At 39.2% G+C, this 70,557-nt stretch overlaps 6 protein-coding genes and 1 long non-coding RNA gene across 13 annotated transcripts; 5 read left to right on the top strand and 2 right to left on the bottom strand.

The window, feature by feature from the left end:
* Positions 1–48,730: 48,730 nt before the first annotated feature.
* LOC122016665 (transcription factor bHLH35-like) lies at positions 48,731–50,418 on the top strand. Of its 2 annotated transcripts, none has more exons than XM_042574051.1 (5): positions 48,731–48,887; positions 49,024–49,195; positions 49,287–49,505; positions 49,597–49,767; positions 50,127–50,418. In XM_042574051.1, exons 1-5 carry the CDS (start codon positions 48,817–48,819, stop codon positions 50,223–50,225), a joined length of 732 nt encoding a protein of 243 aa, XP_042429985.1. In that variant the 5' UTR covers positions 48,731–48,816; the 3' UTR covers positions 50,226–50,418. The 2 variants fall into 2 exon arrangements, with proteins under 2 accessions (XP_042429985.1, XP_042429984.1); XM_042574050.1 differs by having other exon boundaries at positions 48,769–48,887; positions 48,994–49,195.
* Positions 50,419–50,477: 59 nt separating this feature from the next.
* LOC122016666 lies at positions 50,478–52,714 on the top strand. Of its 2 annotated transcripts, none has more exons than XR_006121152.1 (3): positions 50,478–51,085; positions 52,152–52,289; positions 52,385–52,598. XR_006121152.1 is itself a non-coding variant. In XM_042574052.1 (3 exons), the coding sequence occupies exons 1-2, from the start codon at positions 50,704–50,706 to the stop codon at positions 52,232–52,234; spliced, it is 465 nt and encodes a 154-aa protein (XP_042429986.1). In that variant the 5' UTR covers positions 50,547–50,703; the 3' UTR covers positions 52,235–52,265; positions 52,385–52,714. The 2 variants fall into 2 exon arrangements, 1 of the variants encoding a protein (XP_042429986.1); XM_042574052.1 differs by having other exon boundaries at positions 50,547–51,085; positions 52,152–52,265; positions 52,385–52,714.
* A 2,831-nt stretch (positions 52,715–55,545) lies between these two features.
* Positions 55,546–58,530, bottom strand: LOC122016843. Of its 4 annotated transcripts, none has more exons than XR_006121203.1 (7): positions 58,389–58,530; positions 58,143–58,274; positions 57,379–57,524; positions 57,126–57,257; positions 56,065–56,245; positions 55,841–55,988; positions 55,546–55,765 (listed from the first exon to the last, which is right to left on the bottom strand). It is a non-coding gene; the product is annotated as an uncharacterized LOC122016843 (long non-coding RNA). The 4 variants fall into 4 exon arrangements; XR_006121205.1 differs by having other exon boundaries at positions 58,153–58,274; XR_006121202.1 differs by having other exon boundaries at positions 58,153–58,478.
* LOC122016842 (protein ROLLING AND ERECT LEAF 2-like) lies at positions 55,942–59,260 on the top strand. The gene is made up of 4 exons (XM_042574266.1): positions 55,942–57,061; positions 57,143–57,351; positions 57,443–57,666; positions 58,472–59,260. The coding sequence occupies exons 1-4, from the start codon at positions 55,942–55,944 to the stop codon at positions 59,124–59,126; spliced, it is 2,208 nt and encodes a 735-aa protein (XP_042430200.1). The 3' UTR covers positions 59,127–59,260.
* A 416-nt stretch (positions 59,261–59,676) lies between these two features.
* Positions 59,677–60,453, bottom strand: LOC122017037. Its single transcript, XM_042574502.1, has 2 exons — positions 60,259–60,453; positions 59,677–60,193 (listed from the first exon to the last, which is right to left on the bottom strand). Exons 1-2 carry the CDS (start codon positions 60,424–60,426, stop codon positions 59,678–59,680), a joined length of 684 nt encoding a protein of 227 aa, XP_042430436.1. The 5' UTR covers positions 60,427–60,453; the 3' UTR covers position 59,677.
* Positions 60,454–60,887: 434 nt separating this feature from the next.
* Positions 60,888–61,597, top strand: LOC122015392 (60S ribosomal protein L12-1-like). The gene has a single exon (XM_042572261.1). The coding sequence runs from the start codon at positions 60,942–60,944 to the stop codon at positions 61,440–61,442; it is 501 nt and encodes a 166-aa protein (XP_042428195.1). The 5' UTR covers positions 60,888–60,941; the 3' UTR covers positions 61,443–61,597.
* A 4,840-nt stretch (positions 61,598–66,437) lies between these two features.
* LOC122017850 (protein PHOSPHATE STARVATION RESPONSE 3-like) lies at positions 66,438–68,513 on the top strand. 2 transcript variants are annotated; one of them, XM_042575557.1, is made up of 8 exons: positions 66,438–66,533; positions 66,742–67,057; positions 67,163–67,340; positions 67,418–67,494; positions 67,577–67,616; positions 67,740–67,812; positions 67,923–67,992; positions 68,057–68,513. In XM_042575557.1, exons 2-8 carry the CDS (start codon positions 66,914–66,916, stop codon positions 68,144–68,146), a joined length of 672 nt encoding a protein of 223 aa, XP_042431491.1. In that variant the 5' UTR covers positions 66,438–66,533; positions 66,742–66,913; the 3' UTR covers positions 68,147–68,513. The 2 variants fall into 2 exon arrangements, with proteins under 2 accessions (XP_042431491.1, XP_042431492.1); XM_042575558.1 differs by lacking the exon at positions 66,438–66,533 and adding an exon at positions 66,540–66,595.
* The last annotated feature ends 2,044 nt before the right edge of the window (positions 68,514–70,557 follow it).

Below are 70,557 nucleotides of genomic sequence, written 5' to 3'. Positions count from 1 at the left end.
AAAATCAAATTCCATTATTAACAGTAAATCGAAGTCTGTTTTGAAAAATACCTCCATTCTCTTTTTCTATCTCACGAACTCCCCCTCGAATTTTGGCGGGTAAATACTTGGTCCGACCATCTCGTATGCTTCGTTCAGCAGTTAGTCCTCCTAAAGCGTCTTGGCTCTGATACCACTTGTTAGAATCCTTAGCATCTGGCTAGAGGGGGGTGAATGGTCCCTACACAAAAATAAAATAAAACCTTTCTCGGACTTATAACTTAATTAAAAGAACACTTGCATAAGAAGGATAAAGAAACTAAAAGACAGAGGCACCGAAAATTTACTTGGTTACAACTAGGGAGGTTGTTAATCCAAGGAAGTCAATCACACTAATTTCTCCTTCAGGCGGAGAAGCCTCTTTACAGTAATGATAGCACAGAAATAGAAAGCTAAAACAGAAAGTGTCTACAAGTGTCATTTCACTATTTTTCGTTGTCCTTAGCTTCTGAGAGCAGGGTTGTTTATATAGCCCTGCTTAAGGCACCTGGAAGCGTTCCAGGCACCTGGAATTGGATAGAATTCTATCCCCGATGTAATGTTCAAACGCCACGTCGAAATGGCTAAGAATCAGGTTTCGGGCGCCCGGAGTCCGGGTGCCCCGGACTGGTCTGGGCGCCCCGACCTGGTCCGAGCGCCCTGGATTTGTCCGGGCGCCCCGAAGGTTGAAAGACAACATTTTGTTGCCTTTCTCTCTGGGCCTCTACCTTCGGCTCCACTTGCATCTGTCTGGGTCTTCTGCTCTGGCTCCACTCGCTTGGGTGATTTCGGCTATCCAAAATAGGGCTCACCTGAACCCAACTTCCGACCTTCTTGAGCAAACTTTTGCTCCGACTTCTTGTCCCTCGGAATCGTTATTTGATTCCTTCTCATCTGCCAGTGTACTCTTCCATAGCTTTTCGTCCCTTGGACAGCTGCATCTTTTGCTCCTTGTGCAATAGAAGCAAAGCCCCAAGAATCACTACTTTTAGAGGCACCACTACTTGAGCTAGAGCCAGAACCAATACAAGATTCAGAAGTCACATCCACATGTTTAGAACTTTCAGGTATCTCTCAGCAAAGCAAGGTTAGTATCCTTTGTGATCTTTTGAAAAATTTCATAGATGTACCAATAGTATATTTTGATGGATGTGATTCAATTTGTGATACATACTCAGTTCATCTTAATAAGATTCAAGTTCTATCTAATATAGCATGCTTGGGAGAGGTATGTTTTTTTTTTTTTGGGTGTGCAGATTTTCATGAGGCCTATAATTGGAAGCTCGATCAGAACCGTTTTCGACCACCTGAAAGAACTTCAAAGAAGACGAAGATGGAGAGAGTTAAACTTTACTCTGTAGCTCGTTTGATGAAAGCTCTCTCCATAATAAGAGCCCTTGGTAAGATGGTGATGAAATATCTTACCCCTACAAGAGCGAGATTTCGATGAATCTAATGAGGTGGTCGAGCTAATGACCTTAAACAAGCGCTTCTTGGGAGGCAACCCAAGTTTATTTTCTTTATTTTCATTCATGTCTTTAGTTCTTTCTAGTTTCATTTCTTTATAATAAATATGTATCCTCTACTTAATTTTTGTTGTCTACTTTCTTTTATAGGATTCAAAGATTAGGAGGAGGGCAACTATATGGTGGAGAAGTTAATGACATGCGCATTTGGCACGCATCATTTGGTAACTTCTCTTACTTTTAATCTCCTCCACATTGTTTTAGTTTTCATTGGGATAATGAAAAGTTTAAATCTGGGGGGATGCATTAGATGCATTTGGCTTAGTTTAGATTTTGCTTATTTCTTTTGCATAATAAATTTTTCCTAGTTTTGCATCATTCATCACATCATGATTATTTATTCTTTAATGCAAAATACCAACACGTTTCATCTAGATATTTATGTTGTGTGATTTGGTATGCTAGTATGTCTATTGATCTTTATTTTCCTATCCATAGTAGCATGAAGTGAGCATTGTTATTACTAGAAGAATTTGAATGTTGGCCTAGTTTTAGGATCTCTTCACATTGTGCTTGACTTTGATAGTAGATATTTTTGAAAATAGTCATGATTCATAGAATCGGACTAGTACTCTTGCTTCTATAGTGATTTCTCAACTACATTTTGCTTAATGGATAAACTCATATCATGTAAGTTCATTTGGAAAAATCAATCCCAAAAAAAATGAAAAAATGAAAGTTTGTTCAAGTTTGATACTTTGCAAACATTAAAAAAATAAGGAAAAAATAAGGGATAAAAAAATAGTTATCGTGAGTGGAAACTAGCAATTCACCCCTTTGAGACCGAGTTAAGTTACTAGGGAAATGAATGCTATGTTTCTCTTGATACTGAGTATTCCTTTGAGACCTTGTGTAGACGATGCATAGCATTTTTTAGGGGAATGAACCTTCCGTGTGGCAGAAGTGTCTATCGCTGGAAGTATGAGGAACACGATTAAATGAAAAATTGACTAGGCTTATATATTGACACTTGAAAAAGTTAAGCCACTTATTACATTGAGCACGGAGAACTTCTACTTAGGCTACATTCAAACAATTTTGGTATTATGCTCATCAATGAAACTATTTGATAGGTTTATATTGATTCACTAGGGATTTTACATGTCATCTACGCACATAAATCTAGATTGCGGGTTTTGCTTGAGGACAAGCAAAGGTTTAAGTCTGGAGGTGTGATATGCGTAGATTATATACACTTTTATGTATGTCTTGACGCACATCTACTTATATTTCATTAGCATAATCTATGTTTATTGCACCCTATTTTATTGTAATGACCTACTTTCATTATATTTTGTTCGGAGATCTACTCTTTGCTTGTTTTTATTAACAGGACGCTATTTGGAGTGAAAATGGAGCAAAAACGCACACAGGAGCTTGGGCCGTGTAGGCCACACGGCCATGTGGCCATTAGCATGTTCAGGCCATGCCAAATGGCACGGTCGTGCCTGTAATCCATATTTGAAGAGGGTCACGACCGTGTGAGACACACGGTCGTGCCAACGATCTAGAGGAGAGAAAGGTGTCGGTCGTGTGAATCCACACGGCCGTGTGACCTCGGCAGAGAATAAAAAGTCCACGGCCGTGTGACTCAATCTGAGAAGAAGCCGTGTGAGGCCGTGTGGATTCCACACGGCCATGTGACGAAGAACACGGGCCGTGCCACACCAAAATAGGGCTGTGCTGAATTCTGGACAGATTGCAGACCATTCGTAATTTGGCTATAACTTTGCGCTCCATTGGAGTTTCAGGATGTTCTTTATACTGAAACGTAGCTGACTTCAAGATCTACAACTTTTCTTCAGATATAACAGAGAGAAAGCATTGTTTACCCATGCTAAATGGCACGGCCGTGCCTCCTAACTGCGGGTTCAACTGGACATCCGCCCAGACTACAGACCAAACTTTAAACCACCATAACTTTCGGCTTAGATTGATCCAAGGCTCCATCCAAGTATCAGATTGAAGATAATTTCAAGAGATATAACTTTGGTTCAGGGTAAATTATGAGAAAACCTGGTTTAATAGGTGAAAAACTCGGTTTACCAGACCCCTGGTAATCCTAATTTTCCTGGGCAGCTTGGAGGAGGTATAAAAGGGTCAAGAACTCTATTCTTGGGGACATCTTTGGTTTGGGATTTCGCCCCTCTCCTTGGGAAAGGGTTCTCCCCTTCGGGGGAAGCCCTAGAGCTTCATCCACCGCCATCCCTTGACGTTCCGTCCATCTCCAGAGCAAGGAGGCATCCCCAAGACATCTGAAACCTCGGCAAGCATCTCTTCTTCCCCTTCTTCTCACATCAAGGGTTGTAAGTATTCTTTACTTTATGTTTTGGGATTGTTCTTCCCTCACAATGGAGTAGATCTTCTTTTCTATGGATGTAGGGAGTAGTTTTGGATAGGGTTTGATGTAAGACTCATGTTCGTGCCTTTACTCGTTGGATGATTTCTCTTGCTTCGTTTCTATTTGATATGCATGAGATTTGTTACCTTGTCATGTTAATTGATTGTGTAGGAATTACTAATTTCGTAAAGAAAGGATCTTAGATCGTATACCCGAGGGGCCCTAGTGACAGGGGTAACCCGTTCACGGACGTCTAGGATATTCCCTTGAAAGGAGAGGCAACTTCTCCATAGGGAAGTAAGAGACCAAACCAAACCCTTATCTCTATCTCTAATGATACTGATTAGATTTGTATTCTTGTGATCTACTGAGGCGCCCTAGTGACAGGGGTTAATTGTAACAAGATTTTACAGGGGTTTTCTCTGATTAGTACTTAAAGATAGTAGCTTTAACTTCCGACGAAGGCATGTTGATTGACAATGAGTAAAAGATAGAACATGATGCATCAAGTTCCACCACAACGAAATTGAAATCCTAGAATCCATTTCCCAAAGCTCAAATCTCTACAAGATCGATTCTCTCATCCTTCTCTTTCTCTCTTCAATCACTCCCGTTAGTTTGCAAGCGCCAAAGCCAACTTTCAACCGTCTAGATAACTTATTTTGGGACATCTCTAGTGCTTAATCAATAGTCTATGTGGTTCGATAATCTAATATATTACTGACGATGAATCCGTGCACTTGCAATTCGTAACAAGTTTTTGGCGCCGTTGTCGGGGGCTGTTTTCAATTAACATTAGTTAATTAACATATGAGTTACCCTAAACATTTTCCTTTTTTCCTTTGCATTTTCTTTCTTGTTTTCATTATGCATTTTCTTTCATGCAATTTAAATTCTGTGTGTGACACCACAAATCATGTTATCTACAATATAAATTAATTGAATAACTACACTTAGTATATAAATATAGATATTTTTGACCAATGTGATTCTTTATTCCAAAATAAATGTTTACAAAAGCTAGGCTTTTAGTATACACTCTAACAATCTCCCACTTATACTAAAAGACTAAGCTGCCATATCTGCTGCCATACATCTGATTTCCATCCCCTACACATGTCGATCAAAAGCTTTCGCCGGAAGGGCCTTGGTGAAAGGATCTGCCAGGTTATCTGCTGATGTAATCTTGGAGACGATAATTTCTCCTCGTTTTACGATGTCTCGTAGCAGGTGGTGCTTGCGCTCTATATGTTTACTCGCCTTATGGGCTCATGGTTCCTTCGAGTTTGCAACTGCACCGCTATTATCACAATAAATTGTGATAATTTTGGGCTAACTAGGAATCACATCTAAGTCCATTAGGAAGTTCCTAAGCCATACAACTTCTTTGGCTGCCTTAGAGGCTGCCACATACTCAGCTTCCATGGTTGAGTCTGAAACGCATTTCTGCTTAACACTCCTCTATGCAATAGCTCCACCTCCTAAAGTAAACACATAGCCTGATGTAGACTTACTATTGTCCCTATCTGATTGGAAGTCTGAATTCGTGTAATCCACAGGGAGCATATCATCTGCTTGGTAAACTAGCATATAATTTCTAGCCCTTCTAAGGTACTTCAGTATATGCTTTACAGCAGTCCAATGTCCTTGTCCAGGGTTACTTTGATATCTGCTAATCATGCCCACGACAAAACAGATATCCGGTCTCGTACACAACATTGCATACATTAGGCTAACCACAGCCGAAGCATAAAGAACTGCCTTCATGTCCTCTATCTCCTTTGATGTCTTCGGAGACATCTCTTTAGATAAAGTCACTCCATGCCGAAAAGGTAAGAAACCTTTTTTGAAGTTTTGCATGCTAAAATGAGCAAGGATTGTATCTATATATGAAGCTTGAGATAGACACAAAATCCTTTTCTTGTGATCCCTTATGACTTTGATCCCGAGAATATGTGCACATTCTCCTAAGTCCTTCATATTGAATTGTTTGGACAGTCATACCCTTACGTCCGCCAATTAACAAAATGTCATCTACGTATAGTACAAGAAATACCACCACATTTCCGTTACACTTCTTGTATGCACAAGACTCATCCGGACATTGAATAAAATCCATATGACTGGATTACTTCATTAAACCGGATGTTCCAAGATCTTGAAGCTTGCTTCAGTCCATAAATGGACCGATTGAGCTTGCACACTAGATGCTCTTTGCCTTTTTCAATGAACCCCTCTGGTTGCTTCATATGGATGTTTTCTTCAAGAATTTCGTTAAGGAAAGTCTTAAGACTTGAGCGTCGGAGGGCCTAGCCAAGGATTCTCCCTTCCCCCCTCCCCCGGTCTTAGGTCACTAACACTTTGTCGGTTAGTCTTATTATGTGCAGGAACACAGGGTCATCTACTGGATTGTTAAGTTTTGGCTTATCCATGGAGTCACCTCGTCGGAATTCCTCTTTGCAAGGTATTATTCTTAGACCCGCTTTGGTATTCTCGGATCTATTGTTCTGCATTTAGGCATTTGGGAAGTTCTCTGTGGTTTTCTCAAACCCTTCACCGTTCTTCAACATCAGAGTTATTATTCATCACCCCTCATCGTCGCCCAGTGCTTCATTTCTCAAGCTCTCAGACAGGATCAAACACAAACTTAGAAATTATTGAAAAACTTCAATGTTTCATTATACTTTGTATCTAAATAATCAATGATGACTCATATCAAAAGATATACTTCACCAAGATTTTTTAAAGTGATTTTGAAATGTTTTTCAAAACATAATTTCCAACCATATTTCTTGGACTAAATACACATGACTTGTACACTAGTTTTCCCAATGATTGAACTTCTCATAATCTATTGTTAAGAAAAGACTTCATCAAACTCAAAAAGATGTATTAAATCAACACCTTGAGTTTTGTTCATCTTCCTAACATCTCACTTATATCTAGTGTGTCTCAGAAACATATAAAGTCAAGTCTATGGTTCTTGTGAGATGTACAACATGTTTTCCCTAAAACTAAGGGATCATACATATCTAACTAGGTATTTAAACTTTGGATCATCCAACCTAGGATGTCAATTGATGTCATTGTTCTTAATTACAAAGAGTTTTAAAATAATGTCTGGAAATGATTATAGCATGCGCCAAATGTATAATTTTTTTCAAAAGAAAAACTATCATGAATAATGATGTATGTATAACATGACATATGACATTTTTCTAAACATATATAAATGCTAAATATGATGTCATGGCATATGATAGACATATAATCGTGGTAATTTTAGCATGAAGGAAATGTCTAGACTATATATCTAAGTATCACTAACTAATCACTAAATTTTAAAATAATCCTTAGTTTCCCTATCTCCTAAAGAAATTATCAAAATCCCAACTTGACATTTCTTTGACTTCTAACCTAATTGTGCCAATTTAATTAGGTCAAAAGCTTTAAATTTTGATACATTTTACTTTTCCAAAGAGTAAATATTAATCCTTCATTTTTCAAGGTGTAGCAATATATTGAAAATGCCCCAAAATGTCAACTTCACCAAGGTTAGGTAAACTATCCTTCCAATTAGAGTTGACACTCTCTAAACTCATTTAGGGAGTAGAGAACACATTCTTAGGAATCCAAAATCTATTGATTTTTCTTGGATGCTCTAGGTACTCATTAGGGATAACTTCCCTTAATACCTTCCTAATGACCTTCCTAGACTTCTTAGAAGTCTTGGTCACACTAGACTCCTTACGGTCAACTCTAAGGATAATTTTCCTTGTGACTTTCTTAGTGACTCTCTTAGGATTCTTAGAAACCTAAGTCACACTAGTCTTTTCAAGGCTACTTCTAGGGATAACTTCTCTTGTTACCTTGACTTGACTCCTAGACCTAGGGTTAGTTCCATAACTATATGGAACTCTATGGTATGAGGGCACATTCTCCTTGGCTTTTGGTTTGTATCCCAAAATTCTCTTGCCATTGAATGGTTCTTACCTATCTATCCCTAGATCTTGTTCATTTAACCCCTTAAAGATATTTTCTATTCTTTTAAGGATCTTTTCTAATTTATTAAGTTTTGATCTCAAGACTTGATTTTCTCTCCTTAAATCCTTAAATTTGGATTTTCCTTGATTTCCTGGAGTTTTTTTATTGTTAGGCATATATCTAAAATCCTTAGAGTTCTTGCCTAAATTATTATCTGTCTTCTTAACCTTAGATGAGGTAGTCCTAGCATGAAATGATTTATAATTTACCCTAGAGTTTTCATGCTTTCTATTTTCATGATAAATAACATTAAAATGATAAAATTTAGATCTAGCATGCTCTTTATCATGACACAAAGAAATACCATTAACTAATGGTACCTTAGTGTTATTCTTTTAAGCTCCCCCTTAATTTAAGCTTTCTCCTTTGTTAAGCCTTCCCTTTGGACATTGAAGTAATGGCCCTTTTGATTGCGGTAATGGCCCTTTTGATCGCATATGAAGTACACAATGTGCTTCTTGCTTTTACGTATCACGTGTAAGGCCTCCTTTGGCTTCTCCTTGCTCTTGGGTGTCACTTTACCCTTTTTCTTGGTCAACTTTGGATACTTGCTCTTGTAGTGTCCATTTTTCTTACACTCAAAGTAAATAATATGATTTTATTTTTATAAATTAAACTTGATATACCTTCTTTGCTTGTAGCATGTCACATGATCCTTTTTCATTTGACCCAGAAGTAGTGACTTCTTTTAGCTCTGGTGTCAAAGATTGACGCTCCCTCTTAATCCTTAAGGTGGATGCCTCTTCAATATCCTCCTCGGACATTGAACATCTCTCAATTTCTAAATCCTCATGTATATGATACCAAGAGTTTCTCTCTTTGCATTTTGCTTCACTTTGCCCCGAGGTTGGATCTTCATGAAGTTTTGTCAATTTGATCCAAAGCTCCTTGGCATCTTGAAATTCTCCAACTTTGCACAATATGGTGTTTGGCAATAGATTAACAAAAAATTTGATTGCTTTGTCATTTGCCTCACATCTCTTGACTTACTCCTCGGTCCATTTCTTATTCTTGAGGAGCTTTCCCTTTAAATCTCTTGGAGCTTCAAAAGTCAAAACCCTCCATTAGAGAAAACCATTGCTCTATCTCCATCATGAGAAAATTTTCAACCTTTGATTTTCAAAGGTTAAATCTTCCAATGCTGAATGATGGAGGTGCTCGAATATCATATCTTAATTCGTCTCTAAACTCCATTCTTGAACTTGCCCTCCTTGAATGATAATTTCTTGACTTTGAAATTAAAGCTTCAAGCTTCAATGTCTTATTCTTCCTCTAGCTCATTACTCTCTCGGCGATTAGTCCAATGAAGAGTGACCTCGTTCTGATACCACTTGTTAGGACACTCTGGTGAGCTAGAGGGGTGATTAGCTCGAATCGCTTCTTCAATGATTTGTTGTAGAAGATAATCGAAGCGAAGACTCCACAATGCTAACGCCCTTGATTTTACTTGATATCCACCTCCATAAGGTGACTAATCCAAGGGTCTACTCCTCCTCATTCACAGATACACTATGAAAACCTCCTTTGTGGAGGTGGAGAATCCTTGTACAAACTCAAGTACAAGAGTACACGAGAGAATACAACATTAGATGCAACAAGAACAAGTAAATGAATAAAACAATATGAAACCTTGCTCTTGATCTCTTGTTGATCTAGAAACACCTCTTGTAGACTCGGAAATGCAGCAACACTTCACCCTGAATCATCCAAGAATCAACAGTGAAGAATGGATAAAAAGAAATTATGTTTAAATCTTCGTAGTCGCCTTTATATCCCATGGATTATGGCTCCCAATTGATTGGCCTTACCCACAATCGATTGCCACATCAGATCTGAGAGCATCCAGTCATCCGAACCTCACAACAAGTCTTTTCTTCATCATTTAATAGATTAGTCAATTGATTATAGGTCTTCTTAATCAATCACCCAATCAATTATGAAGCTCTTTATTCACTCACGAACTTCTCCCAATTGATTATCCAATCGGTCAAGGAGCTTCAATTGATCAGCTGATTGATTCAGAAGTTCTGTGTTCGCTCCTGACCAAGCTTAATTGATTAGCCGATCGATTAAGCCTCTCTTGAAATCTTCAATTGATTGAAATTCTTCCCAATCAATTCAGCACAGTGCAATGAACAGTGCTTCGCGAAAATGACCTTCTAATCAATCACTTGATTGATTAAGTTCAGTGTGAATAGATCACCTGATCGATTCACTATGTACTTCACGAAGAGATGTGCTCAATCGATTACCTGATTGATTAGCATAGGTCTTAATCGATCACCTGATCAATTACCCAACTCTAACTTGCTTAACCAAAGTTTGGGTTCGCTTGCCCAATCTTCGGTCAACCGTGACCCGTTGTGACTTCTCCACCAAGTATTTGGTCAATCTTTTGATCCACTTGAACTTTGTCAACTTCCCGTTGGACTTCCAATCACCAAGTATGGTCCTCCATGACCCACTTAAATTTTTCTCTTGTCTAACCATAGTTAGGACTTTACCTTGCCAATGTGTGGTCCCCCTTGACCCACTTGGACTTCCCTTTTTCTAACCACAATTAGGGCTTTCATTTGTCAATGTGCGATCCTCCTTAATTCACTTAGACTTCTCTTTGTCTAACCGTAGTTAGGGCTTTGCTTTTCCAATATGTGATCCTCCTTGATCCAATTGGACTTTCTTTGCCGATATACAATCCTTCTTGACCTACTTGAACTTTTCTTTGCCAAACTGTAGTTAAGACTGTTAGATCGTAGAGTTCGCTGGAGGGGGGGGGGGCGGGTGAATAGCGATTTTCAAAAATCGTTATCGAGTAAGCAGCGGAATAAGAAAAGTAAGGACAATGCTAACACAACTAATTTTACTTGGTTCGGAGCCTTCATCAACTCTTACTCCAAGGCTCGCACTCGTTGTCACGCCCCCAGAGGAGACCCTGTCCGAGAAAATTTCGACAGCATCTCCCCTGTACGGTGGACAATCTGAAACTTTTCTACATCTCATATACATCAGCCACAGGCGGCTGGAATAATAACAAGAAATAAAAACAATCACCACGCAGTTTATATATATATTCAGCCTCTGGCTGTCACAACCACGCAGTATATAATAGTAAACAACAAAAGTACTCTGACTCGAAATACACCCTACTCAACTACACTCGTAAAGCTCAAAACCGACGAACTCACCTCTTCTGCCATCCAGGCAGGCAAGTAGTAGAACAAAACCAAATCCAAATCCATCAATATAATAAAATCTATATCATGTCCATAAGTAAATAAATCCAGAACATAACAAGTTCAAATAGTCTAGAACAGAAAAGAAAACCAAACGAAAAACCAATCACATCCTCGAGGTCTGCAGGGACCAGCAACTGGAACTCTCTCCTGACAGCATCAACCTGAAAATATCAACAATGGAGGCGGGGTGAGTCCAACACAGTTGATATGCAAAGTAAAGAAATAACACCTAGCACTAATCATGCGTACAGTCTCCTGATAAGAAAGATAAGAATGCATCTGAAATAAACAGGAGAATACTGTACTAACCAGGTCCTGAGTATAAGGTCAAACAGTCCGAGTGGTATAGGGAATCCTGTATGCATGTCAAACATAGGTATCCAAACAATATGCAGCATATAAATGTAAACACAAACACAAGAAATAAATGCATCATGCATATGATGCCAATGATGCGCCCTGGTCACCCCGACGCCAGCCGATCATCTCATACAAAAGTGAGGCCGAGTGGGTAGGGTGTGACAACCGTGCACTCTGTCGTCACTACTCCCGATGAGTGACCGAGTGGGCGGATCTGTTGTCGAGTACACCTATCCTCCTACCCCAAATCATAGATGGGGAGCGCAATGCTCTCAACTCCGGTACTCAAAGAGGAGGAATCCCTGACGGATAACACGTTGTGTCACACTACCCATGAGCGGACCAAGCTGCAACACACTCAGACTGAATCGACCACTAACCCATGAGTGGTGGTGTGTGCGAATCCATGTAATGGCGATGTGCTCAACAATAATGGGCGGACTATCAGCATGCAATCATGCAAATAGTGCATGGCATTAACCACAAGAATATCCCGACCTAATCCATATATATAAAAATGCATCAAAGGTCAACGAATCCAAAACAATCCAAAGGTATCTGAAGGTATAAAACCTAGGTCTGAACATGGTCAAGCATGGCATATCACTACCCTATAAGCATGTATAAACGGTAAATATATACCTGAGATGCAAAACCAATCAATCAATCAAGCATGTAAGATTTGGGTAGTGATTAACCGAAACAGATAAGAAACACAATTAATGCAACATGTTAATTTAATTACTAAGCATATCAAATGACATAAGTCAAAAGTACCCGCCTCCGACAAAATGGTCCAATCCGGTTCGAACACGACGTCGAGATACTCGTCTCGTGTCAAAGTCCTGTATCCAACATAATGTCTAGTTTAGCTAATTCTATCATACACAATTAGCCAAACTAAATTCTAATCCAATTAAATAATAAGTTCATCCTTAATTCCAATATCAACGCATAAACCTATTTCATATCCATCATCATAATAATCCAATTCCAACCTAATTCAATGTATTTACCTATCTAACCATCCTCTACATCATGCATCAAATCCCTAAATCTTACCTCAATTCACAGTCAAAGCTGATTGCTACAGGATGAAATAGCTGCTGGAAACCAAAGCAATCCCACAACAAGTCCTACTTCAGCTCACGATCAAAATTCCAACACCACAGTATCAACCCACAGCACACAATCCTGTTGAATAAACCCTCACTGCTGAAATCAAACATATCAAGAAGAAGACCAGGACTAGGGCTCGGCAGAACCTGGTGGCCGGAATGCAAAGGTGCGGCGGCGGCTGGGATGCACCCACTGTGCCGGCGATAGTGCTAGGGCACAAGGGAAAAATCGGCGGTGGCAGAGTCGCCGGCGCTTGGAGAAGAAGACAATCGGCAACAGCTTCGGGTGGAGGGAAGAAAGGAAGAGAAAGTGGCCGATTGCGTCGCCGGCGGCTAGGGCTTCAACTCCGATCTAGGGCAGAGGTGTCGGGCGCTGTGGTGGCGTCGGGTGAGGCTCGGGCAGAGGAGAAGAAGAAGAAAGCGAGCTTGGGCCGAGGGTTTTAAAGCTTTGGCGAGGAGAAACCGCCGCCAGCGGTTAGGGCAAGGAGACGGCGCGCGATCGGCGTCGGGGAGAAGAAATGAGGAAACGGCGAAAAAAATGCAGGAAAAAGAAAATAAATAAATAAAGGAAAAGAATTAAGAAAAATTCAACTTTTCCTCACTTAATTGGGGTAGCCAAAATAGGTTTTTCCAGACTCCGTTTTTATCCCCGTGAACTTATCCGTACGAGCTCCGAAAAATTCCCGAAAAATTTTCAAAAATTCCGAAAAAATTCCCTTAATCATATTCGCCTATTTCCGGTATTTTACATTCTCCCCCACTTATAAAAATTTGGTCCCCAAATTTCGTTATCTACCATCAGCAAGTACTAACAACAGATAATAATAATAAATGCTGAACGGTAAATAAACTCACATACCTCAAGTGAAAAGATGGGGATATCGAGCTCGGATAGTGTCCTCGAGCTCCCAAGTAGCCTCCTCGTCCGAGTGATGCTGCCATCTGACTTTAACCAGCCGGATAGTCTTGTTCTGCAACTGACGCTCCTTCCGGTCGAGAATCCGTACCGGAACCTCCTCATAAGTAATGTCTGGCTGAACTGGAACTGGAACATCTGTCAGCACATGTGTCGGATCAGGCACGTATCTCCTCAGCATCGATACGTGAAATACATCGTGAACGCCTGACAGGGACGGCGGTAGTACCAATCGGTAAGCTACTGCTCCGATCCTCTCCAAGATCTCGAAAGGACCAATGTACCGCGGAGCTAGCTTACCTCTGAGGCCAAATCTCTTCACCCCTTTCGTGGGTGAAACTCGCAGAAATACATGGTCGCCCAGAGAGAACTCTAGTGGTCTGCGTCTCCGATCAGCATAACTCTTCTGGCGGTCCTGCGCCTCTGACATCCTCCGTCTGATAATACGGACCAACTCTGCATCCTGCTGAACTCTATGAGGTCCCAACAACTGGGCCTCTCCAACCTCATCCCAAAGGACGGGTGTCCGACAAGGTCTACCATACAACGCCTCAAACGGTGCCATCTGGATAGCCGAATGGAAGCTGTTGTTGTAGGCAAACTCTACCAACGACAGATGGTCCTCCCAACTGCCTCCGAAATCCATAACACACGACCTCAGCAGGTCCTCCAAAGTCTGAATGGTCTGTGGATGGAAGGCTGTACTGAAACAGAGCTGTGTGCCCAAGGCCTGCTGCAGACTCTGCCAGAAACGAGACGTGAACCGTGGATCTCTATCCGAAATGATACTCAATGGAACACCATGTAGTCTGATAATATCTCGGCAATACAAATCTGCCAATCGATCCAGGGGATCAGTCCTCCGGATCGCTAAGAAGTGCGCGGATTTGGTTAATCGATCAACGATTACCCAAATCGCATCGTGGCCTCGTCGTGTCCTCGGCAAACCCACCACAAAGTCCATGGTAATGTGATCCCACTTCCACTCAGGAATAGGAATCCACTGAAGTAACCCTGCAGGTCTCTGGTGCTCAGCCTTCACCTGCTGACAAACAAGACACCTAGCTACGAAATCCGCGATGTCTTTCTTCATCCCGTTCCACCAATAGGAACGTCTCAAGTCTCGATACATACGGGTCCCGCCTGGATGGATCGCAAATCGAGAACGGTGTGCCTCCTGAAGTAGCTCCTGTAAGACCGGATGAGACTGAGGTACGCATAATCTGCCTCGGAAGTATATGATACCCTCCTCGTCTCGTGTAAATTCAGTCTGCTACCCGGAAGCTATCTGACTGCTAATAAACTGCAAATGCTGATCACTAGCCTGTGCCTCTCGGATCCTCGTCCTGATCGACGACTGAGCAACGATGGTAACAAGAATACCCTGCTCTGTCGGTCCCTGCTCCTCAAGATCTAACTCCGAGAAACTCTGAATCAAGTCCGTGACTGAAATTCGGTGCAAGCCAAAGTCCCTCTGGACTTCCTGCTGAGTGCATCTGCAACCACATTAACTTTCCCAGGGTGGTAGCTAATGGTACAATCGTAGTCCTTTAGGAACTCTATCCATCTCCTCTGTCGGAGATTAAGCTCCTTCTGAGTAAAAATGTATTTGAGACTCTTATGATCAGTGAGAATCTCAAATGTGATACCGTATAAATGATGTCGCCATAGCTTTAGAGCAAAGATGATGGCAGCTAACTCCAAGTCATGAACTGGGTAGTTCTTCTCATGCTCCTTCAACTGACGAGAATCATAAGAGACTACTCGGCCGTGCTGCATCAGAACAGCGCCCAAACCCTGTAGAGACGCTTCGGTGTAAAGTACAAATCCATCATCTCCAGAAGGTAAAACCAAAACTGGAGCTGATACTAATCTCTGCTTCAGCTCCTGGAAGCTGGTCTCGCAATCCTCGGACCATACGAACTTCACGCCTTTCCGGGTAAGACGTGTCAGTGGCATAGCAATACGCGAGAAGTCCTCGACAAAACGTCGGTAATATCCGGCCAATCCTAGGAAACTGCGAACCTCCTGAACTGACTTCGGCTGCTCCCAACTGTTGGTTGCTACTCGGAAAGCCTAGAGGTTCCACTGTACAAAAATTTTGTACAAAGGTCTGAACCTTTTCCTAGCTACCATGTGTTCTTTTAAATTAAATTTTGGATCGCCTGCGGAACTTAACACGTTTGATCCAAAACTTAATCTATTTGTTCTTTTAGGTTTTGACTTGGATCTCCTGCGGAACTTAACACGTTCGACCCAAATCACCTTAAGTTATTAATTTCATTAAATATTAATTTCCATAATTGGTTCCCAGTACTGACGTGGCGAGGCACATGGCCTTCTTGGATATGAGAGCAACCACCACCGACTAGACAAAACCTTTTATAGAAATCTAATATTTAATTTCCTAAAATAACTTTAGGTTAACCGAAAAGAACAATCAAATCACAAGGAAAAATAAAACAAAAGAACACAACTTCGAAAAACATATTCGAAATACTAGAATCGTAAGCCTCTTGTATTTGGTATTATTTCCAAAAATAACTAGTATGATGCGGAAAGAAAAAATACTAGTTATACCTTTTAGAAATACCTCTTGATCTTCTACCGTATTCCTCTTCTAACCTCGGACGTTGTGTGGGCAACGATCTTCCGAGATGAGAATCCACCAAAGCACCTTCTTCTCCTTTCTTCAAGTTTCGGCCAAGCACAAAGCTTCCAAAAGATGAAGATCTTTTTCCACCAACCAAGCTCCAAGGGATACAAGCTTTGTCTCCTTCTTCTTCTTCTTCTCCAAGTAGTATCCGGCCACCACAAGAGCTCCAAGCCAATAGAGAAGGTTCGGTCACCACCAAGAGGAAGAGAGGAAGAGAGGTTGGCCGGCCACAACACCAAGGAAAAGAGAAAGAAAAATAGAATAGAGTCGTTAGGTTTGAAGCCTCCTCTACCCCCTCTTTTATAATCCTTGATCCTGGTGAATAAGGAAAATTTAATAAAAATTTCCTTAATTCTTTTTCCATTGAAAAGGAAAAATTATTTAATTAAAAACAATTTCCTTTCTCAATTCTATTTGGCCGGCCACACCAAAGCTACAAACAAGGAGAGTTTTAATTAATTAAAACTTCCTAATTTGTCTCCAGAAATTTATAAAATTTCTCCAATAATTTAATCCCTTCATGATTGGTTTAAAAAGGAAATTTAATAAATTAAAATCTTTCTTTTAAACATGTGGATAAAAAGAAAGTTATCTCTAAAAATTAAAATCTCTTTTAATCTACAAATAAGGAAAGATATCAAATCTTTTCTCAATCTTTTGTAGAAACTAATAAAAGAGAATTATTAATTTTTAAACTTTCTTTTAAATCATGAACATGGTTAAAAAGGAAAGTTTTCTTAAAATTTAAAATCCTCCTTTAATCAACAAATAAGGAAAGATTTCAAATTTTAAACTCTCTTTTAAACATGTAGATGATTTATAAATAAGGAAAGTTTTTACCAAAAATTAAAACCATCCTTTTAAACTACAAATAAGGAAAGAGATTAATCTCTTCTCTTAATCTTTTGTAGAAAGCTATAAAAGGAAATTTTTAATTTTTAAACTCTCTTTTAAAATCATGATATCCACATAAGAAATAATTTTAATAAAAATCCTTTTAAATATTCTAGTGGTCGGCCACCTAAGCTTGGGACCCAAGCTTTGGCCGCCCACCTACATGGCTCATCCACTTGGTCTTGGCCGACCCTAGCTTGGGTTCCAAGCTAGCTTGGCCGGCCCCATTGGATGGGTAAGAAGGTGGGTATGCGGTGGGTATAAATCTCTATATACTAGAGGCTACGATAGGGACCGAGAGGAGGAATTAGTTTTGGTCTCCCGATGAAATTAAGCATCCCGTGTTCGCCCCGAACACACAACTAAATTTCATCAATAATAATTCATTCCACTAAAGAACTATTATTGAACTACCGCACCAATCCCAAATTACATTTTGGGCTCCTTCTTATTATGAGTGTGTTAGTCTCCCTGTGTTTAAGATAACAAATGTCCACTAATTAAGTAAGTTACTGACAACTCACTTAATTAATATCTAGCTCCAAGAGTAGTACCACTCAACTTCATCGTCATGTCGGACTAAGTCCACCTGCAGGGTTTAACATGACAATCCTTATGAGCTCCTCTTGGGGACATTCTCAACCTAGATCACTAGGACACAGTTTCCTTCTATAGTCAACAACACACTATAAGTGATATCATTTCCAACTTATCGGGCTTATTGATTCATCGAACTAAATCTCACCCATTGATAAATTAAAGAAATAAATATCAAATATATGTGCTTGTTATTATATTATGATTAAGAGCACACACTTCCATAATAACTGAGGTCTTTGTTTCTTTATAAAGTCAGTATAAAAGAAACGACCTCTAATGGTCCTACTCAATACACTCTAAGTGTACTAGTGTAATTATATAGTTAAGATAAACTAATACCTAATTACACTACGACCTTCCAATGGTTTGTTCCTTTCCATTATGGTCGTGAGCTACTGTTTATAATTTATAAGGTACTGATAACATGATCCTCTGTGTGTGACACCACACACCATGTTATCTACAATATAAATTAATTGAACAACTACATTTATCATAAATGTAGATATTTGACCAATGTGATTCTTATTTCTAGATAAATGTTTATACCAAAAGTTAGGCTTTTAGTATACACTCTAACACCAACCGGTAACAGCCTCGATCTTCTGAGGATCAACTGAAATACCTCTGCTAGAAACCACGTGTCCCAGAAAACCAACTGAGGATAGCCAGAATGCACACTTGCTGAACTTCGCGTACAGCTGATGTCGTCGAAGAATCTCCAAGACTGTGCGAAGATGCTGTGCATGCTCCTCCTCAGAACGAGAGTAGACCAATATGTCATCAATGAAAATGATAACAAACTGATCCAGATACTCCAGAAAGATGCGGTTCATCAAATCCATAAACACCGCTGGAGCATTGGTAAGCCCAAATGGCATTACCAAAAACTCATAATGACCGTATCTGGTACGGAAAGCTGTCTTCTGAATATCTGAGTCTCTGACCCTCAGCTGATGATATTCGGATCGCAGATCAATCTTAGAATACACTGATGTACCGTCTTTCTTCTTGACAAATAGAACTGGAGAACCCCATGGTGAAACACTAGGGCGAATGAATCCTCTGTCTAAAAGCTCCTGGAGTTGAACCTTCAGCTCGTTCAACTCTTTTGGTGCCATACTATACGGAGCTTTCGATGTCGGCCCGGTTCCCGGAATCAGCTCAATAGCGAACTCCACTGGCCTTCCGAGGCAACAGCGGCTCCTGGAAATACATCCGGTACTCCGGGACTACGGGGAACATCGGAGGCTGCGAACTACCATCTCGATCGATCAGCGATAGAAAACCATGACAACCGTGGATGACCTGCGCTGAATCGCCGAAATAATCGAGATGTCGTCGTTGATGCCGGTGAAACTCCACGAGGGTTGGTTCGGGAGGCGGAAGGTGACCACCCTCGTCGGCAATCAACGGTAGCATGATATCTTGATAGCCAATCCATGCCAAGAATGACATCAAACTCGATCATCTCCAATACTAGAAGATCTACCGTAAGTATCATGTTGCCAAAGTCTAACAGGCAACCTCGATCTCTGGGTGGCGTCTAAAGTATCACCGACGGTAGGGAGACGGTCAACGGTCTAACAATGGGTAATCTACCAATCTCCCGCATAAAGGTACGGGATATAAAAGAATGACTACCGATATCAATCAAAATATCAGCAATAAATGCATAAATAGAAATCGTCTGCGGAAAAGCGGATCCGTCGGCCCGAGCATCCTCTCGTAATCGCATGAACACGACCGGTCTGGCGGAGGAGGAGGTGGTAACATCTGCGGTAAGCTCGCCAGGGCGCTAGACTATGTGCGGATAAGGCGAGAGGATGGTGGTGATCTTGTCTGGTGGTGGGGATCGTCTTTGAGTCGGATAATAAGGTCCTGGTGCAAAACTCTGGGGTGCTACAGAAGCACTGGAGTACTCCTGTCCAAGCATGACAAATGCTGCTGCGGAGGGAGCTGCTCCCTGCTGACGCTGTGAAGATTGGACTTTCTGCCCTCCTCGATATGCCCCTGACTGACTAGACTGTCCCCTCTGACCTGACCCTCCGGAAGCCGTGTGCTGAGCCTTCAGCTGACAATCTCGGCTCTGGTGCCCTGGCAGTTTGCAATAAAAGCAAACTGACTGTCCTAGATGTTAGGATCCTTCGTACGGCTAGAGAGGGGGGTGTGAATAGCCGACCCCAATACGCTCGCGTTTCTTTCTACAAACTAGGTTAGTGCAGCGGAAATACAACGTAGAAAGAAAACAGGAGAAGAAAGACAAACCATATAACGAGGTTCGGAGATGAACTCCTACTCCTCGGCGTGTCCGTAAGGTGGACGAAGCCTACCAATCCGTCGGTGGATGAGTCCCCGGAAACCCGGCTAATAGATACTCCTTGTGGGTGGAGAAACCTCACCACAATCTTTGCAACAGCAATAGGAGTACAAATAGGAACAAGAAAACAAGAACAGAAATGTAAACAACACTTGCTTGCCTTCTTGAAGTCAGCAGGAACCCTGGTGAAGCAGCAGCTTCTCGGATCCAAGCCTAGCTAGAAAACCAGCAACAGGAAGAAGCTCACGCGAAGCTTTAGCACCCAACGAGCTCAACAAAGCACAGCAGGAAGAAGAAGCAGAAGCTTCAGGCAGGAGAGAACTTCCAGAAGGAAGAAGGAGTAGCTAAAGGAGAGAGCTTCATCGAAGTCCTGTAGCCCTCTTTTATACTTGTGAAGAAGAAGAGCAGAGAACTAGCCATTGCGTAGCAACGGCTAGAACCTGGACCGATCAGGCTTCAGCCTGATCGGTCTGGGGCTTGCCTGATCGGTCGCGGGGACCGATCAGGCCCTGTGCTGACCGATCAGAAGGCTTCACAGAGAGTTGCCCAACTCTCTGTGTGGAATCTGATCGGTCCTCGGACCGATCCCAGCGTCCCTGATCGGTCCCGGGGACCGATCAGGCTCCATGCTGATCGGTCCCCAGACCGATCAGTGAGCCCACAACCTTCTGTTTGTTATCTGATCGGTCACCAGACCGATCAGATACACAAACGTATCACTGGATCGGTCTGCAGACCGATCCAGAGCTTGGTTTTTGCCCAAACCAAGTCCCAAACCTTCCAAACCAATATCCGGTCAACCTTGACCTATTGGAACTTCATCCCTAGCATCTGGTCACTCCCTTGACCTGCTAGAATTCCTCGCCAAGTGTCCGGTCAACCCCTTTGACCTACTTGGACTTTCCTCAACACCAGATGTCCGATCATTCTTGATCTATCTGGATTTTCCCTTGCCCGGCTTCACTCACCAGGACTTTCCACACTGCCTAACATCCCAGTTAGGACTTTCTCACTGCCTGGCTTCACTCACCAGGACTTTCCAACTGCCTAACATCCCAGTTAGGACTTTCCCACTGCCTGGCTCACTTTACTTTCGCCTAACATCCAGTTAGGACTTTCTCATTGGCTTCACTCACCGGGACTTTCGGCCTAACATCCAGTTAGGACTTTCTCCTTCTGGCTTCACTCACGGGACTTTCCAACCGCCTAACATCCAGTTAGGACTTTCCCCCAGCTTCACTCACAGGACTTTCCAATGCCTAACATCCGCTTAGGACTTTTAGTGCCAAGTCTCCATACTTGGACTTTTCGATCCAAGTCTCTATACTTGGACTTTTCCGTGCAAGTCTCTATACTTGGACTTTTCGCGTGCCAAGCTCCCTTGAACTTTTCCGGTGCCAAGTCTCCCTACTTGGACTTTTCCATGCCAAGCTCCCTTGGACTTTTCCGCCAAGTCTCCATACGTGGACTTTTTCCCGAATCAGGTCAACCAGGTCAACCTTGACCTACTGTTGCACCAATAATCTCCCAAACATCTATTCTTGTCCCATATCAAGAATACAACTCTTCCACGAGTGTCAAACATCAACATGCAACTCAACTAGGTCAACCTTGACCTAAGGTTGCACCGACAATCTTTCCAAGTCAAACATCAAAATACAACTCGAGTCACGTCACCTCGAGTCGGGTCAACCAGGTCAACCTTGACCTAAGGTTGCACCAACAATCTCCCCCTTTTTTATGTTTGACAAAACCCATAATCAAGTTAGGTTAACCCGATAACCTAACTTAGGTTTTCCAACCATCTTCCAATGTCCAATGTTCTTTCCTTGAACATTCTTTGGACATTCTCCCCTTAGGTTAACCCGATAACCTAACTTGGGTTCTCCAATAATTCTCCCCCTTTTTGACACACATCAAAAAGAATTCCAATGTTCTTCCTTGAACATTCCTTGACATTCTTCCCCTAGCTTAGGTTAACCCGATAACCTAACTTGGGTTCTCCAATAATTCTCCAATGAACACTCTCCCCTTTTTGACACACATCAAAAAGGAAAAAGGAGGGTATCAAGATCAAGAGTTTCTTCCTAATGAAAGTCCCATACCTTTCATTGAAACTCTTAATTTCCCCCTTTATACTAAACTCAACAATCAACTTAGTGATAATCCCATATCACTAATCCTCAAAAGTCTTAAGGAGTAAAAACTCCCCCTAAAAGTCAACTCCTCCTTGACAATTAGGTAAAATTCCCCCTAAAAGTCAATTCCCCCTTTGACCATTGCACCAACAATATCTTTGAGAGTTCCAAACCTTTAGAAATCCAAAAACACCAACTCCCAGCTGAAATTTCAGACAAAACAGTCGAAAAATCAGCATTTGGCACGCCCTGATCGGTCACCAGACCGATCAGGGATTCCCTGGATCGGTCACAGTGACCGATCCAGCATCCCCTGGACCGATCAGGCAACCTCCTGATCAGTCCACAAGTCTGATATCAGATTTCTGATTTCTTCTCCCGAAATTCAGAAACCTCTAGAAAATCACAGAAAATTTCAAAAATTGTAAAATTTTGAGGATACATTCCTCATAACATACATTATCATGGAAAAATAGTTTTCTATGAAAATAGTTTCCATTTTTCAATCTTGATACAAAGTTCAAAAACTTTGAAATAGTTCAAGTTTAACTCAACTTTGTATCACAATGTTCAATGATGAATGCTATCACTAGGAAAGCTTCATCAAGGTTTTTCAAATCAATTTTAAAATGCTTTTAAAACCATTTGAATTTAGGACCATAATCTTAGGGCTAGATGTACATGACTTGTACACAAGCTTTCCCTATGATCCTTAATTTCTTGAATTAGGGTCATCTAGGTACAAGGACTATGCACCTTGATCCTAACTCATGATCCTAATATCTCACACACATCTAAGGTGTATCAAACCACATTCAAGTCAATTTGATGTGAGATATGGATTAAGGTCAACTTAGGCTAAGTTCTCATGCATTTTCTAAACACCAATTTGATCTCAATATCAAATTATATGTTTGTCCTTAAATCAATTTCATTGATTATAATGCAAGAGATGATGACATGGCATATAATGATATCATAAGTAAAAACATGTGCCAATGTCATGATGTCATGGCATAAAGTTTGAAAACTTAAATAAAGCATGACATATAAACTAGCCTAAGCATTATCATGACATTTCAAATGATAATAAAACTAAACATGATGTCATGACATGTGAGGGCAAACAATCATGGCAAGATTTAGCATAAATAAATATACCTAGATTACCTATCTAAGTATCCTTAACCACTTTGCTAACCTAAAATTTAACCCTTGATTGCCCTAAAATGTCAAAATCCTAATTTTGACATTTCTTGAACTCTAGATTAATTCATGCCACTTAAAGATCAAATTTATCCTCAAAACTTGGCATGTTTCATTTTTCCTCGAGAGTTCTCTAGATTTTCCCAAATTGTGCCAATTAAAATCATTCTTTTCCATAATGACACATTTTACTCTTCCAAGGAGTAAATGATAATTCCATTTCATTTTCAAAGGTTCACAAAACCTTGAAAATGCTCCTTGAGTGTCAATTTCCTCAAAGTTGGGTTAACTACCCTTCTTATTGGAGTTGACACTCTCTAACCCATTTATGGGGTAGAGAAAATGCTCCTAGGAACCCAATACCTATTTGAGCTCATTGGGTTCACTAAATATTCACTAGGGATGACTTCCCTAGCAACCCTCCTAATGACCCTCTTAGGCTTTGAAGCCTTGGTCATTTGGGTCTCATCAAGGTCAACTATAGGGGTGACTCCCCTTGTAACCTTGGTAATGGTCTTCCTAGCCCTAGGTTTTGTTCCATAATCGAATGGAACATTGTGGTAAGTGGGCTTGACCACTTGGGACTTAGATTTGTGACCCAAACCTTTCTTGTCCTGGGACTTTTGACCCTTAGGCCCTAGAATTGACTTCTCTAAATTTTTAAGAGCCTTTTCCAAAGTATCAAGTCTTGACCTCAAGACTTGATTCTCCTTTTCTAATACCTCAAGTTTTAATTTGTCATTGTTCCTTGAGGTACTCCTAGGCATATGTCGAGTAGTTTTGGGATTTCTACCTAGATTTTCCTTAGCCTTAGATGAGTTGATCCTAGGGTTGGCTTTCCTAGTGTTATCCTTATCTAGGCTAACATGTTTAGCACCTAAGCACATATATTGGTTCCTAAAGTTAACATGCTTATCATTCTTGACAATTGCAATAAGACTACTAGCATGTATCTTATTAGAAGTGCAAGAATGAACCTTAGAGAATACCTTAGGGTTTGCCTTCGCTCCCCCTTTACACGTTCTTGGTCTTTTGTCCTTGTGAGATTGCCTCCCCCTTGGACATTGACTCCTATAGTGTCCCCGTTGCTTGCATTGGAAGCACACCACGTGCTCCTTGCCTTTGCGTTTTGGGACTCCGACTTCCTTGATCTTTGGCGCCGGTGGAGTCTTCTTAATCTTCTTTGGACATTTACTCTTGTAATGTCCAAATTCCCTACACTCAAAACACATTATATGCAATTTACTTGAACTTAAAGTGTTTGAGTTACCTAGGGTTGAGGATGGATGGATGCTCTCTTCTTCATCCCTCCCGGAGGTAGAAGCTTCTTCTTCGTGCTTCGATCTTGAAGAAGAACTCACCTCCTCTTCTTCTTTAGATGTTGAGTAGCCCTCAACTTCTAATTCCTCACCTCCACGATGTGAGCTACTTGGCTCACTAGGCTCCTTTTCATGGAATTTTGCCAAATTGTTCCACAATTCCTTGGCGTTGTTGTACCTATCTATCTTGCATAAAACATTATTAGGTAAAGCAAATTCAATAATTTTTGTTACCTCGTCATTGATTTCGGATTGTCGGATTTGCTCTTTCGTCCACTCCTTCTTCTTGATAGGTTTTCCTTCCTCATCCATCGGAGGGGAAAACCCTTCTTGTACACAAAACCAATTTAACATATTAGTCCTAAGAAAATACATCATCCTTACCTTCCAATATGTGAAGTTGTCGTGAGACTCGTAGAAAGGTTGAATCGTGACATCTTCTCCATAGAGATCCATCTCTAGCCCGTGCTCCCCCGGGTGTTGATCCGTCGAAGAGCGGCTTCGCTTTGATACCACTTGTTAGGATCCTTCGTACGGCTAGAGAGGGGGGTGTGAATAGCCGACCCCAATACGCTCGCGTTTCTTTCTACAAACTAGGTTAGTGCAGCGGAAATACAACGTAGAAAGAAAACAGGAGAAGAAAGACAAACCATATAACGAGGTTCGGAGATGAACTCCTACTCCTCGGCGTGTCCGTAAGGTGGACGAAGCCTACCAATCCGTCGGTGGATGAGTCCCCGGAAACCCGGCTAATAGATACTCCTTGTGGGTGGAGAAACCTCACCACAATCTTTGCAACAGCAATAGGAGTACAAATAGGAACAAGAAAACAAGAACAGAAATGTAAACAACACTTGCTTGCCTTCTTGAAGTCAGCAGGAACCCTGGTGAAGCAGCAGCTTCTCGGATCCAAGCCTAGCTAGAAAACCAAGGAAGAAGCTCACGCGAGCTTTAGCACCCAACGAGCTCAACAAAGCTCGGCGGAAGAAGAAGCGAAGCTTGGGAGAGAACTTCCGAAGGAAGAAGGAGTAGCTAAAGGAGAGAGCTTCATCAAGTCACAGCCCTCTTTTATACCGTGAAGAAGAAGCGGAGAACTGGCGTTGCGTAGCAGCTAGAACTGACCGATCGAGCTTGACTGATCGATGCAAACTGCTGATCGGTCGCGAGGGACCGATCAGGTGATCGGTCCCGGCATCGAGTCACTCCACAGTTGCCCAACTGCGTGGAATCTGATCGGTCCTCGGACCGATCCAGCGTCTGATCGGTCCGGGGCCGTCGATCTTGATCGGTCCCGGCCGTCGGTGCCAACCTTACATTTGTTATCGATCGGTCACGGGCCGATCGATACCTAACGTATCACTGATCGATGCGAGACCGATCGAGCAATTTTGCCCAAACCAAGTCCCAAACCTTCAAACCAATATTTGGTCAACCTTGACCTATTGGAACTTCATCCCTAGCATCCGGTCACTCCCTTGACTGCTAGAATTCCTCGCCAAGTGTCGGTCAACCCTTTGACCTACTTGGACTTTCCTCAACACCGATGTCCGATCATTCTTGATCTATCTGGATTTTCCTTGGCTTCACTCACGGGACTTTCCACACTGCCTAACATCCCAGTTAGGACTTTCTCCGTGCTCACAAGGGTTTTCACACTGCCTAACATCCAGTTAGGACTTTCCCACAGCTTCACTCACCAAGACTTTCCAATGCCTAACATCCGTTAGGACTTTCTCATTCTGGCTTCACTCACGGGACTTTCAGTGCCTAACATCCAGTTAGGACTTTCTCCTGGCTTCACTCACCAGGACTTTCCAACTGCCTAACATCCCAGTTAGGACTTTCCCACTGCCTGGCTTCACTCACCAGGACTTTCCAGCTGCCTAACATCCCAGTTAGGACTTTTCCGTGCCAAGTCTCCATACTTTGACTTTTCCAGTGCCAAGTCTCCATACTTGGACTTTTCCCGTGCCAAGTCTCCATACTTGGACTTTTCGCGTGACAAGCTCCCTGCTTGGACTTTTCCAGTGCCAAGTCTCCCTACTTGGACTTTTCCAGTGCCAAGCTCCCTGCTTGGACTTTTCTGTTGCCAAGTCTCCATACTTGGACTTTTTCCCGAATCAGGTCAACCAGGTCAACCTTGACCTACGGTTGCACCAATAATCTCCCAAACATCTATTCTTGTCCCATATCAAGAATACAACTCTTCCACGAGTGTCAAACATCAACATGCAACTCAACTAGGTCAACCTTGACCTAAGGTTGCACCGACAATCTTTCCAAGTCAAACATCAAAATACAACTCGAGTCACGTCACCTCGAGTCGGGTCAACCAGGTCAACCTTGACCTAAGGTTGCACCAACACTAGAGAGCAAGCTGGGGTGAGGTGATCTCTGGATCCACATCTGAAACAATGAGTATCACCGGAAGGTGGTTGCCGGTTCTGCTGAGAAAACCGGGAACGTCCTGAAGAAGACCGCCCTGATTTCTGAGGCCTACGAGACGCCCAGTACCACGACTGGCCGTGCATGGCTGCTCGAGGCTTTCACATGCATGTCTGCTGGACCTCAAGTCGACCCATATGCTTTCTTTTCTGTCCGGATATCTGTCTGCCGAGCTAACTCTATCATCAAAGCTCGATTCAATGCATCGAGTAAGATGTAATCCCTAATCCGTACATGCGGTAACCATCCAATCCTGTATAAAGCGCATCGCGAGTTACGTCGCCATGACTAACTGGACAAAGCTGGCCGGAGGAATTGATATTATACTCGGTCAGCGGCGATTATTACGCCTCGGACTCATAAAATCGTCGTGAGCCATCGATAGGGACGATGGAAAAAGCGGCTCTCAAAGCCTCTCGAACTGGTCCATGGACGTTGCGCTCACCAATAATAGAGCTGAGTAACCCACGGGCATTAGCTTCATCCGTAAATGGTAGCGAACTGCTTTCTCCCAATCGGAGCAAGCCGTATAGAAGAAAGTCGCTCCATAGTCTCTATCCATGACAGCCATACTCGGATCGAGATCTCGCGGAAAAGAGTGAAACGAGTCTTCATCGACTCGGCCAGTCTGGAATCCTAGCTCGTGCAATGACAATATCGGTGAGCTGTGTCGGGACGGCGACACTGGAGCTGATACTACGGTGGTACCGCGGAATAAATCGGAGGAGGAACTCCCGATGCTTGTATATACTGGAGCATAAGCCGTCGGTGGTACTTCTGGGAACAAAAGTGGTGGCTGGAGTGCAGTGAAAAAGGTCTGGGATATGGTGCACTCTTGTAGGCACTAGAACCTGGTGCCCCGGTGTCAGTATCTTGTAGGTCAGTGGCGGTGGTCTGAATACGCCATAGGCTGGGCAGATGTCGGGTACACCAATGGTACCCGATGGTACTGTAAATAGGGTAGGCGTGGATACCGGTCGGTGTGGCCAAGTAGGTATCTCTCAGGGCTATCGGGTTTGAGGCCGATGCTCACTGCATCTGAGCATCACGGTAGCGGGCTCACTAACGATGGGCATCTGGCATATCCAGAGATCCCGTGGTCCTCACACGTGGTCGTCCAGCACCACGTCTCGCAGCAATACGAGTAGATCGTCTCATATTTGTTAAATTAAATTACAGATATCAATACCAATATAACAAACATAAAATAACAACATACCTATTTGCCGTCTGGAGATGTTCCGTCGCTGTCCAGTCCCCAATTTGACCTCAAAATTTCGTACGAGAATATCGCCGAAAATCCAAATAAATCCGAAACGGAAATCCGAAACATAACCATATCGAAAATACAAAAATGCCTAGTTTGACTCGCAAACTTGGCTAACCCAAATATCCAGAATACCAACAACAGGTATCCGATAAATCTCTAGAACACCAAAAGCAGGTATCATAACCCGCTCTGATACCAAATAAATTGGTATCAGATAAATTCCGAAAATCCAAAATACAAAAATCCAACAAGTATCACCAAACTTGGCGCTCTGATACCAAGTAAATAAATTGGTATCAGGTTATCCCAAACATCCAAAATACGAAAACAAAAGATCGTATAACTTGGCTCTGATACCACTAAATTGTCACGCCCCCAGAGGAGACCCTGTCCGAGAAAATTTCGGCAGCATCTCCCCTGTACGGTGGACAATCTGAAACTTTTCTACATCTCATATACATCAGCCACAGGCGGCTGGAATAATAACAAGAAATAAAAACAATCACCACGCAGTTTATATATATATTCAGCCTCTGGCTGTCACAACCACGCAGTATATAATAGTAAACAACAAAAGTACTCTGACTCGAAATCCACCCTACTCAACTACACTCGTAAAGCTCAAAACCGACGAACTCACCTCTTCTGCCATCCAGGCAGGCAAGTAGTAGAACAAAACCAAATCCAAATCCATCAATATAATAAAATCTATATCATGTCCATAAGCAAATAAATCCAGAACATAACAAGTTCAAATAGTCTAGAACAGAAAAGGAAACCAAACGAAAAACCAATCACATCCTCGAGGTCTGCAGGGACCAGCAACTGGAACTCTCTCCTGACAGCATCAACCTGAAAATATCAACAATGGAGGCGGGGTGAGTCCAACACTCAGCAGGTACAGTTGATATGCAAAGTAAAGAAATAACACCTAGCACTAATCATGCGTACAGTCTCCTGATAAGAAAGATAAGAATGCATCTGAAATAAACAGGAGAATACTGTACCACCTATCAGAGTATAAGGTCAACAGTCCGAGTGGTATAGGGAATCTGTATGCATGTCAAACATAGGTATCCAAACAATATGCAGCATAATAGCAAACACAAACACAAGAAATAAATGCATCATGCATATGATGCAATGATGCGTCTGGTCACCCCGACGCCACCATCTCATACAAAGTGAGGCCGAGTGGGTAGGTGTGACAACCGTGCACTCTGTCGTCACTACTCCCGATGAGTGACCGAGTGGACGGGATCTTGTCGGAGTACACCTATCCTCCTACCCCAAATCATAGATGGGGAGCGCAATGCTCTCCCGGTACTCAAAGACGGGAGGAATCCCTGTCGGATAACACGTTGTGTCACACTACCCATGGCGGACCAGCGGTGCCTAACAGAGTCCCTGCTGCAACACACTCAGCCTGAATCGACCACTAACCCATGAGTGGTGGTGTGTGCAGATCCATGTAACTGGCGATGTGCTCAACAATAATGGAGCGGACTATCGCACAGCATGCAATCATGCAAATGGTGCATGGCACTAACCACAAGAATATCCTGACCTAATCCACATATATATAAAAATGCATCAAAGGTCAACGAATCCAAAACAATCCAAAGGTATAAAACCTAGGTCCTGAACATGGTCAAGCATGGCATATCACTACCCCTATAAGCATGTATAAACAGGTAAAATATACCTGAGATGCAAAACCAATCAATCAATCAAGCATGTAAGATTTGGGTAGTGATTAACCGAAACAGATAAGAAACACAATTAATGCAACATGTTAATTTAATTACTAAGCATATCAAATGACATAAGTCAAAAGTACCCGCCTCCGACAAAATGGTCCAATCCGGTCCGAACACGACGTCGAGATACTCGTCTCGTGTCAAAGTCCTGTATCCAACATAATGTCTAGTTTAGCTAATTCTATCATACACAATTAGCCAAACTAAATTCTAATCCAATTAAATAATAAGTTCATCCTTAATTCTAATATCAACCCATAAACCTATTTCATATCCATCATCATAATAATCCAATTCCAACCTAATTCAATGTATTTACCTATCTAACCATCCTCTACATCATGCATCAAATCCCTAAATCTTACCTCAATTCACAGTCAAAGCTGATTGCTACAGGATGAAGTAGCTGCTGGAAACCAAAAGCAATCCCACAACAAGTCCTACTTCAGCTCACGATCAAAATTCCAACACCACAGTATCAACCCACAGCACACAATCCTGTTGAATAAACCCTCACTGCTGAAATCAAACATATCAAGAAGAAGACCAGGACTAGGGCTCGACAGAGCCTGGTGGCCGGAATGCAAAGGTGCGGCGGCGGCTGGGATGCACCCACTGTGCCGGCGATAGTGCTAGGGCACTAGGGAAAAATCGGCGGTGGCAGAGTCACCTGCGCTTGGAGAAGAAGACAATCGGCAACAGCTTCGGGTGGAGGGAAGAAAGGAAGAGAAAGTGGCCGATTGCGTCGCCGGCGGGTAGGGCTTCAACTCCGATCTAGGGCAGAGGTGTCGGGCGCTGTGGTGGCGTCGGGTGAGGCTCGGGCAGAGGAGAAGAAGAAGAAAGCGAGCTTGGGCCGAGGGTTTTAAAGCTTTGGCGAGGAGAAACCGCCGCCGACGGTTAGGGCAAGGAGACAGCGCGCGATCGGCGTCGGGGAGAAGAAATGAGGAAACGGCGAAAAAAAAATGCAGGAAAAAGAAAATAAATAAATAAAGGAAAAGAATTAAGAAAAATTCAACTTTTCCTCACTTAATTGGGGTAGCCAAAACAGGCATTTCCGGACTCCGTTTTTATCCCCGTGAACTTATCCGTACGAGCTCCGAAAAATTCCCGAAAAATTTCCAAAAATTCCGGAAAAATTCCCTTAATCATATTCGCCTATTTCTGGTATTTTACACTCGTTGAGTGCTTTCGTTGGACAATCACTAATAATTCGCAAAAATGATTACAAAATGAGTACAAGAATTATTAGAAAAATACCGACAACAAAAATAGAAGATTAAATCACAGGTTGTCGGAGAGGCCTCGCAGCGTCGCAGGAGAAGTGCGCAACAGAGCAGTCATAGCAGAAGTTATTTTTTAAAGCTCTGGTGGAAGACTTCGTTTAGAGGAGTGCTCCGGGCGCCCGGATCCCTTCCAGGCGCCTAGACTTTGACATAGCACAAGCCAACCAGCGCACTCCATGTTTGTGTAAAAATAGAATTTTGCATTCCGGGAGCCCAGATCCCTTCCAGGCGCTCGGACCATCATTTTCTAGCAAATCCTTTTCCTGTAAGAAAATGTTGGTCCGAGGTAAATACAAATTATACTACCCTGCAAAACAAAGTGTTAGCACAATTAAAGTCAAATAGAGTAGTAATTAGATTTTGTCTCACTGAGACCAGAATCTGGTCATGATCTCAACTTAGATTCTCGAAATGGTTCTAAGTTGGATCGACGCCTAAGTTCCCTAACTGGCTCCCCTCCAATGACTTACCTTAACTTACCTGCCAGATATCCGATCAGCCCGTCGACCTGTCTGGATTTTGTGTCAGCTATCTGGTCAACCTGTCGACCTATCTAGGCTTCGTGCCAACTATCTGGTCAGTCCGTCGACCTAGCTGGGCTTCGTTCCAGCTATCTGATCGGTCTGTCGACCTAGCTGGGCTTTGTGCCAGATATCTGGTCAGCTCATCGACCTATTTAGACTTCGCACCAACTATCTGGTCGACCCATTGACCTAGCTGGATTTCTCCTGCACACTCAGTCAAAGTGTTAGGTCACAACAAACCTAACTTAACCTACTTTGTCATTTATCAAAACTTGAGTTAGACCGTTAGTGCTAACCGCACCAACAAGGACTTTCCTTTACTAATGTGCTATTCTCATTGATCTACTTGGGCTTTCCTTGCCAATGTACGGTCCTCCTTGACCCACTTGAACTTTTCCTTTGCCTAACCTATGGTTAGGACTTTACCAGTCAAGTGTCGGTCCTCCTTGACCTACTTGGCATTTCTAACATATTGTCTAACAACATATTGTCCAAACATATTATCCAAATATTGAAACTCAAGCTTGAATCTACTCAAGTTTAGTCAAATTAGTCAACCTTGACTAGGGGAACGATTGTACCAAAATCTCCCAACATTATCCTTGTCTCAATGGTCAAAGAGGTGCATGTTCGGTACCAGGGTAGTCAGAGCGCCCGGACTAGCCCGGGCACCTAAAGTTCAGGTGCTTGGACTTGGTCCAAGCGCTTGGATAATTCTATTAGAGTGTATACTAAAAGCCTAGCTTTTGGTATAAACATTTATCTAGAAATAAGAATCACATTGGTCAAATGTCTACATTTATGATAAATGTAGTTGTTCAATTAATTTATATTGTAGATAACATGGTGTGTGGTGTCACACACAGAGGATCATGTTATCAGTACCTTATAAATTATAAACAGTAGCTCACGACCATAATGGAAAGGAACAAACCATTGGAAGGTCGTAGTGTAATTAGGTATTAGTTTATCTTAATTATATAATTACACTAGTACACTTAGAGTGTATTGAGTAGGATCATTTGAGGTCGTTCCTTTTGTACTGACTTTATGAAGGAACAAAGACCTCAGTTATTATGGAAGTGTGTGCTCTTAATCATAATATAATAACAAGCACATATATTTGATATTTATTTCTTTAATTTATCAATGGGTGAGATTTAGTTCGATAAATCAATAAGCCCGATAAGTTGGAAAATGATATCACTTATAGTGTGTTGTTGATTATAGAAGGAAACTGTGTCCTAGTGATCTAGGTTGAGAATGTCCCCAAGAGGAGCTCATAAGGATTGTCATGTTAAACCTTGCAGGTGGACTTAGTCCGACATGATGATGAAGTTGAGTGGTACTACTCTTGGAGCTAGATATTAATTAAGTGAGTTGTCAGTAACTTACTTAATTAGTGGACATTTGTTATCTTAAACACAGGGAGACTAACACACTCATAATAAGAAGGAGCCCAAAATGTAATTTGGGATTGGTGCGGTAGTTCAATAATAGTTCTTTAGTGGAATGAATTATTATTGATGAAATTAAGTTGTGTGTTCGGGGCGAACACGGGATGCTTAATTTCATCGGGAGACCAAAACTAATTCCTCCTCTCGGTCCCTATCGTAGCCTCTAGTATATAGAGATTTATACCCATCGCATACCCACCTTCTTACCCATCCAATGGGGTCGGCCAAGCTAGGGCCGGCCAAGACCAAGTGGATGAGCCATGTAGGTGGCCGGCCAAAGCTTGGGTCCCAAGCTTAGGTGGCCAGCCACTAGAATATTTAAAAGGATTTTTATTAAAATTATTTCTTATGTGGATATCATGATTTTAAAAGAGAGTTTAAAAATTAAAAATTTCCTTTTATAACTTTCTACAAAATATTAAGAGAAGAGATTAATCTCTTTCCTTATTTGTAGTTTAAAAGGATGGTTTTAATTTTTGGTAAAAACTTTCCTTATTTGTAAATCATCTACATGTTTAAAAGAGAGTTTAAAATTTGAAATCTTTCCTTATTTATTGATTAAAGGAGGATTTTAAATTTTAAGAAAACTTTCCTTTTTAACCATGTTCATGATTTAAAAGAAAGTTTAAAAATTAATAATTCTCTTTTATTAGTTTCTACAAAAGATTGAGAAAAGATTTGATATCTTTCCTTATTTGTAGATTAAAAGAGATTTTAATTTTTAGAGATAACTTTCTTTTTATCCACATGTTTAAAAGAAAGATTTTAATTTATTAAATTTCCTTTTTATAAACCAATCATGAAGGGATTAAATTATTGGAGAAATTTTATAAATTTCTGGAGACAAATTAGGAAGTTTTAATTAATTAAAACTCTCCTTGTTTGTAGCTTTTATGTGGCCAAATAAAATTGAGAAAGAAAATTATTTTAATTAAATAATTTTTCCTTTTCAATGGAAAAAGAATTAAGGAAATTTTTATTAAATTTTCCTTATTCGCCAGGATCAAGGATTATAAAAGAGGGGTTAGAGGAGGCTTCAAAGCTAACGACTCTATTCTATTTTTCTCCCTCTTTTTTCCTTGGTGGTGTGGCCGGCCCTATTTCTCTCCTCTCCTCTTGTTGGCCAAAACTTACCTCTTGGTGGAGCTTTTGTTAGTGGCCGGATCAAGGAAGGAGAAGAAGGAGAGAAAGCAAGCCTCGTTTCTAGCATCCCTTGGAGCATGGTGGTGGTGGCCGAACCTCTTCATCCTAGAAGATGTTTTGATGGCCGAAACTTGCAAGGAAGAAGAAGGTGATTGGTGGTTTCTCATCTCGGAAGATCGTTGCCCACACAACGTCCGAGGTTAGAAGAGGAATACGGTAGAAGATCAAGAGGTCTTTCTAGAAGGTATAACTAGTAATTTTTCCTTTCCGCATCATGCTAGTTATTTATAGAAATAATACCAAATACAAGAGGCTTACGATTCTAGTATTTCGAATATGTTTTTCGATGTTGTGTTCTTTTGTTTTTTATTTTCCTTGTGATTTGATTGTTCTTTTCGGTTAACCTAAAGTTATTTTAGGAAATTAAATATTAGATTTCTATAAAAGGTTTTGTCTAGTCGGTGGTGGTTGCTCCCATATCTAAGAAGACCATGTGCCTCGCCACGTCAGTACTGGGAACCAATTATGGAAATTAATATTTAATGGAATTAATAACTTAAGGAGATTTGAGTCGAACGTGTTAAGTTCCGCAGGAGATCCAAGTCAAAACCTAAAAGAACAAATAGATTAAGTTTTGGATCAAACGTGTTAAGTTCCGCAGGCGATCCAAAATTTAATTTAAAAGAACACATGGTAGCTAGGAAAAGGTTCAGACCTTTGTACAAAATTTTTGTACAGTGGAACCTCTAGGTTTTCCTAGTAGCAACCAACAATTGGTATCAGAGCTAGGGTTTTGCCTCTGTGTATTTGGTATTAGTTTAATTATGCACATGTCATACATAATTTAGGCAGGATAATAGTAGGATGTGCTAACTTTGTGGATGCAGGATCCAACTATTATGGCTTATAGTTATTATGTGTGTGATTGGACCCTTGGACATGTCAAGGGCATTTTATTGTGTGTGCATGATTGTATTATAAAATACAGCAGGAGCTGTATTTAGTTTTATTAGGATTTTATTTTTGATCTAGATACATGTACATTCCTTTTATGGAATATAGGATCAAAAATGTAAAATTCTATTTATGTCGCAGATCGAATCTTGCAAAGCGTTGAACCTTCTGAGGACCAGAGGCGCAGCGGAACTAGGAGCAAGATGGATGTGACAGCTAGCGGTGGCCAAATATGGCAGCAGCTTGGGATGACAACACACGGAGGACAACTAGAGATAAAAGCCATAATAGTTGAAAATTAGATTTTCTATTTATTGCTTTTATATTGTGCTGTGTGTGCATGTTGGTTTACATATTTAGTAGGCTAGCATAGTTAAAATTCCTCATTTATAAATAACTAAGTGGGAGAGGGATTTTTAAGTAAATCCCATGGTCTTCATTACTGGTTTGTAAGTGATGCAAACAAGCTTGCGCGTTGGCTCTGAGTGCCTTCCTCCATAACGGATGAGCTTGTTTGTGGATCACTATAACAGACTTCCATTTTTGGATGACTATAGGAAGTTAATTAAGAGCGTGTGATCTTCCCCAACGGAAGAGGCATAATCTTATTAATGGACTTAGTGTCAAGTAATGGTATACACTTAGACACATTTAATAGTATCCTCCCCATCGGAGTCACTGCTATTATTTGTGTGACCAAATGATACCAACTATTAATTTTATTTGTCAAAAAGTTAGGTTGACAAGATAATAAAATTAATGGGTTAAAACCCTCCTTTTACAAATGTTGAATTTGTATACGTCTACACTAACGTGGCATGCAAAATTCACGGTGTTTGAGGTATTGGTGAATTTAAATAATATTGTTTGAGGAATCAATATTTTTTAAATTCAAAAGTTTTTGACCAAATATTTGATCAAAGACAGATCAACTATTAATTTTATTCGTCATAAAGTAAAGTTGACAAGATAATAAAATTAATGGATAAAATCTCCTCTTTGATTTTGTATACGTCCACACTAACGTGGCATACAAAATTCATGGGGATTTTTAAGGAGTTGATCTTGACCAAATATTTTTTGTGATTCTTAGGATTTAAATATTTGTCAATCCCCTACTAGTCATACTATAGAAAAGACTTAGTAGTCTCAATTGTAATGATTGAAAATAGGACTTGGACATTAAGGTAGACTGTCTTCTAAGAACTAAGAACAATTTAGGTGTATTTAATTCATTAGTTGAAACATGTCTAGTGGTGTTATCTACCAGAACCTGGAGTGTAGATACAAGATGCCATTAATCATGTCTGCAATTCATTGCAGGGTTCCAGGAAACCCGACAACTAAATGAAAGGTAAATCACCGTCCACATGGGCACTACTGTAAAAATGGTAGCTGTTGCAGTGGGAGATGTTTATCTTTTGATAAGAATAAAATATGGATTTTTGAGTAATTGTCTTTACGCACCAAGTTTAGAAAGAACTAGTTTTTCAGTTTCTAAACTATTCAAAGAACTTGATATTCTGCCTCTTTTAATACCAAATTTGTTATTAAGAAAAAGAGGGAAGTTATCTGTTCTGGTACGTTGGTTGGCAATTTATAAATCCAATAACTCTCACGATGCAACAAATGGAAATTAGTAACACATCTTCTAACTTTAAGAGAAAGTAACCTTCGGAAATGAACCAATTATATCTTTGGCATCTAAGGCTAGGTTATATTAACTTGAGTATGATTCATTGGTAGCTGATGAACTTTTGGGTTCATTAGTAGTGGAAATCTTTCCAACCTGCGAGTCTTACTTGGAAGGAAAAATAACCAAGAAGCTTTCAAGTCTAAGGGGTATGGAGTCAAAGATATGTTGAAATTGGTTCATTCTGATTTGTGTGATCCTATGACTATCCAGACAAGAGGTAGTATTGAATATTTCGTCTATTTTATAGACAACTATTCAAGATACAAATAAATTTACTTAATGTACCGCAAGATTAAGTACTTTGATTAGTTCAAAGAGTACTAGGCTGATGTGGAGAAACGATAAAGTAAAAAGATAGTATGGTGAGATCATAGTGGCAAGTACCTCTTGGGAGAATTTAGGAGTCACTTATCAGAAGTAGGGATTCAATCCAAACTAACTGCACCTGGTACACCTCTACAGAATGGTGTAGTAGAAAGAAGGTATAGGACTCTTATGGAAATAAGTAGATTGATGATGAGTTATTTTACCAAATTCATTTTAAGGATATACTCTGGAAACGGAAGTGAACATAGTACCTTCCAAAGTCAGAACTCTCTACTCATATAGAATTGCTGAATAGGCGTAAACCTATTTTGAAGCATATTCAGATTTGGTTAGTCCAGCACATATGCTGAAGAGAGACAATGATAAGTTGGACAGGAATTCACTTGTTTGTGGGTTATCCTAGAGAAATGAAAGTAGGTTTATAGTCTTAAAAATCAGAAGGTCATTGTTAGCATCAATGACCGATTTTTAGAAAAGGACTATGTAATAAACCGTGTGCCCATAAGAAAATTTGTTCTTAAGGAAATAATAAAAGACATGTCTAATCTAGTACCAATTGTACAAGATGAGATACCACAAGGAAACTGCAACACGTATCACAAATGATACACAATTACAGAAAGTGCCTTGTTGTAGTGGGAGGGTTGTTAGGCAACCTAAAAAGATTCATGTTTTGGGAGAGTTTTTGGACTCGATCCCTGGAGGACATGAACCTGATCTCTGGACATATGACGAAGCACTCCAAGATAAAGATGCAATATCTTGGCAAAGAGTAATGAATAATAGAATTAGAATATATGTATTCTAATAAAATCTGGAAGCTTGTAGAATCACCAAATGGTGTAAAAGCCGTTGGGTGTAAAAAGGTCTATAATAGGGAAAGAGGGATAGACAGGAAGGTAGTAACTTTCAGAGCAAGGCTTGATGAAAAAGGAAACTTTTTCACTGGTAGCCATGCTTAACTCTATCCGGATTCTTTTATCTATTTGGCAAGTGGATGTCAAGACAGCATTCCTTAATGGAAGTCTTGAAGAAAGCATCCATATAAAGCAACCAGAAGGGTTCATTGCAAAGGGCTAAGAACATCTTGTGTGCAAGCTCAATCAGTCTATGGACTGAGGCAAAGCTTCAAGGTCTTAGAACATCTGGTTTATCAAAGTCTATGAATTTAGTAACCGGATAAGTCTTGTGTATACAAAAGGTGTGATGGAAGTGTGGTGGTATTTCTTGTACTATACGTAGATAACATTTTTGGTAGTTGGAAACAATATCAAAATGTTGTCAGAAGTAAGGGTATGGTTGTCCAAATAATTCAATATAAAGGACTTGGGAGAATGTATATATTCTTGAGATCAAAGTAATAAGTGATCGCAAGAAAAGAATATTTTACTTATCCCAAGCTTCATATATCAGAAAAATCCTTGCTCGTTTTAAGCATGCAAAACTCCAAGAAAGGTTTCTTAACTTTTTAGGATGGAGTAACTTTATCTAAAGATATGTCTCTGTAGACATCAAAGAAGATAAAGGAAATAAAGGCAGTTCTTTATGCTTCAGCTGTCGGAAGCCTAATGTATGCTATGCACGAGATCAGAAATCTGTTTTGCCAAGGGCATAGTTAGCAGATATCAAAGTAACCCTGGACAAGGACAGTGGATTGCAGTAAAGCATATATTGAAGTACCTTAGAGGCACTAGAGAATATATGCTAGCTTACAAGGCAGTTAATTTGGTCCTTGTGGGTTGCATGGATTTTGACTTCCAATCGGATAGGGACAATAATAAGTCAACCTCGAGGTTTTGTGTTTACTTTAGGAGCTAAAGTCATAACTATGGAAGAGTGATAAGCATAGGTGTTTTTCTGGACTCCACCATAGAAGTTTAGTATATGGCAAGCCTCTGAGGTAGCCATAAAAGCTGAATGACTCAATAACCACAAGATAGACTTAGATATGATTTCTAGTTTGTCCAAAGATTATTACAATTTATTGTAATAATATTGGTGCAGTAGCAAACTTGAAGAAACCATAAGTCTATAAAGGCAAGTAAACACAATAGAGCGCAAGTACCACCCAATACGAGAAATCGTATAAATGAGGAGAAGTTGTTGCTGCCTAGAATGCATCAGATGATGACCTATAGATCTTTTCACTAAGGTCCTTAAGGCGAGAGCTTTTGATGGACTTGTTGAAGGGTTGGGAATCAGATGTATGGCAGCAGATATGGCAGCTTAGTCTTTTAGTATAAGTGGGAGATTGTTAGAGTGTATACTAAAAGCCTAGCTTTTGGTATAAACATTTATCTAGAAATAAGAATCACATTGGTCAAATGTCTACATTTATGATAAATGTAGTTGTTCAATTAATTTATATTGTAGATAACATGGTGTGTGGTGTCACACACAGAGGATCATGTTATCAGTACCTTATAAATTATAAACAGTAGCTCACGACCATAATGGAAAGGAACAAACCATTGGAAGGTCGTAGTGTAATTAGGTATTAGTTTATCTTAATTATATAATTACACTAGTACACTTAAAGTGTATTGAGTATGATCATTTGAGGTCGTTCCTTTTGTACTGACTTTATGAAGGAACAAAGACCTCAGTTATTATGGAAGTGTGTGCTCTTAATCATAATATAATAACAAGCACATATATTTGATATTTATTTCTTTAATTTATCAATGGGTGAGATTTAGTTCGATAAATCAATAAGCCCGATAAGTTGGAAAATGATATCACTTATAGTGTGTTGTTGATTATAGAAGGAAACTGTGTCCTAGTGATCTAGGTTGAGAATGTCCCCAAGAGGAGCTCATAAGGATTGTCATGTTAAACCCTGCAGGTGGACTTAGTCCGACATGATGATGAAGTTGAGTGGTACTACTCTTGGAGCTAGATATTAATTAAGTGAGTTGTCAGTAACTTACTTAATTAGTGGACATTTGTTATCTTAAACACAGGGAGACTAACACACTCATAATAAGAAGGAGCCCAAAATGTAATTTGGGATTGGTGCGGTAGTTCAATAATAGTTCTTTAGTGGAATGAATTATTTTTGATGAAATTAAGTTGTGTGTTCGGGGCGAACACGGGATGCTTAATTTCATCGGGAGACCAAAACCAATTCCTCCTCTCGGTCCCTATCGTAGCCTCTAGTATATAGAGATTTATACCCATCGCATACCCACCTTCTTACCCATCCAATGGGGTCGGCCAAGCTAGGGCCGGCCAAGACCAAGTGGATGAGCCATGTAGGTGGCCGGCCAAAGCTTGGGTCCCAAGCTTAGGTGGTCGGCCACTAGAATATTTAAAAGGATTTTTATTAAAATTATTTCTTATGTGGATATCATGATTTTAAAAGAGAGTTTAAAAATTAAAAATTTCCTTTTATAACTTTCTACAAAATATTAAGAGAAGAGATTAATCTCTTTCCTTATTTGTAGTTTAAAAGGATGGTTTTAATTTTTGGTAAAAACTTTCCTTATTTGTAAATCATCTACATGTTTAAAAGAGAGTTTAAAATTTGAAATCTTTCCTTATTTATTGATTAAAGGAGGATTTTAAATTTTAAGAAAACTTTCCTTTTTAACCATGTTCATGATTTAAAAGAAAGTTTAAAAATTAATAATTCTCTTTTATTAGTTTCTACAAAAGATTGAGAAAAGATTTGATATCTTTCCTTATTTGTAGATTAAAAGAGATTTTAATTTTTAGAGATAACTTTCTTTTTATCCACATGTTTAAAAGAAAGATTTTAATTTATTAAATTTCCTTTTTATAAACCAATCATGAAGGGATTAAATTATTGGAGAAATTTTATAAATTTCTGGAGACAAATTAGGAAGTTTTAATTAATTAAAACTCTCCTTATTTGTAGCTTTGGTGTGGCCGGCCAAATAAAATTGAGAAAGAAAATTATTTTTAATTAAATAATTTTTCCTTTTCAATGGAAAAAGAATTAAGGAAATTTTTATTAAATTTTCCTTATTCGCCAGGATCAAGGATTATAAAAGAGGGGTTAGAGGAGGCTTCAAAGCTAACGACTCTATTCTATTTTTCTCCCTCTTTTTTCCTTGGTGGTGTGGCCGGCCCTATTTCTCTCCTCTCCTCTTGTTGGCCAAAACTTACCTCTTGGTGGAGCTTTTGTTAGTGGCCGGATCAAGGAAGGAGAAGAAGGAGAGAAAGCAAGCCTCGTTTCTAGCATCCCTTGGAGCATGGTGGTGGTGGCCGAACCTCTTCATCCTAGAAGATGTTTTGATGGCCGAAACTTGCAAGGAAGAAGAAGGTGATTGGTGGTTTCTCATCTCGGAAGATCGTTGCCCACACAACGTCCGAGGTTAGAAGAGGAATACGGTAGAAGATCAAGAGGTCTTTCTAGAAGGTATAACTAGTAATTTTTCCTTTCCGCATCATGCTAGTTATTTATGGAAATAATACCAAATACAAGAGGCTTACGATTCTAGTATTTTGAATATGTTTTTCGATGTTGTGTTCTTTTGTTTTTTTATTTTCCTTGTGATTTGATTGTTCTTTTCGGTTAACCTAAAGTTATTTTAGGAAATTAAATATTAGATTTCTATAAAAGGTTTTGTCTAGTCGGTGGTGGTTGCTCCCATATCTAAGAAGGCCATGTGCCTCGCCACATCAGTACTGGGAACCAATTATGGAAATTAATATTTAATGGAATTAATAACTTAAGGAGATTTGGGTCGAACGTGTTAAGTTCCGCAGGAGATCCAAGTCAAAACCTAAAAGAACAAATAGATTAAGTTTTGGATCAAACGTGTTAAGTTCCGCAGGCGATCCAAAATTTAATTTAAAAGAACACATGGTAGCTAGGAAAAGGTTCAGACCTTTGTACAAAATTTTTGTACAGTGGAACCTCTAGGTTTTCCGAGTAGCAACCAACAAATTCAACTTCGTGTTGATTTGTCTGTCTTCTACTTCGGTCGCTTGGGTGATTCTCCGGTTATCTAAAGTTGAGCTCACCCGAACTCAACTCTGGCCTTCTCCACAAGCAATCTTCCGCTCTGACTTCTAACCCCTCGGAAGTGCAGCGTGCATCCTTCTCATCCGCTGGCTTCTCATCCACTGAGCCCATTGACTCACTTCCCGTACTATCATTCTTACTAGCTAATTTTCCTTTCGACTTCTTGTGTTCCTAAGTTCCTGCACACTTAGACGTAAAGATCAAATATAATAGGACCTAACTTAACCTGGTTGATCATATCAAAATCAACCCGGGGTACTTACAGAATCAATTACCTTAATCGATTAACCAAGCTTCTGTTCTCTCCCTAATCTTAGGTCAATCGTTTACCTCAATCGATTCCCTAACCTTCTATTTGTAAGATACCTTATTCTATTGATTGCTAAGCTTAATTGATTAACCAATCAATTCTGGCCCTCACTATGCTTTCGTAAAATAGTCCCAATAGATTACCCTAATCGATTGCCTTGGGCTAATTGATTACCCTAATCGATTGCCTTGGGCTAATTGATTACCCTAATTTATTGCCCAACCCTAACACTTGGAATCTAAGTTTATGATTCCTTTGTCCAACATTCAATCAATCTTAACCTACTAAGACTTTTTCACTAAGTGTTCGGTCAACCTTTGACTCACTTGAACTTTCCCTTGCCTAGCCTCGCTGGGACTTCCGTTTCTTAGTTTCTAACTTGGTTTTCCATTGCCTAGCCTCGCAAGGATTGTCATTGCCTAGATTCCAACTAGGTCTTCCATCACCTAGCCCCGCTAGGACTTTCATTGTCTAGTTTTCAACTAGGTCTTCCATCTCCTAGCCTTGGTAGGACTTTCATTGTCTAGTTCCCAACTAGGTCATCGCTGCCTAGCCCCGTTAGGACTTCCACTATCTAGTTTCCAAATAGGTCTTCTTTATTGTCTAACCTCCAGTTAGGACTTTCCATTGTCTAACCTCCAATTAATACTTTCTGTTACCTAGCCCCACTAGGACTCCCATTTCTTAGTTCCCAACTAGGTCTTCTATCATCTAGCCCCACTAGAACTTCTATTGCCTAGTTCCCAACTAGGTCTTCACCGCCTAGCCCTGCTAGGACTTTCACTATCGAGTTTCCAACTAAGTCTTCTCCGTTTCCTAACCTCCATTTAGGAATTTCTGTTGCCTAACTTTGACCTATTTGAGTTCTTTCTCATATATTGTCCAAACATCGAATTTCAAGCTCGAAGCAATCTGAGCTTAGTCAAATTGGTTAGTCTTAATCCGAGTATGATTGCACCAACAAGTTGAGGTGTGCAGGATATCATATATATATATATATAAGGTGACCAGTCATTTTCCACGAACATTTTTCATCGATCAATAGGATAAATCTAGGAAGCACAGATGAGTTAGACCAATTGTCCAGCATCTTGAGTAGTTTGAACATCGCAAGTGTTATATTTGAGAGATGTCTTAAAGATAATCACCTTAAACATTGTCTTAATTATTTGATAAATAAAATTCACTATTTTGGTGTACATTTATATGTATGTAATTTGATCTTAAACTCAATTAATGAAATCATAATACAAATCATAGCATGAGAGAAATTGTGATTGGATTACAATTAGTGAATATCTCATCATGTGTAAATATGTACGTATTGAAATCTTCCCTTGTTGATGAATTGATGAGATTTGAGATCGTCAATTGTGTAAGACTAATGCATATTATACTCTTTGGTTTATTCAAGCAGTCGATCCTCACTGGTTGGAAACATAGGGATGTTGAGAGTTACATGTAGATACTAGTTAAGGGTAACTAGTTCATCATATGTGACCTGCTATGAAACTTCATGTGGTTCTTTATATGTCAATGAAGATCTCATTGTAGCTTAAGTACAAATTTCCTTATACTTAAGGTATTCAAGTCATCTTGATCATTTAGGCTTATACTTTGATATCTTAGCTAGACATCTCCTAGGAGGTGTAGTTCTGGGATGATTTTATATAAGTCAATATGCCCAAAGGTGTTTGAATAGCCTATAGAGGATACACCACTTTTATTTTTACAAGGAAATGTATACCCTATGACATTTTGTCAAAATTATTACTCATAAGTCTTTGACCAAAGCAAACATGTCAAGATGATGGTCTTCTTGGACATATGTTTTTCTCTTTGAGTAATTTGAATTCATAGGATAAGGAACTACAACTTGGGCTAGGTGTGACATAGTCAGCTTAGTGAGGAATACTTGAGTACGTAGTGGAATAAAATAAAGAAATAAAAATAGAAAAAATATTTTTTACATGATTTGAAGCTCAACCGACTTCTACTCCAAGGTCCTCAATCTTTGATCACTTTCATTGAATAATCTACTAAATGAATGATAGTACAAGCAATAGTATTATGAAATGTAAATATAGTATACCGACAATAATTAAATAGGATGAAGCGTTGGTTGTCGGTGAGCTTTCCGACTTCATAGAAGCAAAGCTTGCACATTGTAGCAACAACGGAATGTAGCACATGTTGAATTGATTTAAATAGAGAAGTTGTTTTAGCTCGGATCCCAATGTCTCCTTTTATAGGCTTCATTCAGTTGACGAATAAACTGTTCCGTCGACTGATCATATGTGTTGACTAATAAGCCTATCCGTCGACTAATCCCTATTATTTCCTTGTTTGCAGTGATCTGATTTGTCTAATTCTGAAAATCTCATTGTTTCATCAATTGATCAACTTGATCCGTCGATAGAGCATCTGCTCCTCCTTGTATGTTGTGATTCGGTTCACCTGTTCCCGTAAATCAAGTTATTCCATCAACGAATCCAACTTATCTGTCGACCGAGCCTCACTTTCCTTGTTTCTCTATTCTGACTCGTCGAATGAGCTTTTTCCATCGACTGATCACTCTGTTTCATCGACTGAACAAACTGAGGATTTGTCGACTGAAGCTATTTTTCAGTCGATGGAACACCTATAAAATAGAGTTAGAACATTTTATCTTGTAAAATAATATTAGAACAAATAAAATATTTACCCTGTAAAATAAGGTTAGAATAGATATACGCATGATAAAGATAGTTAGGACTATCTTGATCTTAACTTAGAAATCTCCGTTGGTTTCTTCAGTTGAATCAATGCCTAAGGTTTGTCTCTATTGGGACACGACCTCACTGCACTCACTCCAGGAGCTTACCTCTTACCATATATCAAACTTCCATGCTTGACATCCGATCTCTGACCCACCAGGTCTTTTCTCGCCTTGATGTCTAATCTACACTGACCCATCTAGTCCTCTTGCATATATCCGATCTTTCTGATCTATCTGGACTTTCTACTAGTCCGGTCCTCCCAACCCAACTAGACTCTCTACCTGGTGTCTGATCCTCAATATCCATCAAGTATGCATTCTTAACATGCATTTCAAATACATATGTTCTGACTTTAAACTCTTTGTCATACATCAAAATATAAATTTGATTATCAATGCATTCTGCACTAACATGAAACACTTATGGGTCACTCTTCATGCAGGCGAGTTGGGCCTACTCATGCGGCATGGGTTTGGGTTTTTATTCACACCTCTTGTAGGTGAGTCAGACCTACGTATATTATATGGGATTGGACTTGTTCCTCAGGCCTTAATGAAGAGGTATATAAAGACCTCTCCATGGAACAAAGGGGTTAACGGTTTTTATTTTTCTCCTCCTCTTAGTTTTGTGTCGCCAACTTCCTCCTTGTGCTGGCGGTTCCCTTTGTGTCACCTCTCTCTCTCTCTCTCGCTCCATTTGTATTGTCTCTTCTACTTGGCTAGTACCAAGCAGAGATACAACTTATGGCTTGAGAAGTCATCTTAAAGATATCTCGGCATAAATACTAATAGAGGTAAGTCTTGTGAGGCTTGCTAGGTGATTTCTTTTCATCTAACATCGTCGAAAAGGTATAACTTCTAAACAACCTTTTTGATCTATGTTTATGTCTTGTAGATGTATGATCCTGTTTATTTGGGATGTGCAAAATTTTTGATTAAATTGTTTCATTTTCGCTGCGTGTTTTATCAAAAACATATGTTTTGTATCGTGAAATCCCCAGCAGCGAGCATATGATCTGATCTGTGAGAGATTTGAACTCTCATTACATGAGAGCTCGTCCTACCTCTTACCATTACACCGTGCTTCAAGGCATGAAATATATATATATATATATATATATATATATATGATAGCCTACACACCATTATGTGAGCGACTATGGGCAACATTCGATGTGGGCACCTAACGTGACCAAAATCTATTTTTTTTAATCTCTCTCTCATCTACATGCAACAACTATCTTCTTTCTCCTTTGATTGCATGCAACAACCACTGTATTGTTGATTTTTAAAAATCAACACCAAGATGTTGCTGGTATTTTAAAACTAACACCCAACACCACCTTAGTATTGGAAAACCATTACAAAGGTGGTGTTGATTTTTACAAATCAGTACCAAGGTGGTGTTGGTACCACCAAACCAACACCATCCAACTTAGTGCTAGTTATAAAAATCAGTACCAAGGTGGTATTGATTTAACAAAGATGGTGCTGGTTTTTACAAACCAGCACCACATTAGCACTGGTTTGTAAAAATCAGCACCCTAAATCCTAAAACTAGAACCTAGTACCATCTTGGTGCTAGTTTATAGAAGGTGAAAGTGATACTGGTTTGTAAAACTCAGTACTAAGATAGTGCTGGCACCACCAAATCATCACCATCCACGTTGGTGCTGATTTGTAGAAACCAGCATCAAGATAGTGTTAGGTGCTAGTTTTAGGTTTTAGGGTTTAGAGTGCTGATTTTCACAAACCAGCATCACCAACACTATCTTTGTAAAAACCAACACCACCTTGGTGCTGGTTTTTATAAATCAGCACCAAGGTGGTGCTAGTTTCTACAAACCAGCACCACCTTGGTGCTGGTTTGTAAAAACCAACTCCACCATCAAGGTGGTTTGGCTTTTTAAAAATCAATACTATAGTGATTGTTGCATGCAATTAAAGGAGAGAGAAGAGGGAATTTCATTTTAATTTAAGTGAAAAGAAAGAAAATTTGTTGCATCTAGATAAGAGAAATTTAAAATAAAAAATAGATTTTGGTCGTGTCAGATCGCTCATGTTAGATGTCGTCCACAATCGCTCAGCTAAGGGTGTGTAGGGTAACATTCTTGTATATATATACAGATGATTCGACTAATCCTGAAGGTGACCGATCTACCCCATGTAAGTTTTCCACCAACTAAATCAGGAAGTAAAGATGGGACAAGGTGAATGACCCAACGTCACAAGTAATTCAAACTCCTCAGGTGTAATATGCCTTGAGTGAGATTCGAACCCTTGTTACCTAGGGAGCCTGCCCTACTTTTATTAATCCAGGTATTCAACTCTTCTAACCAACCAATCCTTGAGGTGATTAGTCTGATCCCACACAAGTTTTCCATAGGCCCCGAGTGTAAATCCGGAAGTGTGAATGATATTTTTGGATAATTCAGGTATCTAACTTTTTGAACCGATTAATCCTAGAGATGATCAACACGATCTCATATAAGTTTTTCACTGACCACCAGGGTAAATATGTATTTAGGCTAGCAAACCCCCTCTCTCTTTATGTATATAGAAAGATGATGCCTTGGATGCCCCCCATGGGCGTCTAAGTGCATGCAAAGTGCTCAAAAATGTTTCAGACGCCCGGAGTGTCCTGCGTGCACTCAGGTGCCCATGCTATGTGTTGTTCCACTCTTGTTTTCTACTAAGTGTGCGGGGGCGTCCGAAAGTGATTTGAGTACTTGAATATATGCAAGAGTCATGGATAGAAATCGGATACTGTATATCTCGTACGCCCCTCATAGGTTGAGTTGCCTCATATGACAAGAGGCACCTCGATCAATTTTTTTTTAAAATTTTTAGTTGCATTGATAAAATTTTATGATTAAAATTTAAGAGTAAGTTTTTTTTTTAATTTTTAGTTGGGCTAATAAAATTTATTAGGGATAACAAAATTATATCTATATTTCGGAGTATTTAATAATCGGATAATTATGCAGACCCATATATATAAAATACACTCTTTTATTCACAATTCACGCACGTGGTCTTTGGAGACGCGGATTCGTGGTCATCGTTCTCGGAACTGCGATTACTTTCCCTTTCATCGCCTTCCAGAGTTCCCTTCCCCTCCCGTCGTCTATAAATAGCGCACCATCACATCTCACTCCCTCCAATTCTCCCTACTCTCTCCTTCCCCAATCGACAGTACAAGCAATGGATATGGACGGGGAATACAGCAACTACTGGGAAACCAAGCGCTTCATCGACTCCGAGGAACTCGAGGGGTACCACTTCATTTCTCGATTTGCTCCTCCAATTTGTTGGCAGACATGAGTTTCTTGCTCAATTCTTTGTAGTTTTTGTTTTTTTACTTCTGAGCTAATTTCGCAGAGCTGCCTTCTGCTCTGGTTTCTTGTGCAGTTGGGGCTTCGAGGAGGCCATCTCCGGTGGCTACTACGACTCCAGCTCCCCGGAAGGCGGCGTCACGTCTCCTGTCGCCACTGCGAAGAGCATTTCCATGGAGAGGAACCGCCGGAAGAAGCTCAACGAGAAGCTCTACGCCCTCCGCAGCGTCGTCCCTAACATCACCAAGGTGATTACTACTTAACTTGCAGCAAACCAGCAAGATGATGTTTTTCGATCGAATTCTACTGGATCTGATCCATGTAAATCGAAATGATCAGATGGACAAGGCTTCGATCATAAAGGACGCGATCGATTACATCGTGCAGCTCCAAGACCAAGAGAGGCAGATGCAAGCTGAGATATCTGCGCTTGAATCGCTGAATCAAGACAGGGCTTCAACTGATCATGACCTCGACTTCTACGATGATCTGCAATTGATCCAGAGGAAGAAGAAGAAGAAGAGGACGTCTGCGTCGGAACCGATCCAAGTAATCGAAGTAAATTCTCTCTCCAAATTCTTGATCAATCATTGTAAAAAAAGGTACCTTTTTGTTCAGAAACTGATCTGTTTGGTGGCCATGAACGCAGCTCACAGTGAGCGAAGTGGGGGAGAAGACGATGGTGATCAGCATCACCTGCAACAAAAACAGAGACACCATGATCAAGCTCTGCGAGCTCTTTGAGTCCCTCCACCTCAAGATCATCACGGCCAACATCACCTGCGTCTCCGGCAGCCTCTTGCATACTCTGTTCGTCGAGGTGACTAACAATTTCAAATCCCCCCCTCTTCCTCATACCATGACGTCGCTGCATGATCTCATAAACCGGTAGATTTTCTCAAATCTAAGAAAAATGAACTTGGTGCCGTTAATTGCAGCTGCCTTGCCTTCGAGAAACATGCTGCCTTTTTGAACACATCATCAGATCCACTTTTCTCTTTTCCTCAGCACATGTTTATTAAAAAAAAGAACTGAAAGATGACAATTTCAGCATGTTTAACTCATTTAGCACATGAACTATTGACACCAAATCAATGCCATTCACATGTGGCAAGCATTATGGAAAACGACCTGTTTGTCTCACTGAGAATTATCTGATGAATATCTAACTGTATGCAGGGTGATGAAATGGGGGCTGAACAGTTGAAGGAAAAGATTGAGACAGCAATAGCAGGACTTGGGAGCCCGAGGAGTCCTGTGAGTTCCATGAGTTACTAACATGGAACAGAAGACAGCTTCTTACATGATAATTATATAGAAAGAGAAAAAAAAAATGCAAAATTGAGGAGTAAGTTGTGAGTTAATAATACTGCTCTTTTTCCAGCTTCTAACTCTGAGAAGAGGCTGTTGACTGGTGTCAGCCAGGAGCAGGAAATCCTTTTTGCTTCAAATAAATAATGTCTAATATAAATTAGTGGGGTTTGGTTTGATATGCTTAAACAACACAGCAACAATTTAAAAAAAAAACTTAAAACTGAAAATATTTAATCAGTCGGATTAAATCTCAGCCGTGAGAAGGCTCGCCCTTTCTAGAAGGGGATCTGTTAGGTATTGATAGCTGTCGGTAGGTGAGCCCCACTCGTCAACTGTGTGGGAAGGCGGGCGTAACAAGAACGCGTGCGGTTCGTTTGTGGAGCAATTTCCATCGGTTCCGTTCTGATCCTCCCCCATTTCGTCTCCTCGCCGCTTCGGATCGATGGCTCGATTCCTCTTGCAAATCCTGTTTCGCGATCGCTTTCCCTTCCACCGCCTTATCGCCATCCGAGGACGCTCCCGCGCGCGGATCATCGAGGTCGACCTCGCTGCCGCGGAGGAAGCAGGTGAGGTCGAGGGCGAGGTTGATGTCGATGTCCTCAGCCTCCGACACCTCGAGAACGCGGTCCACGCGATCTCGGTCCGCAGGGCGGCCCCGGATTGGCTTCCTTTCGTCCCCGGATCTTCCTATTGGGTACCCGCGCCGCGGCGGGTGGGAGGTGTTGCGGATGTGGTGCGAAAGCTCGCGAATCCCTTGACGAAAGAGGAAACGATGTCCCTGACCTCCATCGGCAGGTGGCCTTCTTCCGCTTACTTCGTCGAAGGTGATGGATCAGTTTGTTTTTAAGGCTTTTTAGTCCTCGGATCTGTTTGTTTTTCTAATAGAGATCATGCATCAGGAGAGATTTACTGTCATAGCTGTGTCAAACAGCAAGTATGCATGAATTAGCATGTTTTATAACTTTGTATGGCTCTCTAGATACCGTTAAATTTGATCCTTTGACTGAAATATCCATGGCTATATGAAATAATGAAGAGATCATTCAGCAAGTAACAATTGTTAGAAAATTATCAGTGCGATTAGAACCAGCTTACAATTGTTGAAATGCTGTCTGATAGAAGCAAATTTTACACTGATCTGCACAAACATTTAGAAAACAGAAATTATAGAGCCATATTCCTTGAGTGATGCAAGACACTATGGTTGCTGGGATTGGATTGCTGAGGCTTTGATTTAGGATCTGTAGAATTTAGAACATCTTACATAAATCCAAGCGGAAAAAAAAATAGACTTGCATTGATACTCCAATTATTCTCCATAAGTGACTTAACTTTTAAAAAGTGTATGCAAATGACATTTAGCTTAGTGGTAACATAGTGCATGCACGAGCAATGGTTGTGAAAAAACACCAAAAGTTTGTTTGAAACAAGGTAATCTTCTTCCTGCAACAAAAGTTAGTTTATAAGTATTTGAGTCCTCTCATCATCTGAACCAACTTGTGAGTCCTTATTTATCAACTCATCATTCATTATTTGATATTCTCCCTGTTCATTTTCTAGGTGCGAAATCTAGATGCTAGATAAGGTGAATACATGACTAACTTTGAACCCTTTTTTCATTAAATTACATCGACTCCTCTTGTACTAAGAACTAATCTAGATGTTAGAAATGCCCTTTGTTTTTTTTTTTCGTCTTTTTGAGCTTTGATGTTTTGTTTTTAAAATGGTAGTGATTAGCATAATTAAAGTGATTTGATAAATTTGAATTTTGTTAATCATATAGTAGCTGTGGTGGATGATTCCATGGGATCCATGATACTAACTCCATATAGTCTTTTGGATTAGATCTTCTTCTTGTTGTTGAACTTTAACTTTGCTTGATGAGTTTAGGAAAATCAATCACAGTTGCCTCTCCTCATTCTGTAAAGAAAAATATGAAGAAGGCATCGGCACAGTCAGATGATGAAGATTGATTAGTTGCTTCTGATGGATTAAGTTGGCTTGGTGAGAAATTCTTCTTTCACATAGGTATTAGTTCGCTAATAGATGCTTGCACATAACACAAATTGTTGCATCACCATAATTTAGTTAATAAAAATCTGAAAACACTGATGTAATTGCAGGTCACGCCTTGTAGATAGCTTAGCACTTATGCCTTGTAATCCAGGGGATGTAAATAGCGAAAGTGGACCGGATAGTTGCTTCAACCAGCATAAATTGTCTGTACATATTTCGTTTCTTTTTAATTCTCTAATCTTCTTGCAATTTATCGCTATGTATAAGTGTTAAATCATGCTATCAGTGTTATTTTATAAAGCCAGTAACCTTCACAAATAACCCTACGCAGTAAACTTAATGATAGATTTGGTATAACTATTTATTGATGTAAGATTAATTGTTCTAATTTTTTCTAGTTGGAGCTGGAAGTTGGCAATGCCAGCATAAATTATCTATCTTTGCATCTGTCCATCTTTGCTCCCTAAATATGGTTTATCGATGTTAGTTTGACCGATTTGATTCATCCACTCTGTTTTATTTGCATAAACTATCTCATTTGGTCCAACATGCTCGACTTGATCAACTCATGTGATAAAAGGTGATATGCTCATCTCTAACATCCCTGTTAATTTGTTTTTAGGTCAACACAGAGAAGGTAAATTACGGATGATTATTAACTATTAATGTAAATGGTCAAAGTATGAAAAAAGCATGTTTGGATATGTCGAGTTTCGACCTCATATAACAACACTTGAGGTCTCAACCACCGCATCATCCCAAAGGAAAATCCAAGTAGTTCTGCAGTCCACTTAATCCAATTTATATGGCTTGCCTAGATTTGACACTGCCTGTAATCACTTTTAGAGAGAAAAGTTTTGATTAAATTAATGACTGGATTAAAAATTTAGTTCAGCTATTTTAATAATTTATTTTTTAAAATATCAATTAATTTAGTTTAATTTTGATTTTTAATTTTTATATTCAGTTAGATTGAATAAATTAAAATATACAAAATCAAATTTAAAATTTTGCATGATTAAATATGGTTAAAAAATCAATTTCAGTTTTGATAATTAAATTCATTTAGTAAATAAAAAATAATTTTAAATCAAATTAATTGATATTTTATCAGTTTAATTTGTTCAATTTTTATTTAAAAATTTGACTAATTATTTTTTTTTAAAAAAAAAACAATTTATTTATATTTTTAATTAATTTAATTTAATTTTAATCAAATATTCACCCTTAATCTCCTTTATAATCATCACTTTGTTTTTCTTTATCTTTACCTAAAGCTGTTTTTTTCCCAACCAAGGAGCTGCTTTTACAGAGACCAATGTGGGCTTGATCGATTACTGCTTTATTTTTTTTTACGCCTGAGACAGTTACAGATTTGTTGGGATGATCAAAAGCACCAAAACTAAAGAACCTTTAGACAGTTTGAGAATGATGTGATACATAAACCTCATCAATCTCAATCTTCATGTGAAATACACACAAAAGCAATCTCAATTATTTGGATTCCCTAAAAAGAGTACTAATAAATCTTATAAATTTATCATCCAGCGATCTCACGATCATCTATGAAGTAAATCAGAAAGTTATAGTTGATCAGTACGGAGAAATTTTTTTTTTCTCGGCTTTGCCAATATTTAAATCCTTACCTTATAATAATAATTCTGCTCCGCATTAACTAGCTCAACCTTCTCCCGCTCTTCAATTTAAAGTAAACTTGATTAAGCATTTGTCGTTCAAACCTAATGAAATATCTGTTCTACATCAGAGAAGAAGAGAAGCTTTCTTGCTATTAGTGTTTCAGTGAACTCACCAGCCCCTTAAGCTTTCGCTTTAAACCTCCTGCATCTCTACACGTTTGACTGGGTAGCTGAAAAGATCATAAGCGAAGCTTTTGTATGGGCCCGGCCGTTTCCTACTTTCCTTTCCCCTCTTCCTTTTTTTCTTTATCCAACCGATTGAAATATTACTTTTTGGTTTTTTTTGGATTTTAAAATCTACTCCCTTAATTGCTCCTTAATTGTGCCATTAATTTACCCTAAGCCTATGCTAAATTACTCATTTACCCCTATGTTAGAATATAATAAATAAATTTGGAAAAAAATGACATACAAAAAGAAAAATTTTAGAAAAAAACTCAATGATAGATATAAAGTGATGGACCCTCGAAGGAAAAAATAATAGGTCATGAATTTATATGTATATTTCTTCCTTCCGTATATCATTTCTCAAATTTGAATATATATAAAATTAATAAAAATATGGATAAAATTTAAGTAGAATTTCATATCATCTGTATTCATCCTTATTTATTAAATCCATCCTTATACCCAACTCCATATCATTAGGTATTTAACTTTTATCATCATCCTCTACCGAAGAATCAGGTATCAATATTCTTACCATCATCTTTTATATAGAGAGAGAGAATTTTATCACATCTATCTCCATATTCTAATTTAAAAACACCTATATCTAAATACTTAAATACTCAATTATTTAATCAGATTTAAAAATCTTCTACATAGTGTCTTTCATTAGGATCGGATATTTATTTTTTATCATATTCGAACGAAATTGGTAAGGAAGAAAAACAGAGGCAAAATGTACGGGGACCACTGAATAAATTAATATTAACAAAAAAAATGGACTTTATATTGGTGGTATTCTTGTAATTATACGGATTTGAAAGGGTAAATCTCCTGCCGAAGTTGTACTCTCCTCCTTCCTCCATCCTTATATGCGCTGTGTTGCGCTTTGCTTCTCTTTTAGATCATTTGACCGTTGCCCCTCCCTTTTTTATCTTCTGCAGTCTCTCTCTCTCTCTCTCTCTCTCTCTCTGATCAAGTTTCTATCGTGAGTGACGCAGAAGTGATTCCAATTCCATGAGCAAGGGTCTTTGGCTCTTCTCGTATGTTGAGAAGGTGAAGGTTGTGCTTCAAGGTTAGTGTGTGTGTGTGTTTAAATAATTTTATTATTTAGTTTTTTTAATAGAGAGATGAACAATTTGCAAAGTTGAATGCAAGACTATTAGGAGTTTTAATGCTTTGTCCTTTTTCTTCACGTGGTGATGGACCTGATGGTGGAATCCCTTCTCCCAAGCCAGGTTTATCAGTTTTTGTAGAAAGGTAGATCAAAGATGCAAACTTTGTTTTGCTTGATTTTCTTTCGTAGGTTCGTTCATTTCTGTTTTTTCTTAATATCATCTGATCATGTTTTTTCTTGTGTCCTATAGTTTTGGGAAAGTTCAAACCATCAGATCACCATCTTCTTCAACATATTTTCTTTTGTGCTTCGTCTTTTTCTTAATCATTCCAGTATTACGTGAAGTAATAAGATGTCGAAATGGTAAATCGTTGACGTACCGATTACCTTGATCCCAAGGTTCAGTCTGGAGAAGGGTTTCTGCTGACTGAATTTTCTTTGCTGAGGAGAGAGCAGATCCAAAGGGGATATAAAGTTACCTCCACTGTTCGCAAGTTCTTTCAATCCTGCCGGCATATCGATTTTAGTTTATAATTGTTGAATCATCTACTTTCGGAAACAAGTTAAGCTTCAGTTTATACCTCATACCTCAGGAGAGCTTCTCAAACAGATATCATCTTCTTTCCTTCGGCTTGCAAAATTGTGGTTTCAATCTGAAACATTCCTAGACAGTCTTGAAGAGATGGGATGCTCGGCTTCGAGGTTGGAAGATGAGGAGGCTGTCCAGCTCTGCAGAGATAGAAGAAACTTCATAAAGCAGGCTGTTGAGCAGAGAAACCGCTTTGCTTCCGGGCACATTGCTTACATTCAGTCGCTAAAGCGAGTCTCCGATGCCCTTTGCAATTTTGTTGATGCAGATGAGCAACCCGACACTTTTCCGGACACCTTCACTCTGCCTCCATTCATGCCCGTGAAGAAATTGAGCCCCGAAATGCTGGGCATTCCTTTCAACCAATATGAGAAAAAGATGGGGGATCCATTTAACTCTGCATCACAAATAAATCAGTCTCAGGGAAGCATTTTGCATGTTTCTAGATATTTGAGATCGGGAGCAAATCCTTCGGTTTCTATTGAAGAGTTTCCTCAACCATCAGAGACAGTGAGAATTAACACTTATTGCCCTATGGAACCTTATGGAAATGATACTTTTTTCACCACTCAGGCTTCACCATGGCACTCTTCATTCTATTCTTCAACATATGATAGGCCCAACTACCCTCCAGCATCACCACAAAATCCACAGTGGGACTCGTTTTGGAATCCTTTCTCTTCAATAGATACATATGGATACGCATACCAGAGCAGTTCAGTTGACTCGATCAACGATGATGATGTAGCAGGCCTAAGACAAGTTAGACAGGAAGAAGGAATACCGGAACTGGAAGAAGAAGGAACAACAAGAGAAGATGATGAGCCTTTGCAGATAAAAACTCAGAAGGAAGCATGCGAAGTCAATTCAAATGATACTAGACTGAGCAGTACATGTGTAGACTCTTCAGCAGCCAAATGTATAGGAGTTAATAAGTTTCACAACAAGCAAGTCGACAATTTTGAAGTATCAGAAACAAAAGATGCCATTAAACTTAAGACAACAAGAGAGAAGGAACTGGCAGAGAAGAGAAAGTCGGCAGAGGAAACCCATGGTTTTACTGTGTACCTAAACCGAAGAACAAAAGGCATGCCAGAAATAATGAAAGATATTGAAAGCCAATTTTTGCGGATTTGTGACTGTGCTCATGAAGTTTCAGTATTGTTGAATGCGAGCAAGTCCCATTATGCTTCAACTTCAACTGAAATTGCTGGTAAATAATTCAAATCTTAATATGAAATGATTCTGAATTTACTCATATGGATTTAAAATATCACCTGCATTCCTTCGACAGTAAAAATGATGAATCCAATTGCTCTTTTCCGGTCTGCATCGTCGCGTTCATCCTCTTCTAGATTATGTAATGCCTTTCCCAGTTCAGGATGTGATGGTTATGATAGCAGCATTGACTGTTTGGAGGAGTCATGCACAACATCAGGAAACCATCAGTCAACGTTGGATAGATTATATGAATGGGAGAAGAAGTTGTATGAAGAGGTTAAGGTAATTGCTGTGATTTGCAAGGTTTACTTTTGCCTCCATCCAATTGATGAAATTGCTATTTACGTAAGATCATGTTTTACGTCCTTCGCAGGCTGGAGAACGCATAAGAATAGCATTTGAGAGGAAATACAAGCAAATGAGAAGCCAAGACATGCACAGTGAAGAACCTTCATCTGTTGACAAAACAAGAGCAGTAGTAAGAGATCTACATACTCAGTTAAAAGTTTCTATACACTCAGTTGAGTCAGTTTCAAGAAGGATTGAAACTTTGCGGGATGAAGAATTGCATCCACAGCTGTTCGAGTTAGTACAAGGGTAAGTTTCAAATTTTTTCTAATCTTTCAAACACTATTGAATTGGACTTACCAAGTATGACAGATCAGTTGCTATGCTTAGGCAAACCATTCCCAATTTAGTTTAGAAGAGCAAAATTTCTTCAGAAGAAGTTCATTTCATTATTTCATAGTACCCATATACCTATAAATAAGTTCATCTGATTCTTTTCCTCAATTTAAATAGACAGAAGAAAGCTATTGTTAGATCAAGCACACAACAGCAAGCAAACAAACTAACTACAAGAAATTTCTGAAGATGAATTTTTCAAACACTAGGCAGAAGAAAGCTATTGTTAGATCAAGCACACAACAGCAAGCAAACAAACTAACTACAAGAAATTTCTGAAGATGAATTTTTCAAACACTAGGTTTTTGCAAAGAGACTAATGGAAGTAATGATGGCATGCATTCAAGATATTGTATGCTCTTTAGTAAAAGCTGATCAGTTTTGCATACTCAATCTCACATGGGTAAGGAATGCACCAAGAACTAATCTTTATCTGACATCTTGTTCTTTTTTGTCACTTGCCTCGCATCTATCTCCATTATTTGATCATGTCGAATTGCATCAGGGATGAGTGACCATTACTGCATCATTGAATTGAATAGGGAAAAGAACACAGTTGATTCTATAAGGGTTAAAGCAGATGAAGCAGTGTGTCATCATTGGCTTTTTATTTTGTTTATTTGTGTGTTTGTTACCTCGTACGGTGTGGATCCACCGAATCAGAAGCAAAGTCAAATCACGTCCGTCTGATCTGTCCGCTGTCGTCCTCGCCGTGCAGGTTAGCGAAAATGTGGAGGACCACAGCCGACTGCCACCAGATCCAGAAGCGCACGATAGAAGAAGCCAAGCTCCTGATGCTCTCCGCCGCGGTCGCCGCCGGGAAGGTCTCGGAGGAGGCGCACCCCGCGTCCCCCAGACGCGCACGATCCGCCGCCGCCCTCGAAGCGGATCTCCGGAACTGGCGCGCGTGCCTCGAGATCTGGGTGGAGGCGCAGCGGGCCTACGCCCGGGCGCTGGCCGGGTGGGCCCTCCGCTGCAGCGACCGCGGAGACGGCGACAGGGGCTGCGCGCGTTCCCCGCTCTCACCGCCGCGATCCTCCGCGGGCGGCGCGCCGCCAGCTCTCGGAGTATGCGCGCAGTGGTCGCGGCTGCTGGAGTCGGTGGGGGAGGCGCAGGTGGTGGATGGCCTGGACTTCTTCGCGGCGGGGATCGCGTCGGTCCGCGAGATGGAAACAACGGCGGCGGCCGCGGAGGAGGATATCGAAGGGGAGGAGGATAAGTGCCGCCGCACTCCGGCGACATCGGAAATGGCGAGGAGGGTGCTGTGCGCGGGGATGTCGGTGGCCGTCGGTTCGCTGGCGGACTTCGCGGCGAGGTCAGCAGAAGGGTACCAAGTCTTGGTGCGGGGCAGGGACGGGAGGGCAGAACCGTAATCATAATCAGCGTAGTGGCACTGTTGTAATTAATAAGTAAACGTAGTGGCAGTGGTGGAAATAGATTTATTTCAGTATTTTAAAATCAACGCCTCGTCCTAAAACGGACAAGAAAGAATAAAATACACATATTATATGGTCTATTAGTTTTTGGTTGGTAACATTCGATTAAATTGATATTAATTTTATATAAATTATTTTATTATTATTTTAAATAAATTTAGTTAATTTAATATTAACTGAAATAATTAATTTAATTAATTTAGTATTAATAAAATTTTAATTTGATTTTAATATTAAATCAGTTTTCGATTAATTCAATTAATTTATGAACCGAATTAATCGAATATTCATCCCTACTTAAATATTTTTTTTTTCTAAATACACATTATATCATAAATCATTTAGTGTATATATTATTCTTCCAGTAATTTGATTCCAATTACTAGGAATCTAAAGTATATATTATTGCTCCTGCAGCTGTAACCGAGTTGTATCGGGCAGGATTTGTCATTTACGAATATGCCCTTATAATTTTGCTAGCTAATGCTTTACACGCAGGTGTGTTCGATGACCTTTTGGTCCTGGAACGCCACGTCGAGGTTGTAGAAAATGAGCACCATGGTGAGGGAGGAGAAGACGACGAGCAGAGGGCCGAAGGTCCAGAGGAGCAGCGGCAGGGCGGCGTAGAAGAGGCGGTTGCCGACGGTGTTGAGGGCGAAGCCCTTCTCGAGGAGGTCGACGACGTAGGCGACGGTGACGTGGGAGTCGTGGGAGGGAGTTACGTTGATGAGGAAGCAGGCCTGGTTGAGGAAGCGGATGGAGAGGGAGTGGCAGAGGAAGGCGAAGACCAAGACGACGAGGAGGGAGACGAACTTGAGGAGCACCGTGAAGTCGCCGTGCGCGCCGAAGACGGAGTCGTACAGCGGCCGCTTCACGGAGTAGGTGCTGCTGAGGACGGCGGCGAGGCCGGAGCAGAGGAGGATGGAGGTGGTGGCCATCAGCGTCGACCCCATCATCGTGTTCCGGAGCGTTTGCACCGCCAGTATGTTCTTCTTGTCATTGTCCTATAAATTAATATATTATTACATAATTTAATTTGTTAACAAAGAATTTATATATACATCTATACTTTCATCATAGCTTTGACCCATAGACGGCGGCCGATAGAGTTGATGCCGATGATCGTATGCAGCGGCTTGGAACTGACCCTGTACCAAAGCCAGAGGTGATAGACGAGGAGGAAGAAGAGGCCTAACGGCACGAGCACAAGATCCAAGTAGCACTTCCTCCACTCCATTATATTAATAATTCTTCCACTTCATCATCTCGCACATAAAAAAGTATTTATAGAGGATTATTTGGATGGCAAGTCGGTGGTCAGGAAAAAAATGTCTCTGATTTATGTGTATGGGACTGGTAATACTACTATTTGGGATTTGGGATGAACAATATTATCTTTTATTCTAATAAAAAAATTACGATTGTTAGGATGAAAGTGGTGCTACATCCACATGTTTTGTTCAGTCACTTTCTCGTGTTGCATCGCAGCAGAAGTCAGCTTTCTCCCGTCAATTTGTTCGCACGCCTCTCTAATCTCCCGTGTTATGTGAGGGTAATTAGATTTAGTTAGGTAATTAGAAGAAGGAAAATTAGTAGATTTAGATTAGATTTATTGAGGCCCAATAGGTCTACCAATCGGGCCCATAGTGACATGAACCGCCCCAAAATAGGAAATATATAAGTCCTTTCGTAGGTGTCCAAACCCTAATCCTAGCATTCGAGCTCGTCAGTGGTGCCGCCGCCGACGTCGCGATGCCGCCCAAGTTAGATCCGACGCAGGTTGTGGATGTGTTCGTCCGTGTCACCGGCGGCGAAGTGGGTGCTGCCAGTTCCCTTGCGCCGAAGATCGGCCCGCTGGGTCTCTCCCCGAAGAAGGTCGGAGAGGACATCGCCAAGGAGACCGCGAAGGACTGGAAGGGACTCCGCGTCACTGTCAAGCTCACCGTGCAGAACCGGCAGGCCAAGGTCTCCGTGGTTCCCTCCGCCGCTGCACTCGTCATCAAGGCCCTCAAGGAACCCGAGCGCGACCGTAAGAAGACCAAGAACATCAAGCACAATGGCAACATCTCCCTTGACGACGTCATCGAGATTGCCCGGGTGATGCGCCCTAGGTCCATGGCCAAGGACCTTTCCGGCACCGTCAAGGAGATCCTCGGAACCTGCGTCTCCGTCGGATGCACCGTCGATGGGAAGGACCCCAAGGACCTGCAACAGGAGATCAGCGATGGAGAAGTTGAGGTACCGCTCGAGTGAGCAAGGCTATCATTATTATTACTTGTCCGAGTTCCTTTGTGTCAAAAATCTTCCCTTTTTGATCCTTTTAAGTTGCTTCAGCTCTTCTTCTTCTTCGAATATCTATGATTGCGGACACACTTTGAATTCGATACAATTGCTTTATCAATTATTAATCTGTCTGTGTTCTTGCAAACATCCATTTTTACGATTTGTTTTTTGATCCTTATGCTTTCTTGATAGTTCTCAGTATCTGATGAAGGTACAAAATTCTCTAAACAACTGCGATGAAGACCAATTGATAATTGGAATTCTTAAACTATTTTGAGCGGAGAGTTCAAGAGATCCAAGATGGTTTTTTTATTCTAATAATAGTTGATTTAATTGAGTTATATATTATCAGTAATATGTTTTCCATAAGCATCAACAAAGAAATGTAAGGCTTATTTAGCTGCTAATCTCCAATAATTTAAACAAATAGCACTAAATAATTTAGATAAATAATTTTGACAAATATACTTAATGAGGGTGGGCACAAGTTATGCAATTAATTGACAAACTTTAATTGCAATAATTTTGACACTTTCAATCATTGTAAATTCTTAATAAACATTCATGTATTGATTATCAATTGCTGATTAATTATTTGATTGCTTACTGTGTGTTTGATTTGTAATTTTTTTAAATTAAATTTTTATCTCGATCTGATTCAAATGGAAACCGATCAAATTTCAATTCAGTTTCCTTTCAGGTTGATTTAGTTAAACTGAAATTATTTTGATTTTAGTTAATTTTATCTAAAAAATCGATAAATTTTATGAACGACAAAGAATCATATTCTATTTTACTTGGTTTTGCATTCAATTAACGTGCAATAAGTATAATTTCACTTTTTCTCCACTGAATTATTAAAATAAACTTATTAAAAGACATCAAATTTGTTTTTTTTTGTTTTTTTGTCATAATTCTGTTGTATTTTATTGAAGCTTATTCTCAATTTTTCTTACCTTCATTCTTGGCATGCTGTCTAAACTTAAAATAACTGAAGAACTGCAGCAATTGCTAAACTTTACTACCATCTCCAACCCATACACCAAAACACCATATTTGGTGTTGTACTATTCAATCACCATATTTTAATCTTATTATATTATTATATAATTAATTTATAATTATTATTTTCTTTGTCTTTACTTATAGAAATATTAATTATTTATTATAAATTTAAATTAAGTGTATTTAGTAGCATATTTTAATTTTAATATGCATATTGGTACAGATATAATTTATTAAAATTATTATTTTTATTTTATTTAATATATTTTAATTATAATTATATTTATAAATTATATCACTAATTTCATTAAAACATATAATAAAATATTAAAAATTTTGATGTGTATAAATGTAAAATACACTGACATATAAAATTAAATGTATGTTGGTAAATTAAAATGTAGGTTGATGATTAAATTATGAATAAGAAAAATAGAATATTTTAAAAAATATTTTTTTTTTGGTGTGATATGGTGTGGGCTGAAATAGTGTTTGGTGTTGAATATGAAAACTATATCAAATATGATGTTATGTGTTAGACATCATCTTAGACAACTACATCATCAGCATGAAGCTATTGATCTTTTCTTTGTGTGAAAACTATATCAGGATGAAGCTGTTGATCTTTTCTTTTCCAGATGATGATGCAGCTAGGTCTTTTAAATGGTTAGTTATACATCTAAATCGAATTTCAGGTGATAATTAGTGGAAAATTTTTGTCTAGTTGGATCGGTCAACTATCAAGATTAGTCCGTTTGAAATTAGCTAGGCATCTAAGAGCTATCAAGATGAGTCCGTTTGAAATTAGCTAGGCATCTAAGAGTTAAATTTCACGGTGAATTGTAGAGATTTTCTTTTAGTGAGATAATAAATCTAAGAATTTAAGAACTCTGATTGTTTAATGGGTCTTCATAAATATTTTTAATTTATTTTAATATTCGATAGAAAATTTTTATATAGGTTTAATGGGTCTCCATAACTATTTTTAATTTCTTTTAATAGTTGATTTATCTCTTTCATGTTGAAATCCGGGGGCGCTGAGGTGTATTCATCTTTTTGTCACCACTTGAGTTGCCCATTCAGAAGCAGTATAAATTGTTTCTTTTCAATCTTTTGGTATTTCATTTGGCTGAAAGTTTGCTGTGATTTGTCCTAGGGTTCATATGAAAGCATCTATAAATAAGTAAATATTTCTCTTAAATATTGTGATTCTCGCGTCTACTTTATCAATAAAATATATTACTCCTTAAATATATCAAATTTCATAATTAAATATTTATGGTCGCATTTTTCAAATATCTCACTCTCATATTTTTTAAAAAAATGTAAAATTAAAATCACTGGATAACTTTTTATCTGATTACTTCTGATATTCCAATCTTCACCCTTTCAAATGGTGGGGATTTAGGATTTGAGGATATTTGAAATAATTTCCTCTCTAAATATCCTTCGTTATGGATGCTATTAAGGTTTATTAATCTCTCAATTGCCTTTTCTGGCTTCCTCAATCAACTTCATTACGGTTTGTCCTAATATTGAATCACAAACAATAATATTGTCCAGATATCAATTCTTGTGATCTGATTAATTTTAGAGGTGAACTATTTGGTCCTATTACCACAAGGTAAATTCAAAAAGCACAGGGTGGGCCACGAAGAGGTCTTTAGTTTCATGAGTGGTTTGAATTCCATCGGTATTCGGAAATACCTGATGTAAAATTTGAACCCTCGCTGCTTGAGAATGAGATTCACTACTGGTTGTCCTAGTGTTGAATCACAAACATCAATGTTGTCCTTGTATTTTGTGTGTATTATGTTTTGCTTTGGTAATTCTGGTCTCAGCTCGTGCCATCTACGATTTTGACTAATTTTGGAGATGAACTACTTAACCCTATGAAGCAACCACCAAATAAATTCAAGAAGCGTATATGGGTCACGGAGAGATCCTCATCTTCACTTGTGGTTTGAATTCCAGGGGTATTCAGAAATGCCCAATGTAAAATTTAAACTTTCCCTGAATGAGAATGAGCCTCGTCGCTTTACCACTACACCGTGCCTTAGGAGTTTTGACTCGATCCCATGAAAGTTTCCTACCAACCAGTAAGGTATATTCGAAAAGCGCTGATAGGTCCTAACTGACCATTCAGCATCATGAGTGATTCAAACAACACGGACATATGAGATGTCTAGCGTGATAATTCAATCCTCTGTGTGTATTTTTTTTTTTGATAATCCAAGTATCCAAATCTTTACTGACCCAATTAATCCGATAGGTGGATGATTTTCTCCTGATTCACCTACCGGGTAAATCTGAACGCACAAGCGGCTCCTCACCCAGCATCCAACATCTCAAATTTTTCATCCCACTACAAGAAAATGTCATGCAATAAGCCATACTTGTGATTCGAAACGTGAGTTATTGATTAATTCGTTAAATTCCTTACCGCCCCATCATGCCAGGGTGGGAGTTTTTATGTTTATTCTTTTTTTTTTTTGCATTTCTATTCTATTTTTTTTATAATCTAAATATTTGAGCATTCGATCCAACTAATTTTGAAGGTTGATGATTCAATTAATTCTGAAAGTGGATGGCTCGGCTCCATAAATTTATCATTAAGCAAATCTAAGAGCATCCACATCAATTTCTCTATTACTATATCTAAAATTTAGGATAAATGATCCATTTTATTAAATTTAGATAATCATTTTTCACTACACACTACATCAAATATCCTAAAATTTTTATGATCCTTAATTTTTTATTATTTTCTTCTCTTTCTTCTATTTTTTATTATTATATTTATGGAATGAGTGAAAGGAGAGAGATTGAGTGGAAGGGGAGAGATTAAAAAAAATATTATTTTATTTTTAGGGTATTAGTTTTATTCCTTAAATTTAAAGAATCACTATTTATCAAATCTAAATTTAAGGAATGAATAGGGTACCTGATGCATAGGATTTTTAGTTAATGTATCTAAAATTTAAGATAAAATTTTTGAATATAATAATTCATATGGATGCTCTAAAAATGTCTATTAGTCAACATTTTAAATTATTCATCCCACTAAAGTAAAATTGTTTATAGTGTGCTATAATTGAGATTCGAATAGTGTATTATAATTGTCATTATGACTATAGCAAATGATATGTCCATCCCAAACATTTTTTATAGTTCGTGTCCTACGTTATAAGAAAAGAGAAAAATTATAATATTAATTTATAATCATATGTCCAGTGGTTGGAAGACGTTTTTTTTTCCTCATTTTGTGCGAGAGAAATTTAAATGCAAGATGTCCCTTAAAAGAAAATAAAAAAAATAAAAAAATAAAAGTCCTGATCTCGTAATATTCCTTTTCGCTGTCAATGTGCGTCCCCACTGGTTCATTTTCGTCTGCAGCGTTTTGGGGCAGCGAAACGCTGCCTTTTGGCGACGTCAAAGCGGCCAACAGCGACGCACGCGGCGGCCGAGGCCGAAGAACCACCACCACTCCTCCTCCTCCCACTCGCGTACGTCCTCCTCACGGCATCAGATCATTAGTCGATCTCTTTGAAGATGTACGGCGACGGAAAGACAGTGTCCGGTGGCCATTACGTACTTCTCCGTCTCCTTCTCTTCCTCCTCTAATTAGAACGAATCTCCCCAGACCCATGGGATGATGAACCGCTGCTGTTTGAGTGATGCGACGTGTTAATGGTGTTCTCGCCTTCGGTGGAGATACACACACACCATCTCTTTTTCTTGTAATTAACTTCGCCATATATTCCTAGCTCCAACCTCAAAATTCTTTTTTAGTCATCATAGTGACAAAATAAAATAGAATTATTGCAAAACGAGAGACAAACTTGAGACGTCGACAGCATAAAGTTGAGATCAAAATTCTTTTTTAGTCATCATAATGTGACTGCTTTGTTGTTTGTTTGTTTGTTTGTTTTTCTTCAGACTCGATTGATTGGTCTCTTTAGGCGCTTAAATTATCTCCACTTGCTGACTCGCTTCCACATAATTATGGAATCCTTACTGTCCATTTTGAACCAAAACATAGTTCACTGGCCTCAGGTTTCTTCTCCATCTGTGAATTTTTCATGGGGTTGCTGTACTCAAATCTCTAAAACTATGTTGTCTGTAAATCTTTGCAGATGTTTTACCTGCATTTGAAAAGTTTCTTTTTATAGGAAATCATTTAGTTTTTGTGTCTATTAGTTTAGTTTGTCATTAAATGATTATCATCTCGTTGACTCTCTTTCTGTCTGAATCATCGGTTCAGCTTCCTGCTAAGTTGGATGCCAAGAGAATCTATCTGTTGGTGTTCTTCAGTCAGTTCAAGGCAATGAGCAGCCGCAAACGGAGCCAACCAGCAGAACTCAGCAGTTCAATCTTCTAACTCCCCTCTACTGTTCAGTGGAGATATCAGTGGTGAGGATGAACACGCCGATGACATGGTGAAGGATTTTCTTAATCTGTCTACCGATGCTTCACACGCTAGCGATGGTTTAGCTCACAGTGAGCAAATAGAATTGCAAATATTGTCTGAACAACTTGGCATCGAGATCACAGATCACTGGGAAAGCCCTCGTTTGGATGTAAGTCCTTCTAACTTCCTCTGCTATTCAGGACATAAGAAGATCGATCACTGGCATGTTCAGTTGGTTTAGAATTGTTTTCGATCTTGCTGGTTCCTTATTCAGGACATATGCTGGAGGTCCCAAGTCCCATCTCTTTCACCATCTTCTAACCGTGATGACAATGCTCAGCCTCGTTTGCAAACAACCTCAACCTCATCTGCAAACAAGCGAAGATTAAGATGGACGGTGGAGCTCCATGAGCGATTTGTAGATGCTGTGAACAAGCTTGATGGGGCTGAGAGTAAGCAATTCACTTTCTACTTTTGCCAATGAATTTCTTTGTATCCTCCTCCGGACACTCAGCAGTTTCCTAAACAGAGGCAACTCCTAAGGCTGTACTGAGGCTCATGAATGTCGAAGGGCTGACTATTTACCATGTAAAGAGTCATTTGCAGGTGATTTTTGCAGAGAAATTTCTTGTTTTGGGGATTCTTTTTGCACAGTGTTCCTTCTGTTTTATTTATCTGTAACATGCAGAAATATCGACTTGCTAAGTATCTCCCAAAGACCACAGAAGGTAATTCAGTTTCTACTTAAAGATGAATTGAATGAAATTGAGATGAGTCTTGAATGACTAGCATGGATTTATGATATTATCTACTTTCTAGATTACCTACAACTATTTTACATGTTTATGCAGACAAAAGGGCTTCCATTTCAGAAGATAAGAAAGAACCATCAGTTAGTGATGACACTGATTTAGACAAGATGAGGTACCCCAAAATGAAACATTCTTGAATCTTGTCTATCCCTCGATGAGCATTCAATGCTGATCTATTCCTTCTGATCTCTATCTTTTGTCTATGTTTTAAATAAACGATAGGAGCATTCAAGTCACAGAAGCTCTCAGGATGCAAATAGAGGTTCAAAAACTGCTGCATGAACAACTCGAGGTAAAAATCTGGTGTTTCATCTGATTGCCAGTGTAACCAAATCTGAGCCTAATATTTTCTGTAGGTCCAACGAGCACTTCAATTACGCATAGAGGAAAACGCAAGCTACTTGCAGAAAATTCTTGAAGAACAGCAAAAAAGCAAGTCCCTTTAGTTCCTAGCAAAGGTCAAGTTCAGCAACACAGTATATGATTCAGAAAGTGATTCCAAATCTGCCGGGAGCAAGTTCTGGAGATCAGCAAGCTCGCCATCTAAAAATTATCTTCTTGGTGTCTCAATTGATTTCTTCTACCTTTTCTGGAATTTGGATGGCCCTCATCTCTTTCACAGAGGAACGATCGGTGGAGACAATTGGCGATGTCTCGAATCGGATGAGGACAAAACAGGGCGAGGAGTGCCGTGTGTTGCCACCATTGGTCATTGGCCGAGATGATGAAGCTCATGGCTCCAATGGACATTTCCAATGATTAAATTTTTCAATAATTTGTTTTTACAGTGATAATATAAAAATGTATTCTCTCTACACACCAAAAAAAAAAAAAAACTCCATATAATTTTTTTATAGGTGTTACATTACACATCACATATCTAATATCTTTATTTATTATTTTTCATTTAATATTTCTATATAATTTTTACTTAAGATTTTAACTAATTATGGTCTTTAATTTAATTTATTTATAATTTATAACTAATAAATAAATTAACTTACTAATTTTAATTTAATTGAATTTATAATTTTCATTTAATATCCAATTAACTTTTAAATTTCAATTTAATTATAGTGTATATTTTTTTTAACTTATCGGTATATTTATTTTCAAAAAGAAAGGAGTATCATTTTAATTATTATTGACAATTTATAAAATAAAATATTATAATTAAATATTTCTTCAAATAATTTATTTTTTAATTGATTTGAAAGATCAATCATGCACATTAATTATTAACTTCATTTTCTAAAGAAAAAAATAGATTTGATTTTTTAGATCAATTAGTAAACTAAAAATCTCAAACCTCATATCTACCATTATTTAAGGTTTTTTATTATAGGTTTTTTATTTTATAAACCTTTAACAAACTTTATATTGGAGATGCTCTACGTAACTAATTTAGGAGGTGGATTGCTCTTTCATTGGTTCGGTACATCTAGAAATCACCCCAAAACTCAAGGCACAAGAAATATTAATATAGAACTCAATTCCTATCTTTTAAAAAATGAAAATCGTATTTAATTATTAAAAGAATTTTGAGTACTGTTTTAAAGAATATCTTTATTTGCTTTTTTTTTTTTTCATATTGTGAACTCCCCTCAAACTTTGGAAAGTAAATACTTGATCTGATTATTATGTTGCTTTAGTTGGCTATTAGATACTTATATAGATAAATTTTAACCCATAAATATTAAAAATATCAAAAATACATGAAATATCATAAAAATAAAAATAATTAAAAATAGTAAAGAATATGTTCTAAGACGGTTATGAGTTTCATGATAATAAACCTAAATTTTTAAATTCTGCACACATGAGCATAGATATAGTCTGATTTTGAGTCCCGAGTCAAAAAATTTACTCTTCAATAGATTGTGTAGTCCTATATTGGTCCTTTGTTTTGTACCTCAACTCCATTCAGGGTTTTTTTTTTTTCCATTTTTTAAAAAAAATCTAAGACAGTGTTTGGTTTGTAATTTTTTTATTTTCATTTTTTTGAGAAAATAAAAAATATTATTTGGTTGGTAATTTTCACATTTATTTTCTTAAAAAGGAGATATCATTTTATAAGGAAATAGAGAATATTTAAAAATCATTTTCTAAAAAAAACACACATTTTTTTTAAAATTGACAAAAAAACCAAATGCTCTCTGAGTGTTCCGGTTAGGCCAGACCTTAGAGGAGGGCCACATTAGGCAATAGCCTTGGGCCCAAAATTTGGGAGGCCAAAAATTTCTTTTTAGTATTATGGATAGACATGTAAATTTCAGAATTTTTTTCCTTATTTGCATTAATGACATGCCTTTACCTTTAATGCTGTTGCAGTTTGTTGTTTCCAAAGTGACAAATGGAAAAATTAGGGATTTGCCAGCAAACGATTTCCTGCAATATGCAGCAAATGCAAGCTGCTACAATGTAGAGCAAATTCAAGCTGCTGCTAGTGCTAGGGCCTAGGTGCATCTTTAGTCTTCTTTAGTTCTTTTCTTCTTCTTCAATTTGCTAGTTGCTGCTTCTTCGATTTACAAGATGCTACTAGGTGCATCTCTTTTTCTTATTCTACTGCTCATTTCAAATCTTCAACAGCTATTTTTTATTTGTAGTTGCTGGCACATTAATTTTTTTACCTTCTCAAGAATTTTTGTTTTTTATCATTATTTGTGGAATTTTCAAGATATGACTTTTTTGTATTCACGAAGCTGATAAATAGAGACCTATTTTTTCTATTCGTGTATCCCTTAAACCCATAAATTCCAATCTGTAGTCTCCATTTTTTGCATATTTGAAATTCTAATAAAAAAGTGTCCTAAAATTTTTATTGGATTTGGTTCTTTGGAGGAGAATTTTGTCACAT

The sequence above is a fragment of the Zingiber officinale genome, chromosome 8B, assembly GCF_018446385.1.
Source record: "Zingiber officinale cultivar Zhangliang chromosome 8B, Zo_v1.1, whole genome shotgun sequence".
In the NCBI taxonomy this organism is placed as follows: domain Eukaryota; kingdom Viridiplantae; phylum Streptophyta; class Magnoliopsida; order Zingiberales; family Zingiberaceae; genus Zingiber; species Zingiber officinale.
The sequence above is the reverse complement of the archived record's forward strand: the minus strand, read 5'-3'. Positions and strand labels throughout refer to the sequence as shown.

Coding starts and splice junctions, on each gene's coding strand:
- LOC122016666 (XM_042574052.1), top strand. CDS start 50,704: ATGGCTCGATTCCTCTTGCAAATCCTGTTTCGCGATCGCTTTCCCTTC. Junction 51,086..52,151: donor TTCCGCTTACTTCGTCGAAG/GTGATGGATCAG, acceptor TGATGAGTTTAG/GAAAATCAATCACAGTTGCC.
- LOC122016665 (XM_042574050.1), top strand. CDS start 48,817: ATGGATATGGACGGGGAATACAGCAACTACTGGGAAACCAAGCGCTTC. Junction 48,888..48,993: donor GACTCCGAGGAACTCGAGGG/GTACCACTTCAT, acceptor CTAATTTCGCAG/AGCTGCCTTCTGCTCTGGTT. Junction 49,768..50,126: donor TGCATACTCTGTTCGTCGAG/GTGACTAACAAT, acceptor AACTGTATGCAG/GGTGATGAAATGGGGGCTGA.
- LOC122017037 (XM_042574502.1), bottom strand. CDS start 60,426: ATGGAGTGGAGGAAGTGCTACTTGGATCTTGTGCTCGTGCCGTTAGGC. Junction 60,194..60,258: donor GGGTCAAAGCTATGATGAAA/GTATAGATGTAT, acceptor ATTAATTTATAG/GACAATGACAAGAAGAACAT.
- LOC122017850 (XM_042575557.1), top strand. CDS start 66,914: ATGGTGAAGGATTTTCTTAATCTGTCTACCGATGCTTCACACGCTAGC. Junction 67,058..67,162: donor GGGAAAGCCCTCGTTTGGAT/GTAAGTCCTTCT, acceptor TTCCTTATTCAG/GACATATGCTGGAGGTCCCA. Junction 67,341..67,417: donor CAAGCTTGATGGGGCTGAGA/GTAAGCAATTCA, acceptor TTTCCTAAACAG/AGGCAACTCCTAAGGCTGTA.
- LOC122015392 (XM_042572261.1), top strand. CDS start 60,942: ATGCCGCCCAAGTTAGATCCGACGCAGGTTGTGGATGTGTTCGTCCGT.
- LOC122016842 (XM_042574266.1), top strand. CDS start 55,942: ATGGGATGCTCGGCTTCGAGGTTGGAAGATGAGGAGGCTGTCCAGCTC. Junction 57,062..57,142: donor AACTTCAACTGAAATTGCTG/GTAAATAATTCA, acceptor TTCCTTCGACAG/TAAAAATGATGAATCCAATT. Junction 57,667..58,471: donor CTGTTCGAGTTAGTACAAGG/GTAAGTTTCAAA, acceptor CTCGCCGTGCAG/GTTAGCGAAAATGTGGAGGA.